We start from the raw sequence: 59,287 nt of genomic DNA, 5'->3' as shown, positions 1-59,287 counted from the left end.
TTGTTTTGGGCGATTCTCATTCTCTTGTGTTTGCCCATTTCGTCAATTCTCATTCTTCTGTATTTTTGTTCTCCTATTTTAGCTTGTTTGATTTCTTCAATTTATGTTTCTCCAATTTTTCTTGCTTGTTTCATCTGCTCAATACTTCAATTCGATTCTTTCTTCTGTTTACCTTTCATCCGTTTCTTCTGCTCTTAATAAGTGGGGGAATGAGAATTGTTGTCGAACGAACCCACATCAAGTCTATCAAATCTTCTATGGCGAGTGGAAAAAGTACCCGGACGATCACAACCTTTCGATTGGTAATTTTCAAATAAACAATTAACCGTCCACATTCTGTAAGCAAAATTACATTGATCGAAGGGTTAAAATCACTTTGAAAGGGGATATTTCCTGTAGAGGTGGCCCATAAGATCAACGGTGCTAATCATATCATCTAATATCTATACATGTCAAACTAGATCGACAAAGTTCCCATGTTTGGAAGACCATGCAAGAACCAAATAGGGAGCTGTTACATGACACAACCCGGTTTCAATAATATCCCATTTTTTTTATAAAATGACAAACAAATCCTTGCTTTAGTTTGAGATAATCATGAAGAAGCTTCTTCTTATTTTGTTTTTCCTTAACAAAAAATATCCTATGAATAAGCTGCTTTTGGGATTAATTAGTTATCCTAATAGGATGAATTTATCTTCCAAATGTTTTTTTTTTTTTTTGAAATGGATTGTCCTGATAATGTTCAAATGGTTAACTAATATTTGTTAGGGAAATGATATCAGCGCTCCAATGTTTTGATATTTGGCTCAAGTTTCTCGTCTTTAAGTATTTAAAGGGCTTGTGATAGCTTTTTGGGAACTGTAATGACCCTTTTACAGCCCTTTAAATACTAAAAGACAATAACTTGAGCGTAAATATCAAAACATTAGAGCAACTGTAATAACCCTTTTACAGCCCTTTAAATACTAAAAGACAATAAACTTGAGTGTAAATATCAAAACATTAGAGCGCTAATATCATTTCCCTATTGTTATAATAATATTCTATGCAATAACAAAGTGGACGTGACAGAGTCACAGAGGATAGTAAGTCTATCCAAAGATAAAGATAGCACTATTTGTTTGCCATGCTCATGGTGAACATCCCATTCAGATATTCTCATTTAAATGACGAAAAACACCCTACAATAAAGACGGGTTATTTGATTAAAATATCTGTATACCTCAACTCAACTCAACTCAACTCAATGAATCCTTTAGAAAAAAAAAATTCATGAAGAAGGTAAAAGGGATCTACCTAGCTCTAATCCTGGTTCTAGTTGGGTTCTTCTACGTGTATCATTTTCTTCCATTCTATCCTATCCAAGGTTATGTTCTCTGTTATGTTCCTAGCTATCAAGTCTTTCCTCACTGTTTCTACCCATGTTATTTTCGGTCTACCCCTACCTCTTTTTACTCCCTCAATTTGGCATGAGTCACCTCTTCTATAATATCTGTATACCACATCAAAAAAAAAACCTGTGTACAAAAGGAAATAATATTTCCACACCACCACCAAGCAACTGGTGATAGCTCACACCTAAACTCAATTCATTCTGTCCAGACAAGGGTGATTTTGCCTGTTTAACTGTGTTGTGAGGGCTAAAACTTCTAACAACAGTTGGCATCAGATATATACCATTATATGGAGTATGGTCCAAGATCCCACTGATCTCAAATAACTACAAAAGAAATAGCAGAGCAAAACCTATTATTTCTACTGCTTGTGGCTATTTTCAAGATGTCTTACGTACTAACTTTTCTCTTACTTGTAGGTCATGCAACCGTGCAATAAGACATGCCAGCCCAATCCACAGCGCAAACTAGTGCGAGCTTCAAGTTACAGATAGAGAAATTTTACAGAATCTGGACATGGCTGAGAGATATCTCTAGCTTCAATGGATGGTAGACAATAAAGACAATGCACTGGAAAGGGAGGGCCTCAAGAGAATACTACAGTAATGTTACTATACATGGTTAGGAATATACACAAGAAGACGAAATTTTAGTCAGTTCTACAAGAGAGATTCCATATTAATCGAATAACTTCACTGCATGCATATATCAGTGGACTGCTAATAGGCTATTCTAAACAAAGCCTTATATGTCTACATTCAAGGCCTGGGGTTTAGGGTTTATAGTTTAAGGATTAGGGATTTCGAATTTAAGATTTTAGGCTCAAGGATTCATGGCTTAGCATTTTGTGGTTTAGGCCTTAGGGATTCAGAATTCAGTTTATGGTTTATGTATTCGAGTACGGTAAATGTCCCAAAAAGCAAAGAAGAGATCTAGTGTAGATTAGCCAAGCCGTCCTTGATCTGAAGGTTGGATTGTAACAACACCTTGAGTTCAAGGTACTTCCTATTCATAATTCCACCCGTGTATGAGGACAACCACAAACCCCGGACCAATCACCGGTGAAAAGGGACTTGACCATCTTCTAAAAAACATCCAAAAGGGGATTCAAGAGAAGCCAGACCTTGAAGACATGTGATTACCATAAGCAATCACTAATGTACTTATTCAACTTGGCCCAAATTTAAAATAATAGATAGCATTAGATAAAGTTGGAGAAAGCAGGACACACAAATAGCTACTATGCTGGTTGATGCTAGAGCAAACATTGCCTTCTTGCGCAGACTTCCATACGTTTTGGAATCCCAAAATGACTTTTCGCCAATTTAAGAACCTAACAGCAAGGAGAGATTTAAAGTCACAATTGATAAATGCTTGCCCTGCTTCCATTATTAATGAATGAGAACCACATCACAAATCTATACATCAATGGAGATCTAACATGAAGAGTAACAACTTTAATGACAAGAGGATAGGAAGAAAGTGCTCCACATTTTGGGATCAGTAAAAGATATTCACAAGTGTGCTTACTTTGAAAACACCACGGGAGAGAATTGGCAATCCAATTAGCAGGATGTGACTGGTTGCATCCTTCCATTTATCACTCGATAGCACTGAAGACTGCAGAGAGGGAGATTGGATTTCGAATCCCTGTATTTGTATGAATTTGTACAAGAAGGCCCTGCACATTTCTCCCGAGGTGGGGGATACCTGATCCAAAAGAAAGTAAAAGAAAAGATTGTAAACCTCAAATCTTACTAGGATGGTAATGCATACCTAGATCTGATCAAGATCAACATGGAAAGGATGAGATGGAGCAAAAGGCAAGCGTGGACATGTCGTTAAAATGAAATGGACCATTTTGCAAAGAATTTACTGAAAAACTGAATGAATCATTGTAATGAACAAGTTATCTGACAAAATTTGATGCACAATGATCCAAGGAAAAAGAATATTAAAGCAATCTATTTTGCCCGGGCATAGGAGGTTTGAGTATAGGAAATTTGGAATGTGGGTAAATCTCATCCTCCAAACCTAGAATCTTTGGATAGAAACATCTGAAGGAGATGGTTATGACAAGAACTGGTTATAACTCATAAGTACAGTCATGTTAAAATATCACCTCAATATTTCATTTGTTAAATGCATGTTTTAAAATATTCACAAATTCCGTACATTGTTCTGAAAATCAAACGATTTACGACTCAATTCTTACGATTCAAACATATATTATGGATTTCAATTTGAATCCCATGATTGAATCATAATTTGTCTGAACCTTGCAATTTTCGATTGAATCTTACGTTTCGATCATAAATTGTACAATTCATACAATTTATCCTAATTAAGTTTTGTTTAAAAAAAATAGGATTTTCTCTCAAAATACCCCCTTCCCTTTTCATTAAAAGAAGCCTTCGAAAATCTTCTCCTGGGAAGAAAGAAAAAGGAGGAGTTCGAAAGCATCAAAGTAGTTTGAACCAATCAAGCACAGTGCAAAGTGCATGTACTTCAGGCCATTACTTACATCGAGGAGATGGACGACTATGATGTGGACAACATTGATGACTTATCAGTTTTTTATAATTGGAATTTGTCATTTGATGTTTGAGAGTTTGAGCATTGATAGGATCTCGTATCTTTTATTACTTTTCAGATTATTACACAATACGCATGGATTTGGATGGGAAATAGGTGATTAGTATGCGACAACAAACAATTCATATTATGATAATAAATTATGGCAGTTTCGATTAAAATTAATAGATTTGGATGAAAGTGAATAATTACATATTTTATTATATATATATATATATATATATATATATATATATATATATATATATATATATATATGAGGAATAAGATTGTGCGCTTGAGCGCACCAAAGAAATGGTGCGCTCAAGTCGTTATAACGCCTCCCATTGGTTCCTGTATGTGGGACCCAAACATTTAAACCAGTGGGAGGCGTCATAACCGCTCAAGCGCACCATTTTTTTAGTGCGCTCAACACTTCTCTCTCTCTCTCTCTCTCTCTCTCTCTATATATATATATATATATATATATATATATATATTTGAATTAGTCTTACGATTTACGATCCGATGCGATTCAACACCTATTACGATTTATGATTTGATTCTGATTTTTAAAACATGGGTTCTGCATGTGTCAAAGCTGGAACTGTTTCTGAGCAATGTCAGAGAAATTGATTAGTAGGAAAAATGGTTAGATTATTAATCCTAATGGTGCAGGCCGACCTCGCTCGTATTCCTAAAAGATTACAGCCTTTCTATATTGGTAAGTGATATTATGACAAGACATGAGTGCAAAACCTGATAGGTGTGTGCAGTCACAGCAGTATTAATGTGTTGGAACACCCATTATAACTCTCTGGTTAAGGATGTTTTTGGGTAAGGGTTGCATAAGGACGGGTGACCTCTTAGAAAGTCCTTTTGTAGCGACCCTCATTTTCTTCTTTTTACCATCTCTAGGTTAGGCTAACAAAAGCCAAGAAATAAACAAGGGGCAAGGCTGCTTGACCAATCTGAATGTAAACCCTGTTTACTTCTCTTCTATGCATCTAGACTTTCTAATTAGTTGTTAAAGGTAGTAGTACCATGCGCACACGCACAGGAATCACTAACCTGCAAGTTGTGGAATTGAAAATGGTAGGAAGCCCAGCATCTTCGGAGAACGAAACAATAGTACCAGTTGGTCCCAAGACCCACCGCACTGTGTTAGACCCAAGAACCATAGAAGCAGCGGCCTTCTCCTATATATGAAGTAAAATAACAATTAAGTACAGCCCCCAGGATTAATCACCAAGCACGGAAGCATAACGGAACTACCTGTGCCATTTCAGTCCGTTTTCTACGGAGCTTATCTTGCAGTGTCTCTTTATTTCTGTCGTGACCCAAGATTTTCCTTATTGCTTCTGCCTGTAAGAGGAGATTATCAAATTCCCAAAACATCGCAAGGATTCAACTTTCAGGAAGAAGAAAAAGCCAAAAAAAAAGAAGGAAATATCAAATAACAAACCTGGATCTCCTTTGATGCTTTTTCTACTTGCATCCTCCGCCGTTGAGCCGCCTCCGCTTTCTTCAGCTGTTGCTCCAGATCTGGGATCTTCTCTTTTATCCCTATAGGAAAATGGTAACGATTGAGATCTGTCAATCGTGTAAAGGACTTGAAAATAGTGTAAAGGAAAAAAAAAGAGAGTAAATGGGCCATGTATTCTGTTAAAAATCAGCGCGAAAAGGCCAATAGCCAATCTGTCATGGGTATTCTTCAAAATAAACACTACATCATGAAATCCAAAGTAGAAAAATGAATGAATGAAAATTGCAATTTGAAACAAAACGGAGAGCAAAAGGAACTACTTTTTTGGCCAGTATGGGGTAGCTCATCTGGAAACTCGAACAACTTTGCACCAGCACCAGGGTCTGCCTCTCTGATGGACTGAAGGGCCCTTTGTCGTGCTGTAAGGGAAACTTCTCGCTTCTCATTAACTGAAAAACCAACTAAGTCTTCCCTTCTTCTCTTTTGGCTTTTTAAATCAAGTTCAAGATCCAAGTTTCCAATATCCTCAAAATCTTCAGCATATGCAGAGTCTGCATTCCTTCTCTTAAAACCCCGATTCTTATGATATGGAACCTCATTATCATTTTCATTTTCATCATCACTATTTTGCCCATCTAGCACGCGCCTCTTTGGAACTCTTGTACTCTTACGAACCGGCTGAAAGGCAGCAACATCAACAACATCATTCCCCTTGCTCTTTCGATATGTGCTTCCATTAGATGTTTTGTTTCTTGGGTCCTCCATCATAGAATGTCTATCAGTCCGAGACTTGGAAAGAGTAAAACAATGTTTCACTGCTGTTAGAGGATGGTCACATTCATCGTCTGTGTTCCCCTGGATGAAGGAAAGTTCATAGTTAGGAGAGCAGTCTTTACTGTAAGACAAGAAAACAACGATTGCTAAATTTAGAATTTCATATATTTTGCTTCCTTTTGAGCAAGTGATGAGTCGATTGGACAACATAGAAACTGCAGAAAACATAACAAAAAATTGCAACTTGGGTAGTTCAGTGAAAACACACATATTTGGTGTTTCCCTTGTGTTTTATATATGTATCTCTTGAAGTTTCTTTATTGTTTTCGAAAAATTTCTACCACATTTTTAAGATGTTTCTCACTATCGATTCTTCGTTTCGCATTTTCACCGCTTCCGTTTCACGTTTCACTTCTCGAATTCATTTCCCAATATGGTAATAATGGTCCAACAGAGTGGATATATGGTCATGAACACATTGATTGTGTTAGATTCTGAAATCCATGCCCATGGTGCATTGCAGAAAAATTCAACATGGGTAGATGGCCAAAATAGAATCCACGACAACATGCATTACCCCCTGCAATGTCTTGATTCTCTGATTTTTTTGCCCACCCATGATATGGTGGGCGTCTGTCTTCTAGGGGACAAGTTCACTAGGTTGAGCGTGTGGTGAAAAGTAATGGAATAGAGGAAAGACTAAAGAGAAGAAGAGAAAAAAAAAATAGAATAAAGAGAGGTCAAGAAACGGAATTGTGGAATAAGGTTGTGTTGTGTCCCATTGTGGAGCATTCCCTGATTTTATTAAGTTTTCTATTAGAAAATGATAGAAATACCCTTGCGTTAAGTATTTTTTATTTTCATTTTTTATTTTTGCGGCTGTGGTGGGGGGGGGGGTTGTTGTAAGCTAGGGTTGAAGCTGCGACCTCAATGTTGAGATTCAAAGCCTCAACCATTGAGCTACAGGGCCAACCCCTGATTTAAGTTACATAGAAATAACGCCAGTCAAAAAATAAAAGTTCCATAGAAATAATTGAAATGAACATATATTCAACAATGCGGAGACCCAACACCAGTGTTGAGTCGGTTAGAGCAATTTCTCCCAAATTGCTCCCCAATCCTACCAGAGAGTCCTTCTTGCCTAATCTCTGACCATGCTCCCTTATTGTTCAGCACTTAAGAAGAGCTACGGCATCTTGCTCCATTTAGGTTTGAAACTTTGAACATGTTTTGTTAACTCACGAAGAATTCAGACCCTTTTGTTCACAATTGGTAAAGTCTAAAGTCTAAACCAATTTGAGCGCAGCACAGGAGCTCAGCTATTTCAAAAGCATAAACCTCTCAAATATGCCCTTCATTCTTGGAATTGGTCCCATTTTAATACTATTAAGTTGAGGAGTGGTCAAATCAAGCAAGAGATCGACATTTTAGATAGGAAAGATAAATCGGGTCATCTAACTGAATCAGAGCATTTTTTAGATCAGCCTTAAAAAATGAAAGGGTAAGAATTAATCATCAGAGGAAAATATTATGGAAGCAAAGATCGACGGTTGTTGTTGGGGACCATAACTTCAAATTCTCACACTGTAATGCCACTTTTTGAGGTTGATGGAAACTGGTTAACAAGTTGAGAGTGGTGGGCTAGGAGGTCGAAGCCAAAAAAAAAGTCCTGGAGGAAGAAATCGTTAGTTACTTGTCTTCCCTATTTCGCTCAGACCAGTTATCTAGATCTTGGATATGTAGCAACTTCCCTCAAAATTCTAATGTGGATGCTTCGAGCCCTGAAGTTAGATTCTCTAGAGAAGAGGTCCGTAAAGCGGTCTTTTGCCTTGATAAGGATAAGACCCTTTATCCTATTCCTAATGGCTTCTCACTTAGTTTTTCTAAGAATTTTTATGAATTCAGAGATCATGCCGGTCATGGATGAAGTTTTCCTTTTCCATGGCACCAATAATGCCTGCAATGCTTCTTTCATATCCCTTAACCCTAAAGTTAGGAATCTAGTGGACACAAATGAATTTAGGCTGGCTAGGCTAATCAGAGTATACAGATTCTATCCAAAGTCCTCTCTAATAGGATTAAGAAAGTGTTGCATGTCTTGTGTTTATTGAGGAGACAATGAGTCAAAAAGTAAACTGAGGCAAATCAAATCAAGTGGTGGGATTCAATGTCGACCAATTGATTACGAATACCTACACCTCTATCATTGCATTTAAGATGGATGCCCTTCTGATCAAATGTCTTAGCCTCCCACTGAAATAGGGGACCCTTAATCCCAATGATTGGGATCTGATCATTTAAAGAATTGAGACCAGACTAGAGACATGGAAGAGTAAGTAGTTGTCCTTGCTTGGAAAAATAACCATGTCAAAGGCCTCTCTATCGAAAAAAAAAACCTACTTATTTCTTATCTATGTATAAAGAGAACCAAACAGAATTTTCTATGGAATAATGACTTTACCGTTAGTTGGATTTGTCTAATTAATCGGAGCCAAGTCTGCCAACCCAGGATGTGTGGTGGTCTTGGGATAAAAAAAAAATCATAACGCAAAACTCGGCTCCACTTGTCAAGTGGTGGTGGAGATTTTTCGACAAAAAAAGGGAATGATGGACATGGGTTAATTACTCCAAGTAACAAAGGGAGGGTAGCTGCATTCAACTTGGTGAGTGGAGGGGAGATTACTCCATGATATGGAATTCTTTGAAATCTGATTCTTGAATTTCCGCTCCAATGTGCTATATTGTGTTTGGAATGGGGCAAATATCTTTTTGGCCTTCAGTAAGCCTGTGGCATCTGCATTCCGAAACCTTTATACCATATCACTTAACTCTAGAGCTGTAGAGCATCATCTGTGATCATTTTGATACTACTTTTGATACTCCAGGACCTAGGAAGGTGATCATGCCTATCTTGAGGGAAGGGATATCCCTAACGACTTCGAAAGAATATCTTACCCAATCTGAAAAGTTACGGGACCTCTATAGATCGTCGAGTGATCATATGGATGAGTTAATCTAAAGCCTGATCAAAGTGGGGCATTTTTTGTTGAATCTTATTACATGATCATCACAAACATTCAAATATATACTAGGCTTCTCGGGTTTCTCCTAAAGTGACTCCATTCTTGTGGTGTGTCCTTCACGAGAAAATCCTAGCGCAGGACCAATTAATCAAAAGGAACATAAGTGACTTGTGATTACATTTTTTATGAGTTCCCTGTGGAGTCCTCTACTAACATATTTATTCAATGCCAGAAAAGTAGAATATATGGCAGTAAGGAAATTAACATACAAAACAACTAGGTTGTCACTACACAACTACAGATGATAGTGCAAAATTTTATGCCAAAAGTACTGAGGACACATGACCGTTACCTAATACCATGACTCGGTCAAGAGCCCAATTAGCCAGAAAGAGTTGTCCCGCAAAGATAGGCATCAACTAATGACAATGGGACTTTATCAAAAAAAAATAAAAATCACTGACCATTTAAAACTACTAATTTTTAAATGAGTTGGGTTTTGCTACCAGTTGATAGTTCAAGGTGGGACCCATAAGCAAGCTTCCTCTCAATTGATATCATCACATCCACACGGAGCCACAGACACACACACACAGCCAATTTCAATTATTAGAAACGGATGAGTACCTGGAGAATTAGCTTTTGACGGCGTCTAACATCAGGTGGATGAGTCTTTGATGCTGAAGTTTCCGAAGGAACCCTAAGCTTGGTGTCCTTGGAACTCTCACTGTGACTTGCACTTATAGTATGAGTAACCCCCCTTAACTTTAGTTTTACCTTTGTGGGCCTGTTTTCCTGGAACGAAGCACCTTCTAGATGCGCCAGTTTGGAATCAGCTTCAGAAAGGTCATCCTCAACAGCTTCATTCTGCAATCCATTTATAACACCAGAGGATTTCCGTTCATCTGTAACTTTGGAGTGCCTCAGATATTGGCCTCCAATACTTCTCCCACTAAACCTTTTGCCCTTTTCAACATGCTCATCCATGATTCTATCAAAGTCATCAATCTTTGGATGACTTGTCCAATCAGACCCACGGGTTTTGGCAGGAGCAAGAACACCTTCGTTGCATCTCAAATTTGAACTGGGCTTATGATTCCCTTTAAAAGGCACAGCCTTTGAACTTCCTGTCTGATTCCCAAAGTCATCCATATCATGTTTCCGCTTGAATGTCTCCCCAGATCTCCCCGGCTCCATTTCATGCTCATTTTCATCATTTGAAAGCCTACTCAAATTTACAATGCTGCTTCCATTACAGGAAGGCCTCATGTCAGATGGGGAAGTTGTCAATCGAGATAAACGGTCATGATCGTAATAACTACGAAATGTATGTGATGATAGAGTTCGAGGTTTTCTGGAAGCAAATGTCCTGGGCTTCCTGACACCCTTTACGGTGTCAAAATCCAGACCTTCAGACCTTTCCATGGAAGAGAACAAATCCTGAGATGGCAGAGTAAGAAATGGGATCAGACTCCAATAATCTCCTGAATTAAGCCTATGAAAAAAAAATAATGTCATTGATAAAATTTCTGATTAAATAGAAAAAAACTTTGATGCATTTTCATTCCACGGAGATTAGCATTAAAAATTGTAGGCTTGTAAAATAAAAGGCTTTATGAAATTTGTTGATGTCAAAATACAGAAATAGAACCAACTGTTTGAAACAACTGCTTCGGCTTTGGCATTGTCAGATAGCCTTTGTAACATTAAGTTTAGGTGCAGCAAATTATTGAATTCACACAGAGCACCAAGCTCAATTACGATCTCCACGAGATCAACCAAGCCATAGCATCAATAAAACCGATTCAAAACGTGAAAAGGCTAGATCACAAAATAAACTACAGAACCACGGAATAGGTGGAAAAACTTAATAGCTCCTTAAGTTGCTATGAATGAAGCTCCTGATAGAATAAAAATAGATGAAATCAACAATGAAAAAAAAATGTTGACATCTGACCAGAGCATGCCAAGTAATCTATGACGCCAACCAAACCATCGAAACACCATTTCCACGCAGCAACTAATACTTAGTAAGAGCAATTTGAAATTTTTAAGAAAAGTAAACTCACAAAAATCAAAACTGATATACCTTGAGGTGCAGTAAAGCAGACTAGAAACACAAAACATGAAACGCGGATGAAAGAAAAGGGACACAGTTGAAGAACAGGTAGTAGTATAGGAGTGAAACAACCAATTACTCCAAAAGCTTAAGCTGTTGGAGATGGTGTTATTTAATCTTTTATACTTTAACAAGGAAGAAACAACTCTACATTTCCATTACAAACAACAGATCAAAACATTAAATAAGCAGTTAAATGAATCAATTGCTACAAAACTTACTGAGAGCCACAGATCAACCAGATTATAATCAGGAAAAAAAATGCTAATAGGTAGTCACCACTAAAGATCAATTTGTTCAAAAAACAATCTTCTAAACCATAAAATCAACAATTACACTAGAAAGAAACAGTGAATTTGGCATCCAAATAAGTAAACCCAAAACCCTAGATAAATGTGTAAAATTACCCTTTATAGCTCCAAAACCCTAGATAAAACCCTAGGAAGTAAAAAAGAGGTAGACGAATCAACGCTGCCTGTAGGGAGAATCAGCGATAATTCATGATGAAGGAAAGCACGAATCTTGACGAGAAAGGTCTTAGAGAACGAGGGTGGGAGAAAATGGGAATTTCGGGCTAGGATTTGGTCGTTTCTGTGAGAATGATACGATGAGGATGGTGATGATGATGATGATGCGTGGGCGTGGGCGTGGGCGTGGGCGTGGGGCTTCTGGTTATGGATGACCATCATGATCATGAAAATGATGATGGCCAGATAAATGAGAGATTTTATATGGTCTAAGGACTTACAACAATACGGTAGGGGCACCGCCCTTGATATTTGATCCATCCAACAGCGCTCTGCTGTTGGATCAAATGTCAAGGGTGTTACTTCCACCGTACAAAGGCCTTATTTTTGTAAGCCCTTACACCGTATAATTTCTCGATAAATGAAACCATATTCTCTCTCTTTCTTCTTGTCGAGTATCTCTAACGAGCGCCGGATTAAATATCAATCGCAAGGTCGGAATCAACGGGTGCGTTTCTGGATTCAGGAATCGGAATCGGAATTAGATCACTTTGGAAGCGAATTGAAATAATATATTAAAATAAAAATTAAATAAAAAATTTCCGTAAATGAATTGAAAAAATATATTATAATAAGAAATTATTTAAAAATTTCATTTCAAAAGGAGCCGCGTGAGAAACAGTTCTAGCATCTTCCCACCTTCAATTCCACCCTCGTGTGTCATGTCATATTTCTCTTTGAATCCATTTTTTTTTAATGGAACAAAATATCAGAATTAGAATAGGATATTGATTCCGTTGCCTGATTCCAGCATGGCCAACTTCCAATCGGGCTTGAGAATTGAAATGCATCTTTGGAGAGTCAAGTTTTATGATGCAGATTTCCATTTTCCACTTAATTCGATGAGAATTTTTATAGGGATTTGCTTGCGTCCATGGCAGAAGGCATTTCACAGATGGTCTGTTGTCAGGTCTGTTGCATCTGACAGCAGCCACCTCGTGAATGAAGACAAAATATGCTGCTTCCATTGTGCGCTTGTTTATAAATCAAAATTTTAATACTAACTTAAATAATTTGGATTTAATGTGGATTCAGGGGTGCAATACTATCCTCATGGGGTTTCCATACTTGTGTCCCTTACCAGTATATTAAAAAAAAAGGCTTCCATTCAAAAGCTTGACAAGCATGTTAAAAACAAGCATTTCTTCCTATACTTTTACACAATTCATCTTTTTTTGGTGTGTTTATAAGCAACCCAAGATGACAAGCTACAAAAATAAGCAATGGTCCCAATCAAGGACTATTAACCTGAAGGTTTAGATCAACAGTAAAAAAAAGATACATATTATTAGCTTCTATTACTAGGATAGGCGATAGGATAAATGTGGTATTTTGGTTTAAGCCTTAGGAAGGCCCAAAGTTAGGGGCTATTAAACGGAGGGTTTGGACCCAACCATGGCGCGCCTCACTCTATTACAGTCGAGTCTAGCATGAGAGGTACCCAAGTTCCCACCTTGAAAATTTTTGCCAAATTTGAACTTCATCTACACCTACACTCATGGCAAAAATCCCCATCAATTTCTCTCAAATTCTATCCACTTTTTCCTCATCTTTTTCACCAATGATCAAAAGAGCCGTTGGATTTAATCTTTCTTTCATCAACCCAAATACAGCCTTCCAATCTTATATCGAAACCTGTGGTTCTCTTTTCAAGGCATGTCCCCACCACAACCCAATCTCAAGTGGACAAGCCCTCCATGGCCATGTGATTAAGATGGGTATCTCATCAGATAGATTTATAGCCATCAAGCTCCTGATCATGTACTTAAATTGCAAGAAATCTATTGAACTTGATAAGATCTTCAGAGAGATTGATGGGTTTGATATTGTTGCTTGGAATTGTATGATCTCTGCCCATGCCCAAGTTGGCAATTTCGAAGAAGCATGCCGCCTGTTTGATGAAATGCCCGATAGAAATGCGGTATCATGGACTGCTTTGATTGCGGGTTTCATGAAATTTGGAAAAATTGATGATGCAATTTGGTATTTTGAGAGGAACCCATTTCAGAATGTCGTGTCCTGGACTGCAACAATCAGTGGGCTTATTCGAAACGGGTCGAATTTCAAGGCCCTTGTGCTTTTTCGTCGAATGTTTGGATGTGGAATTGCTCCAAATGAGATTACATTCACTTCTGTTGTTAGAGCTTGTGCTAGTGTAGGTAATTTTAGACTAGGGAGGAATGTTTTAGGATTGATTGTTAAAACCGGGTTCGAATGTGAATTATCTGTTTGTAATTCTTTAATTACGTTTCATCTTAGGATGGGTGACATTGATTTAGCAAGGCATGTTTTTTATGGAATGGAGGAAAGGGACGTTGTTTCTTGGACTGCAATTCTTGATGTGTATGTTGAGATGGGGGAGTTGAGGGAAGCTCGTCGGATATTTGATGAAATGCCTGATAGAAATGAAGTTTCTTGGAGTGCAATGATTGCAAGGTATAGTCAGAATGATGATTTCGAAGAAGCATTGGAATTGTTTTATCAGATGGTTCAGAGTGGTTTTAAGCCAAATATTTCGTGTTTTTCTAGTGTTCTTAGTGCCTTGGCCAGTCTTGAGGCTTTGCAACTTGGGAAAAATGTCCATGGTCATGTTATAAAAACTGGGATTGAAGACAATGTTTATATTGGTAGCCCACTAATTGACATGTACTGCAAGTGTGGAAAAACTAAAGATGGGCGTCGAATTTTTGACTTGATTTCAGAGAGGAACATAGTTTCTTGGAATTCTATGGTTGCGGGATATAGTTACAATGACGAGTTTGAAGAAGCTATGGAATTGTTTGAGCAAATACCCACAAAAAATGTTGTCTCATGGAATGCTCTAATCACGGGTTACGTGCAAAATGAACACTGTGAGAAAGTGTTTGATGTCTTTGATGATATGCTATTATCAGGGACAATGCCAAATGAATCGACATTTTCAAGTGTTTTACGTGCTTGTGCGAGTTTGGCATCCTGCGAGAAAGGAAAGAATCTCCACGGAAAGATCGTTAAGCTCGGAATGCAGTATGATGTTTTCATGGGAACTGCACTTACTGACATGTATGCAAAATCTGGCGATATCAAGAGCTCTAAGAGAGTTTTTGATAGAATGCCCGAGAAAAATGAGATCTCTTGGACTGCAATGATTCAAGGGCTCGCGGACAATGGGCTGGCAGAGGAATCTCTTGTTCGATTTGAGCAAATGAAGGGAACAACTGTGAATCCTACTGAATTTACTTTTTTAGGTGTTCTTTTTGCTTGTTCTCATTGTGGGTTGGTAGACAAAGGATTTGAGTACTTTGAATCAATGAAATCAGTTTATGGTATAAATCCAAGAGGGAGACACTATACATGTATGGTTGATCTGTTGGCTAGAGCCGGGCATCTTAGTGAGGCCGAAGAGTTCATTAAAACTATGCCCTTTCAACCAGAAGCTAATGCATGGGCAGCCCTATTGAGCGCATGTAGTAAGTATGGAAATGAGGAGATAGGGGAAAGAATTGCCGGTAAACTGTGGGAATTGGCGAAGGAAAATTCAGCAGGTTATATCCTGCTATCAAATATTTATGCTTCAGCTAGACGATGGAATGATGTTTCGAAGGTGAGGAGGCTAATGAGAGATAAAGGGTTGAAGAAATGCGGAGGGTGTAGTTGGATTGAGGTGAGGAACCAAATCAATACTTTCTTTGTTGGGGATGAATGCCACCCAGAGTCAGCCAACATTTATGGGATTTTAGAACTGCTGATGGCTGAGATGATTGTTTAATACGTTTTTAATTTAATCGGCTGAGTATTTTGTGAAGTTACAATTCCATGGGTCATGTACCCAAAGAATCAATAAGTATTATTAATGGAACTCAAACACTGGAATTCTCGACCGTAACTGAGTTGACATTCTAGTTCCTGGGGTAGAATCTGGAGGGTCCCACATTGAAAGTTCAAGGGACAATCATGTTAAATTCTACTTATATGGGTGGATGTCAAGGTTCAAACTTCAAAAACCCAACCACTGAGTGGTTGCATCACTACTTCCATGGTAAGATTTCAAGAACTTGCCCCCTTAAATGCTTAGAGATAATCAAGTGCAAGTTATTTTTCCATGGGAAGAATACGAAGGGTGTAGATTCTAGTTTCAGAGATGATCTTCTCAATATTTTATTTTCTTGGGCTAACCGTCCAAGCGCTTGTTTTGTGGTTGTTTTGGATAGCATCTGGACAACCGAACTGGCAACTTCGAATGAAAGATGCTGCAATTCTTCTATTGGTTTGATTTGATGTTGCAATTTCCTGGTGATTTTTTTTTTGTTGATCATTAAATTTAACGCACAGAGAACTGTCAATAGTAAGCGAGCGATTTCTTTTTTGACGAGGAATCAACTAACAGAAACGCCTTAAGAATTGTTACGTCAGATTATTCAGGAATGTGTGATGTCAGATTTACAGGAAATAGATGGGAGTGACTTTAAGGTGGGAGCAGAGAAGTGCAAGCCTGGTGCATTGAAGATAGTAGTAGAGCACATATGTTAGTTTTTTCAGTTAAACTCGGCAGTGTGGAGATAAAGGAAGAATGCAAAGTGATTGAAGAAACCACATTTGTAGTTCATCGTAGTTGTTTACTTGCAGATTTGACATTGATGAGATCATCACAGAATTCCCATGAATTCAGGATCCACTATGATGCCATGTTGTAAAGAAGAGACTGGTAAGGAAGAAAATTAAAGAAAAATAGATGAATATGTTTCTATTTTCTTCTCTGTGTTAGATCACTTATTCCTTTTTGTACATTTTTACTTGGACTAGTCTACCTTATGGATAGAAATCCTTTGATAAGCTGTTCATAGGATTTTATTGTTGAGTTCTATGCAGCAAAAACTGATTGAACTCAACTCTTGCACACACGAGAATGTGTAACTAACAATCTTCTCACTATTTTCTCTCAAGGAATATATAAATCCACAATGTCGATTTGAGCCTAATGACTAAATGGATAATTGATGATCAAGACGACAAGCGGCCTCCACAAGTGAGACCACCCTTATTGTACACTCTTGAATCTTTGTTGAGGAGTATGAGTGAAGACACTCTTAGTATGCTGTCTACATATAAGCCAACGCAAGAAGAAATAGAAGAAGAGAACAATACACTTTATTAACCTCTTCTCCACATACATGAGCCAAACTCAAAAGAAACCAAAAAAACAGCACTAGGTTCAAGCCAAAAGGGAGAAACTGAAGACTTTAATTTCTATTCTACTACTACTCTTTATAACAACTAAACCCTACAACTCTCGTGTATATTTATGGACTTTTCAAGGAAACTACTACTAGTAAACTGAACTTCTTAAAAAAAATAACTAAAATAGAAGAAAATACAAGCTTAAGCTCCTATTGAAACACAAGTACTCACTACTTTTGGCATAGGAACACTCTCTTATCACATCGATCTATTTCTAGACCAAGGAAGTGATTGGGCTCTCCCAATTCCATTTCAAATCTTACTGTAAGACTTGTTATAAACAAGCTATTCTTCGAAACTCAATCTCCATTCGTCCATTGGATGACTTTTAAGCTTCCAATTTGTAGCCTTTAAATGGATGGATAGAAGCAAAAAAGAAAAAAAGAGTAGAGATCTACATTCAATAAGGAAAGCCTCTACAAATCAAAGGGCTAATATAGTTTGAAAGGGAGAAATGGCAATCATTTGCAGATTAAATGAGTGAGTGGCCATCACTTGTTATTTCACATGCTCATGTCAAGGAGAAGTGAATCCATCCACCATATAATAGAGTTATTATACGATGAAGTCATATTTTTATGTGAAAAAGAATGGAAGGGCAAAAGTATAATAGAGGCCACTTGTTCAATAATTCAAATTGTTTATACGCCAGGCCTTTCTACATATGGTTCATTCATCAAAATTCTTTTGTCAAACTATCATAACCCTTTGATTTGTCGAGGTTTTTGTTATGAATATGGATCACTGCTTTTCATTTCTGTTATCCTACAGTTCTCTTGTAGTCTGGCAGTGATTCATCCCCGTAGGGGACTAATGTGCATGATGCTATGAATATTTCAGTAATTCTTAATGTAATAGTGAGTATATATATATATATATATAAGTTAAGTGAAGCTACACATACGTGTAGCTAACTTAGCTACACCGACGGCTTAAAATACAGTGAGCCCACATTGTTTGGGTGATCCAAACCATTCATTTGATAGGCCCTCACATTGATAGGGTGTGCCCAAAAAATCAGCTCCATTGGATGATCCCAACCTTCAAATTGTGGAGGCAAAAATGGACAGATTTGTGAAGGTTTTTACACGTCCATTTTTGCCTCCACAAATCGTAGGGTTGGAATGATCCTATGGAGCTGATTTTTTGGGCACACCCTATCTATGTGAGGGCCCATCAAATGAATGGTTTGGATCACCCAAACAATGTGGGGCCCACTGTATTTTAAGCCGTCGGTGTAGCTAAGTTAGCTACACGTATGTGTAACTACACTTTCTCTCTCTCTCTCTCTCTCTCTCTCTCTCTCTCTCTCTATATATATATATATATATATATATATATATATATATATATATATATATATATATATATATATATATACGCTCGAGCGTACCAAGCTTATGGTACGCTCGAGTGCCCAATCGCATATGGGCCCACTTTGTTAGGATGATCCAAAGCATTCATTTGAAAGGCCCTATCATAGATACGGTGTGTACCAAAAATCAGCTCCATAGGATCCTCCTATCCTATCCATTTGTGGAGGGCAAAATGGACAGACCACAAATCTGCCAATTTTTGCCATCCACTTTTGGAGGGGTTAGGATGATTCAATGGAGCTGATTTTTAGTGCACACCCTATCTATGATAGGGCCTTCCAAATGAATGCTTTGGATCACCACAAAAAATGTGGGACCCATGTGATTGGGGCACTCGAGCGTATCAAAAGCTCGGTACACTCGAGCGTACAATCCTTTTCCTCACACACACACACACACATATATATATATATATATATATATATATATATATATATATATATATATATATATATATATATATATATATATATATATATCACATTTTAGGATTACGGATATTATAGTTATGACATTCAAAGTAATGAAAGTCTCTTCTTTATAGGATATTGCTGAACCATGTAAATCTAATGTTTCCTTCTCTGTGTGTTTATATTTCTTGCATCTTTTCTTGTCATTGACTGCACATCACGTTTGATCCTTTTTTTTTTTTTTTTGTAGATTAGAGATCTCTCGGTTTTCGGCACACACATTTAAAGGCTTAGAAACGGCAAAGAAAAAAAAAATTGTACTGTAATAAGCTGAGCCTAGCTGCTAAAATGGTTTTGATAATTAACCAAGTGCCCCCTCTCTTGTCCATTTATATTTGCCGTATTTTTCCAAAGAAGAATTTAGGCATCCATTATGTAACAATTCTATATAATAAACCCAATTATCATGAGGCTCTTCTACTATGGAGGCACATGATTTTCTAAGAAAAAAATTACGAGTGAGCGCAAGTACGAGGGGATCCAAATTACTCAATGATCCAAAGTACATGCCATGTGGCACTTTTAGACTTGTCCACGTGTCACTTGCAAAGGCACAAACAAAAATTGGGTCTGGGTAGGAGAAAGAATTCAGCTTTCATTGTATTGGATGAAGGAATCGTATGAAAATTGCCACTCCCCTCTATCTCAACCCTCCTTGAAACTTTAGCTTTTCTTTTTCTTTCTTTCTTTCTTGCTGGTGCGCGTGCGATGAAATTCTCAAAGAGCCCAAAAGGGTATTGGGCGGTGCACGCAGATAGAGCACCCATTTTGGCAGTCTTTTTACTCTGTTATTTATTCTCTTATTCATGTTACCAAACAAATCCAATCAATCTATGAGTATGTTGGGTGGGCCATACAAGGTAATAATAATAATATGCCCAAATTCCCGTCCAACCTATGAAAATGATTTTTTGGGTTGATCAATCATCATATGAAAATGATTTTTTTGGGCACAACCTATTTATGAAGGGACGGTTTGGATCATCCTATGGTGTGGCCTGTACATTCCTTTTTTTGATAGGTAAGCTGGGATCAAACATGAGACCTGAAGGTTTAGATGCAAAGCCTCAACCATTGAGCTACATGCTCAACCCCAGGACCATACAGTACTATTAGGAAAATACTGGACTTTACGGGCTTACACTATATAAAATCTCTCTTTCTCTCTCACACACACATATGAGTTGATTTAGAAAAATAGGGGCGTCAACTGGCCTGATATGGATATAACATGCCTATATTAATTTAGGCGCAATCTTGAAATATGAATTTGAAAAGGGCTGGACAGATTAAAATTAGTGTCCAAGATCCCTTTTAATCGGATATCATCTTGAGGATCCATTGACATCCCTAAGAAAATCACTTCTTAATAAAGAGAGCATTTCTATGGGTTGATTCTTTGTCATACAGAGCAATTTTCAATTTTCTCATAAAATTTTGAGGAATGCTAAATTAAAGGGTGACCTTGCAAAGACCCAGGCAAAAGGGAATCCCATTGGATCCACATCACACAAATGCAAATATGACTGCAATGAAAAATACAAAATTAAAGGAGTGATAAATGTTCTGAGATTACATGGATCCAATGGGGCACCCCTCCACCTGGGTTTTTGCAAGGGCGCCTTCCTATTAGCATTCCTCTCTTAGTTAAATTATTATCTAGAAAATTTGTCTAAGGAAGAGAAAAGAAAAACATCTCTCTTTTTTGTAGGGTTCCATGTTTTTTTGTTTGAAGAGTGAAATATTGGCAGGCCTCCCATTCAGTGGTGCTTCCATTATTCCCTACTAAGAATAAAACCCATATCTTCTTTTTGCAGGAGAATATTGTCATATAGAACTCTTCCTTTGAGAATCCTACAGCTTTTGGCTTTTGCTCTTTCACAAAGCCAAAAAGAAGCTTCTTTTGAAAAACAGTGTGGTTGCCCCAACTGGAGTTTTTATATGATGTCCTCTTGTACTTGCCTGTTTTGTTTTTTGAAGCAGTACAGTGGGACCCACCTTGTTAGAAGATCAAAACCAATCCTAACCCTCTACAGAAGTCCAGTGGGACCTACCCTGTTTGAAGTTTTATTAACGGGATTTGCTAGCGTCCATCGCGCAGAAGGCATTTCGCGGATGGGCTGTTGCATGTGAGAGCAGCCACCTCGTGAATGAAGACAAAATCTGCTGAAAAGTGAGCTTGTGTGGCTGCTCTCACATGCAACAGCCCATCTGCGAAATGCCTTCTTCGATGGACCTAGTAAATCCCTTTATTAAAAATGCCAATAAAAGGGAGTTTATTTTGAAAAGGGGAAATGATAATTCCACAACTTTTCTCGGTATTTCTACCTGTCAGTTTGCCTTTTCCTGAAAATGAAGAAAAAGGCAAACAGAAGGAGGTGAAAATATCATTTATCTTTGAAAAAAACATGAAGTTGTACTCAGAAAGGTTTTGAGTTCTGTCTTTGACTACTATTATTACCATTACAACAATACTACCAACTATTAATGGACTTACTACTGTACTACAACTATGTTTTCTACCTGTTGAGGCTACTATCTTTTGGAGATATACACCCATTGTTCTATGTATTCTCTTACCAAATCCACAAAAGAGTTGAAGTACCCATATACAAAACCCCACTTTTTAATAGAGCATGACACTTTCCATTAACTGATATAACCTCACTGACAGAACAGCTGGGATCCTTTACAAGGTAACTAACATAACAACAAATGATACACACCCATTATTCAATGTATGCTCAAAATCCTTATCAAATCCACAAAAGAGTTGGAAATACCCATATACAAAACCCACTTTTTAAAAGACCAAAACACTTTCCATTAGCTGACATAACCACACTGACAGAACAGCTGCGATCCTTTGCAAGGCAACTACCAAACAACAAAAGATATACACACATTATTCTATGTATGCTCAAAATTCTAATCAAATCCACAAAAGACTTGGAGTACCCATATACAAAACCCACTTTTTAAAAGACCAAAACACTTTCCATTAACTCTTTTAACCTCACTGACAGAATAGCTGGGATTCTTTACAAGGAAACTACCAAACAATACTTAGTTATTCAGCTTTTCTCAAGTTTTTTTAAACTTACTTGATCCCTTGAACTGAAAACACTAAAAGAAACCCATCACCTTTCTGCAATGAAACTGCAGAAGGGAAGCATGTAATTACAAGGTTTGCCACATGAAACAAACAAAGAGGTCATTCTCAAAGCAATGTAACACCCTAACAAGTCTACTTTGTTTTTTGTAACACCCTACCTTGTAAGGCTCTTGAACAAACTACCTCCCCTTTGTAAGCAATCCACACTTGAGGGGACTAGAGGAGCTTGTGATTCCCCATAGGACTTCCAGCACAAGGCCGGCCGGAATGTTCGGGATTCTGGCAATGGCGCTAGCTGGATGTCAATTAGGTCGACATCAGTGCATGGAACACTGTCACTACACGCGAGATGGATGGGTTGCACCGAATAAGTGCCACTGATCTGATTGTACTTAATGCCAGATATCGCCACCGCCCTCGTCTGGTTCTTGCAATATTTCTTGTCACAGTAATATTGGTCGATCATGATCGGAATTTTGACGTTGGAGACTTGGATGTTGGAAAATGAAATGCTCTTGACAGACCCAAGACCTCCCTAGAATGAAAAGATCAGGAGTTTTGTTAAATAAAGCTCCATAAATAAATAAAAACATGATTATGATAATTCATTAATGGTATATGTCACCATTTCTTTGGCACATACATTGCACACTGAATGTTTGGTCTATACATTTATCTGTTTTCTTCTGTTTGGAGAGTCCATACCTGCCATGTTTTGATTCTAACACCAGAGAGAGCATTTTGCACAGTGGTGTTCTCCACAGTGACATTGAAGACACATGCCAGAGAGTTGTCTTTCCCAAGGCCTCCTAAACTGTAAACACAATGAGAGATTGCAATTTAGTTGCCTGAAGATCTTGATTCTCGAAAATTGGTTCGAAAATATACTTCAATTGTAGCTGAAAATTTTCAAAACAGAGATGAGTTAGAATTTTGACTTTCTATTTTCTTGTATACTTACCTAATACCATGTCCAGGGCCACAATTTATGTGATGAACATGAACATTAGAGCAGCCTGTTTGTATGGATACACAGTCATCTCCTGGAAAAAAAGATAGAAAAAAAATTGGAAATCAATAGGTTGGGATTTTCTGATACAAACATGAGAAGTTGTGATTGATGAATGTTGATGTTTCTATGATCCAGACCATCGATCCAGTGGGCATCACTGTATAGATGATGTGATAGCCTTGGATTCGATCTCATCAGACAATTCTAACCGTCTGATCAGAAGACTAGGTTGTGGATTCTCAACGTTGATCACTACATGAATAGTACAGATCATTTTGTGAACCGATTGTGAGTCCAAAACTGATTAATGGACTCAAATTAAACATCATTTAGCTTGTATTATCTCTAATGATTTACAAATTAAGGCTCACCATCTAGTCTAATCTACATGTATAGAAAAAGGAGAGAAGGGAAATGTCAATGTCTTGTTCTTCTCACCACATCCAATGACAGAATGCTGAATTTCAACATCTTTTGTGTTTTGGAGGTGGATTCCATCGGTGTTCGGGCTGTTTTCTGGTGAAGAAATTGTGATATTGTTAACCTTAACAATGCTAGAATCATCAAATTTCAGGTGACACTGAGGACTGTTAATGATTGCTATGTCGCGAACTGTTACATTGCAGCTTCCATAGAATCTCAGTGCCTGACACAGAAGAGAAAATAAAATTGAGAATACAGAAACTCAGATTCAGTGATTTTTTTAATTTTGGAAAGTGAGATATCATGTGATTTAGAAACAAGAGAAAGCTAAAATCGAAGTACCCATTTGGTTTAAAACTAGGTACTAGAATGAGAAAAGGGGAAAATCTTACAGTAGGTTTTACATCTGGTAAATATTTTGATTTTTTCTGCAGAAATGAGTGGAATTTAGCTATTTTAATTGTAGGAATCATCATAGAAAGAGAGAAAAACATGGGCCTTGGGCCATTTTCCTTTTTCTTTAGGCATGTGAAGTTTTCGAACTGACCTGATTGTTGTGAACTTGAGAGAGATTCCACCAAGCAGAACCTTGTCCATCAACAGTACCAGTTCCTTGAATGGTAAAGTCATGAACCCACTTGAAATTTATCCATTGGAACAGATTGGATTTAGGCCAGGCAGATAGCTTGGGAGGAGCTAAGACGGTTCCATCTATCTGATTAAATTTCATTGAATCAGCTTTCTGTTTTCTCTATTTGGTCTTGTTATTTATTTCAACAAACCCAATAAAATATGCATGAACCAATAAAAGATGATGAAGACAATTATCATTTTGGATCTTCTTTTGATATATGTTTTTGGTTTTATATGAACATTGGATATTGAAGGAAAAGAGCATTACTGACCTGAAGAACAAGGTGAGGCATGCAAGGACCTTGGAGTGTTATTGGTCTGATGAGAAACCTGAATTCTGATGGGATTTCTAATGTAGCTCGAGGTACCATGCATGCAGCTTTCCAAGCAGCTAGAAAAGCCTGATGATTTTCCATATTCAGAATAATAACAACCACTTCATTTCTCTATAACCAGAAACCAATTCCACAATAACCGTGGCATTTTCATGTGAAACATATTCCTTTGCTGAAATAGAAATGGGTTCACAAGAAAACCATTGCAAGAGCAGATAAAAGCTCCTCTCTCTCTCTCTGTGTGTGTGTGTGTGTGTGTAGATTTTTTTATTTGTTTAAAATTTACTCAAGGAAGACTACTTGGTTAAAATAAAACCTGGGTCTGGAAGAAATTTGAATGCAAAAGCACTGAATGAAACAATGGTTTTCCAAATAATACAGCAATGCCAATCTAACTCAAACATGTTAAGATGAATATTCTAAAGGAAAATATATAAATGTATTCAGGAACTCAAACATGTGTTTCAAGAGAAATTGAAAAAATGGAAAACAAAAGAAAGGAAAAGGGCCATAGTTACAGGACCATGACTTTGTGATTTTTCAAGATATACAGTTCTGATAATCTGATGCCTCTATTCGAAAGTTAAAAAAAAAAACAGAGTAAAACCTATTCTAGACATAGGAAGATTTTCATGAAAATGGCATATAATACATTTCTTGAAGCAATTTTTTTTTTCTGTTTTTCACCTTTGAATCATCAGTAACTCCATCACCCTTAGCCCCAAATGACAATACATCGAAAATGCTCGAATGTGGCTCGTAAGAACCATCATTGTAAGGAGCTGGGGCAGGGATATAACTAGGAAAATGATCTGGGGCAGGGGGGATTTTTTTGTTATTATTTCCTCCTCTCTGGTTCTGATGTTTGTGGGCTCTGCTACTCTTTCCTTGGCTCTTCCTTGCATCCACTGAAATCGAAAGATGGGCAATAGAAATTACAATGGACAAAACCAGAACCAAGAGTATAGAGATATTCTTCTTTTTCTTCATCCCTGCAAACTTTTCTTATCTGTGATTTTTTTTTTTCTAAAATGAGCTCTTGGAGTTTGAGTTGGTGGTTTGCACGAAGAGAGGAAGGCAGTTATAGACAGTTTGTATAGTGCAAAGATTTAGAAATACCCCTGATATGTCTCTGAATTGCTTGTATACCCTTGCTTTGGAACTTTATGCACTATATTAAGTAGGGACTTGCTAGGCAATTTCGCGGCTGGCTTTTGCATGTGAGAACAGCCACCTCTGATGGATTAAATGAATAAGACAAAATCTGCCAGAAATTCCACATATGTGGCTCTCAAGTGTAAAAGCCAGCCGCGAAATTGCCTAGCAAATCCCATATTAGTAACATACCCCTAAACAATTTGAGAAAATAACTCCCTGACCTTTCTTACTTGTTTGTTATGGTTAAATGACCATTACTCCCTTTCCCTTTTAGGGAATGGATTTCATTGTTCGTAAATTGATGAGTTTTATTCAATTAGTTAAGGCTGAGGGAGGTTTCACTACTTTGACACTAGAAAAATACCAATGAGAGAAAATGAACAAAATGCCCATTTTTCGAAGTAAACGAGAAGCGTCTTACTAAGATTAAAATTCTCAGTAGAGATCACCTCCACATAATTAATCAAATCCGATGGGACCCAACGCAGATCACCATCTCTCAAAAATTATATTGATTAGATGATCTTAAGTTAACCATCCAAGGATGTCTTGTAAATGAATGTCTGAAACAAAAATCAGCCTTTTTTTACCTTCTGAAAATCCATTTCTAGGCTATTTATCTAATGGTTAGTAGTCTAAGGTGGCAACCATTGCATGGGCTGTTCAAGTCGTTGTCTGATACACCTCATTCACCATTTCATTCCTTTTTTAAATAATACTGCTATTTAAAATAATCTTCCTTTTAAAAAGTGTCTATAGTTTTTAAAACTAGACCCTGTAAAAAGCTCGCACCTTTTTAAGCCTTATACCTTAAACCCTAGACCCTCAACCTAAAGGACAGTACATGATACAATAAAGAAGTGTAGTGTATACCCACTTCTGCCGGCTCTGGTGTCTTCCCTTGTGTTAGTTTTCTTTCCCATAAAGTTGGTTTTTTTTTTTGTGGTCCTTTCTACGAGTTCAATAGTGAAGACAAAGAGAGTTGGCCACTCAAATGCTCCTACATGGGGAGGGAGATGCCAATGTGCTATCAATATAGAGGGTTTATTCAATTTGAAACCTTACCAAAATGCCCTTTACATATTCAATAGCCAAGAAGGATGTCCTTCGTTGCACCTCCATGTTGAAAGCCTAGGGTTCTTGCCAATGCTTCTCATCTTTCTCCGTTGGGATCAAACCCATAGCTCAATAGTTGCAACCCTCATGTCCAGATCAGTGAGCTACAAGCCAGGGCACATTAATTAATAAATTTGATCAATGAGAGGCATTTAAAGGAGACCCACTTTCTTTCCATTGATAAAATAGGATTAAATGTAAAATCATTGCTCAAAAAGTCCATAAACCAATTGTTGACTTGTTCGAGCTGAGTCCTTTCTACCTTAATCTAGTGTTGTTCAAGTCTGAGTTATGTCCTACCAAGTCAATCAAACTCCTTTGACTCACCCGAGTTAATGAAAATTGACTGTATTGATCATTAATTCACCCGATTCGACTCTCTTTTAGTTTGTCTAAGTTCTCATCGAGGTCCGAGTCTTGAAACTCTGTATATAACAGCACTATAAACCCTTCTAGCAAATGAGTTTATTTTCAGGAAAAAGACAACAAAAGAGGATGGAAATATCATTTCTCTTTTAGAAAATAATCAAACTGCTTGATGATACAATTGGACAAATCTTTGAGTGGAAGGGTGATGCTTCCGTCTCAAGTATACAACAATGGAATGCATGTGGTGTGATGATAGTATTGTAAATAATGGCATTTTAGTAATATTCGCAAGCCCAAGACGTTGTTTATAGTTAGATAAGGGGGATTTGCTAGGCGATTTCGAGGCTGACTTTTGCATGAGAGGACAGCCACATTGGGTACTTTTTAGAAGATTTTGTCTTATTCGTTTAATTCATCTTAGGTGGCTGTTCTCTCATGCAAAAGTCAGCCCCCAAATGGCTTTCCGCGAAATTGCCTAGCAAATCCATAGGTAAGTACTAAGTAGGCCATGATGAGGTAAGATAAGCTAAGAACTTTTGAGGGAACCTTTTGTAGCTAGTTAGAGAATGTGGGTCGCATGTTCATGAGATGGGGGCTAAAAGGGAAAAAAGGGGTTTTGTTCTACGCATCTCTATTGTGCTTTACTGGCAAGACAAACACACACGAATCTCTTGTCTTCTTATTGCACGTGGTGGACCATACGTGGGACCAAGTCGGTGCCGTTCCTGCAAGTATGAGGAAATTGGTGCTCTCTCTCTCTCTCTCTCTCTCTCTCTCTCTCTCTCTCTGGGCATCTTTGGCTCCTGTGAAAACTTTGTCCTGATGTTTTTCCCGTGAAAGACAAAAACCTCTCTCTCTCTCTCTCTCTCATGTATCACACAACACATTCTCATTGTCAACAAATGCTAAGTAGACTAATCCACCGTTTCCATCAACACCACATTACTCAACCATCCACAAACATGAGGGAACTAAGTGAAGGGAATCAAACCGGGTAGAACTCACTCCTAAAAGCTAGCTGCTAAGGGGAGGGTGCCCAAATCCTTATAAGCCCATTCACATCCATCCCACTATTCCGATGTGGGATTATTACTTTCATGTGGAACTCCCCAACAATCTTCCCCTCCACATGGAAGCACCGTGGACAATCAAACCCCTCCACGTGGAGGCAACGTGGGAACTACGAGATCTTCCCCGAGGGATTTTTCCATCCTCGGAGGCATACCGTGGTTACCGAGATTCTTCTCCAAGGGATTTTTCCGTCCTCGGAGATGCCACTTGTTGGGACCCCCCGAGGGATTTTTCCATCCTCGGAGGCATACCGGGGTTACCGAGATTCTTCTCCAAGGGATTTTTCCGTCCTCGGAGATAACACTTGTTGGGACCCCGGTAGAACTCACCCCCAAAAACTAGCTGTTAGAGGGAGGGTGTCCATTCCCTTATAACCCATCCACATCCATTTCACATGTCCAATGTGGGACTATTGCTTTTGCGTGGAACCCCTACACTAAGTGCGTGATTATAAGCACATATGCATGGACCAATCATCCAAAATAGACAACTGAATGAGTCATCTCTGTGAGGGCGATGCAACTTCGAGCTAGATGCATAGCTGTCAATGTTAGATCTTAATACTTAACTCAACTAAGCCTTTGTCCCAAATTAGTTGGGGTCGGCTAATGAATCCTTAGAAAATTTTCATGAAGAAGGTGAAAGAATCTACACGGTTCAAATTGACTAAGTCTAATCCTTACACTAGTTGGGTTCGTCTACATCTAGTGTATTTCTACGAATGATAATTCAACTAAATCTGTGGGCAAGATGCGATAGGTTTCTTCTCACTTTCTACAAATAATATTCATCATGATGACCTTTTCTATGTATGTTTTTTGCTAGCTTTCAGCTTTACCTAATTGCACCATGAAGTGTTTAAAAAAGTCTCAATGTTGTTTTTTTGATAAAGATCATTGATTCATTAATTAAATCAAAGAAGATTACAAATCCACTTCTGGTGGGAGAGAATGCCCAATATACAATACCTCTAGAAACTCCCAATTTGGCAAGGCGATCAGCTAATTCATTTGAACTTCTAGGAATGAGAGAAAAAGAACAATCACCCAATAGACAGAAAAAGGTCTCAATGCCTTCTGCTCAAGAGAATACGCCTAATAGGCCTATGGTGGTAGCTGCCACAAGAGGCTGATTGTTTCCCTCTAATTTTGATGCACACATGTGATCTAACACTAATCATTTAACCTTCTCAAAATTCTATTATCTGAATGCACGTACCTGACATAAGCAATCACTATCCTTGCATTGAACTATATGCTTTGTACACTTGCAGATATTTGAGTAGGATACGCATATGAATTGTATTACATATTCTCGAACAATCGCCTTGAAGTATTTTGTACTTCGAAAAGTTGTTCGCAACTTTGAAGTGTATTCCGTATCTCTAACATCATCATCCTCTGCATATTTGATGACCATTTCATTGCTAATGTCTAGCCTTTATAAGTCTGAAATTATGCTTATTAGTAGGGCTGCAACTCGGGTCGGGCGGGTCGGGTTTTGAAGAACCCAACCCTACCCGAGAAATATCTTGGGTCGGGTCGGGTCGGGTTTTTTCATGTTGACGCAATTTTTTAAGGAAGATTCTTGTTTGGCAAGGCAACTCAACTCATAGAAGCAGAAATTACACTCACATTACACTTGAATCAAATAATGATGTAATTACACTCACATTACACTTGAATCAAACAATGTTGTAATTACAATCAAACAATGCTGAATCAAACACTTGAATCAACTCAACTCATAGAAGCAGAAATTACACTCACATACAATAACAGTGGGTGCGTGAGTTTTCACTTTTAACTTTTAACTTTTAACTAACAATAGAAAAAAATGTACATACTATAACTTATGTAACTCGGGTCGGGTCGGGCCCCTTCAAACCCGGCTCGACCTGAGATTCATGCGGGCTTTTGAATGCTCAACCCGGCTCGTCCCGAAACCCATGAACCTGAACCCAACCCAGGCTATTTTCGGGTCGGGTCGATGCGGGTCGGGTAAAACCCGGCTCGAGTTGCAGCCCTACTCATTAGCTTGATATATCATGAGGAAACAAATTTCTTTTTAAACTTTACAATGAAAAGTAGAGCATTATTTCTGTTGGACATACCCGTTCGTATGGTTGAAAGCGATCTGATAATTAAAATCTAAGCACCTAAGCCCATTGTCTTGTGGTAGTTCATCAACGTTTGCATCTAGACTATCAACAATGAAGTCAATATCCTCATCAATTGAATATATATAATCAACTTATGCATCATCTAGTTTAACACAAAATTCATCGATCTTCTAAATCCTATCATGGCTCTTATTCGCTCCTTTTTATTTAGGAAACATCTTGATCAGACCTTTTAAAGTACAAAAATAATAATTTCTTAGAAAAATAATAAGATTTACCAAAACTCATATTAAAAGTTCCATGTAGAACTTCAATACTTGGTTGGTGCTCTCTAATCTGGATGGGATTGGCACGCCGACTAGTGACGGGGTTTGCTCCCCATAGACGGGAGTTCGAGTCCCCTCGGAATTATCCGATGCATGTGGTTTACGAGTGATTGCGTGCATCCATAGAGATTAGTTCCACCCTAAAATGGGGTGGGGATACCCTATGTCATCAGAAGAAAGAAAAGCACTTGGTGCTCTCCATATGTTGCAATAATAACCACGTGATGTTGAGCCTCTAGCTCAACTGATAAGACTCTTTGTTCTTCAACCAAGAGGTCGGAGGTTCAATCCCAGCGTACTTATCAAAAAATTAAACAAAAACAATAACGTCATGTAAATTTACGGGAGTAGCAATGGTGTCCAGTGGAGAACTGGATTGTCCAAATCGCCTATAAAAAAATACAGCAAGTACTGATACATTTTTTATTATCAATAATTATAGGGCGATGGCATATTTGCACCCACTGTAGGATTATTCCTACCCCTTTTGACGTGAATTGACGTTAAAAAGCGTAAGAGTCTGGCTCAATTCACGTTAAAAGGGTTGTGAATCATCATACAAGGGGTGAATTTATGATTGCCCTAATTATATTGCAGCTTAGAAGAATATGTTGCATAAATGCATAGACAGTCATTTTGCATTTCTTACATTTTAAAGCCCTGGCTTTATTTTTTATTCTCAAAGTAGTAATAAAATACGAGTTTTTCCAACGAACAATGGTAGTTTCGTGGGGTGTTTTGGTCATTTCAAAATGGAGTTTTTATATGATGGCCGACCGGTGTAACTTACAACGAGTGTTTTGACCAGATAAAAAATCAAGGGCTAGGTGTATTTTGACGGTCGGCATCATATAAATACACTTCAAAATATAAGGATAGTTTCGATGAAATGATAAATTCGCCCCTTTTCTTTACCTGGGACATCCAGCTCCAGTGTACGTGGCAATCAGGCCCGTTGAATCATTCCCACACGTTTGTCGCCACTTGTCAAACTCAAGATCGATCGTTTTTCTAGACGCGACCGCTTAAAGCTGAGTCATCACTGTCTTCATAATTCCTTTCCTTTCAAGTATTTGGTGGGCCGTCAAGAACGCCCCTGGTTTTGAAGAAAACTTCAACCAGTTCTCACTTGTAACCTATTATTTAGAAAGTGGGTGGGTGCCGTATGGACTATGGAACCAAAAAAATTGGCTAGGAAGTCCCAATTTAACTGCTCTATGACATCTACATTGTAGGGCCCACCCAATGAATGGTCCAGATCACGTGATAAGCTCAACAACAATTCCAAAAATCGACTCGAGTAACACGATCTCATTATCTGAACCATTTACACAGTCACCATGTATTGTGGATATGAGTCTCATGCTGAACAGAGATCACATCCATTAGATAAGGTGTTGTAATAGTCAAAGACAAAACTACTCTTAGAAAAACTCAACAGCCTTGTTCATTTTGAATATTAATAATTAATTTTGAGACCAAAAATAATTATTGAACTTGAATTTATGTTTAATTTTGAGTCCAATAATCAGTTTTAGACGCACGAATCAAAATCCAAAACAAATAGGACCTAATTTGAGAATTCCAGAGCAAAGAGTGTGAAAAACAATGCCTTCACAACAAGGCACTAGTATCATCATGTTGGGTTACTATGCTTATCCAAATTAATTTTCCATTTTTTCTAAATAAAAACTGGTATCATCATGTAGGGGTAAATTTTTCATGGGATTTGCTAGCGTCCATCACAGAAGGCATTTCGCGGATGGTTGTTGCATGTGAGAGCAGCCACCTCATTAATGAAGACAAAATCTGCTAAAAAATGAGCCTGTGTGGCTGCTCTCACGTCCAACAGACCATCCGCGAAATGCCTTCTGGGATGGATGCTAGCAAATCCCACATTTAATAAAATAGGTTCTAATATGATGGTAGTGCATAATTTCTCACAAGTACAAGTTAGGGCCACTTGCTCGATGATCCAAAGGCCACACTATAGACAAGAGTTTGATGCTGCTGCCCTACCTATATCTATCATTAGTGCCGCTGCCATTGCTACGTCCGACTCCATAGCTGCTACGACCACCATAATGGATTCCATTGACGAAATTGAAGAACATTTCCTTTTTACCTACATACATATTGTGTATACTTTGAATGATATTGTTGTTTGCATATGCATATACTTTGAACAATGCATACTAAGAAGGGACTCTCTTATATCACTAGATGTTTTGTATTAATGGGAGTTCGTTTGGGAAGTAAAGACGAAACCCTATGTTATGACAAATGCACAAGAAGGCAGGTGAGCTCGAATCCCTGCGACAAAAAAAAAACAGTGGAAATGACCAAATTGCCAGTCTATTGAGCTTCTATCTTTATTTCCAAACGAAATCCTGTTTGAAAGTGTTTTCCATATAGAAATAAGAAGGTAATAATTATAAGCTTAAGAACATTACTAACACTGAGGTTCTTGATTTGAGAATAAGATACGTGAATAACCCGTACGGGTGTGAGTCTTTAAGTAATGGGTGTGCTCCCATCGACGCTAGTTAAAATCCCCTGGGCTTACCCGATGCGCTTGGTTTATGGGTGATTGTGTGCATCCGTAGGGAATAGTCCTATCCTAGAAATTGGGGTGGGGATACCCCCATCAGTCATCAAAAAATAAAAAAGGAGAGGCCATGAGAAAGGGGAGTGATATTTACGCCTCTTTTGATCGCCCTTGTACATGGCAATCAAAAGCACTGGATTTTTCTGACATCAAGTACATTTGCTGCCCCCTTATAGTCATTGATACACCGGCGCCAGGGACACCCTGGTGATCGAAAGGGGCGTAAACATATGGAAATGACTCAGCATGTCATTACTCTTTTAACTGGTCCGTGGGAGCTAAAGCTTTTTGGGAACTGTAATAACCTTCGACGGCTTTTTAAATAATAAAATACAAGATGAGTTAGTGCAATTATAAAAAGCAGGGCTGTGCTGATATCATTTCCCTAAATTTATTGTGCATTAATTATTAGAGCTCCAACTGTATTGGGATATGGTTATATCGAAAGATTAGAGTATCTCATTTGCAAGGGGGTATCTTGGTGATCCATTCCCTTAGCTTTCTAGAAAGGAGGGTATTAATGTTGTTTTCAACTGAAACAAGGGTAGTTTCCTAGTTATTTGTCCTGCAAAATCTAATTTCAACCATTGCATATGAAAAAAGATTCACACCTGTTTCATTTAAAACCATGAAGAAAATGGAGCCATTTTTCCACCAAAACTTCAAATTTTTCACGTCATTGCTTTGAAAACGGGTAGGAACCTGCATCTAGACCTATTTTTCTCTGAGATTACAAGCCTCCATTCTCATCTATTATGGATTCTGCTGACATCTGAAGGAAATCAGGGGTTTTCAAGGGAAAATCTGTTGTTTTCTCTGCAGTCTTCTTTGAAACTAATCTTATGGTTACACGTACTAGATAAGTATAACTTTTCTTCATATGGGTTTCTTCCTAATGTTTAGTTTTCAGGATTTGTGAAGGATTACAGTGAAAAATGAGAGTTGTCTGTTGTTTTTATCTAACTGATATTCCTTAACTATAGAACGATTAGAATAGAGTTTCTTTTGATGGGTTTCTAATATTTTTCGGTCCTCTGTTTGTAACCTAATGATTTCTGCAGTTTTCTGAAGAAGAAAAATTAGGGTTCTGTAGAGAAATTGTTCTTTCTAAGGCCCTGTTAGGATAGGAAGAAATTTTTTTCTTTTCACAATTTAGAGGGAAATGATATGATTATGGTTAGTTTAGACAGATAATATCATAGAGGAAGGTGCCTCTGAGTAAAAATTGAATAGGATTAGTTCAAGTTATCTTTTTTGTGTGTAAAGAAAGTTATGACTTTAAAAATATTTTCCCTTTCCAAACTTTTCCAGAAATTCTTGGAATCTAAACATGGCCTAAAGGAAGATTAGGGTTTTGATTTGGTAGTAGAAATCAGATAACACAGTAGTTAACAACATAACCTTTTAAAGTTGGGTTTCTCCTAGATTTTATTTTACTGTTCTCTGTTTTTGTCAGATTTCTCAAGAGCCCATAAAATTGGAGGAATAATTGAGGTGTGTGAAACATGGGTTTCTTAGAAAACATCAAGGTTATTCTTTTCATGTTCATGGTTTCAAGCTTTGTGAGGACTTCAATGTCAGATCCGCGTACACAAGTTGCAGGTTTATTTTGCAACACAACCGTTGCTGTTTCTGGTGCTGTACTTGCTGAAAATTTTGTTCGTGCAATGGATAATCTGAGTTCTCTAGTTACTCAAAATGGTTTTGGAACTACCATTGTTGGAGAAGGTCCAAATGCTGTTTTTGGGCTTGCCCAGTGCTTAAAAGACCTTAATTCGATTGACTGTAGGCTCTGTTTCTCAGAAATCCGATCTATGCTCCCAAAATGCTACCCTAATACAGGTGGCAGGATTTTTCTAGATGGGTGTTTTGGGAGGTATGAGAATTTCTCATTCTTCAATCAGGCCATGGATTCAGAGGCCTCAAAGGTCTGTTCATTCAGTAGGAACAGCTCAGAACCTGAGAAATTTAGGCAAGTGGTCAAGGCGGTTATTGGGAATGTGAGCTTAGAAGCTCAAAGGAATAAGGGCTATGCTGTTGGGTCAGCGTCGGCTTTCAATTTGACACTTTATGCCCTTGCACAATGTTGGGAGAACTTGAACAAGGAACTCTGTAGTTCTTGTCTCAATGATGCGGCTTCGTCTATTGCTTTATGTACACCGGCTACAGAGGGCAGGTCACTCTATGCTGGTTGTTATATGAGGTATTCGACAGGGATTTTCTGGAACATAAATCAGACAGGTTCACATTCGTCAGGTAAATTTGAGGGTTTTAGTTCAAGTGTTGATGATAGTAGTTATTGGATTCCAATCCTTTTGTCTGTTGGTATATAATTTCGTGACTTAAACCTAGTTTTTGTTCATCTATTGTCATACTTCTGAATATATCCACTGAAATTTGTTTGGGTTAATTCTATTTCATCGGAGGTTTTGGTTCCTCTTCTTGTTTGTGAAGAAAGAAAACAGAACTCATGTCATATGGATTTGGGGTTACATTCAATATCGCAAGTGTTAAGGATAACATGATTTCATTGATCTACTATAAGTGAACTTAAATGAGTTCCGTTCAACCTATGATTTGAGGCGCAAATTAAGTTGTCGGTGCAATTTTATAAAATTTAAAGCCTTTTTTTCCTGCGCTTGTTTCTTAAAAAAAGAAAAGAAACTGCATTCAGTCTTGCAGGTGTGAAGAAAAATATGATTTCATAGAACTACTTTAGTGAAGCAATGTGAGTTCCATTCAATTATGATTTCAGGGGTAAATTACGATGTTTTCACCTTGCACCTTTTACCTTGGATCGTTAATTGTTACACTTTCTGAATTTTGCTGATTAGTGTGCTTGGTACTCTTTTAAGAAGTAGCTCAGCAGATTGGATTGTTTGTGTTGGAGTTGGATATGCTGTATTTAGTTTCTTCATTTCTTACTGGGTTTGCTTTTATTTTAGTAATCCTGAAATTCTAATGCTATTTGTTTGTTTTAGTTTTACTGATGGAATCTTCTAAAATTTCAGGAAAAAATAAGGTCCTCTGGATTATGTTGGGTTCTTTTGGTGGATTTCTAGTATTTCTACTGTTAATCGGTATTGTGATTTGGAAGAAGCGGAGCATTTTAAGAAAATCAAACGGTAAATCTATAAGAGGTAAAGAAAGAAAAAAAATCTAATTAGAGTTCACAATAAAATATTTGTGTAGAAGGATCTCTGAGCTCCTTAGTTTCCAGCAGATTTGTATGGATTGGGATTATCCGTAGCCATTTCTCAATCCAAGCTGAATGTTAGATATGAGGAGTTGAAAAAAGCGACCCAGAATTTTGATTCATCAAACAAGCTTGGACAAGGCAGCAATGGGGCTGTATACAAGGTATAAAAGAGCCCATCCAAATCTTTTTCTAGGTATTTGAGTTTTGAAATTCTCTCTCTTACTGTAGGGTGTTCTTTCCGATGGAAGAGAAGTTGCCATAAAGAGACTCTTTCTCAATACAAGACAGTGGGTTGATCAATTCTTCAATGAAGTTGATCTGGTTAATCAGGTGCGCCACAAAAATCTAGTGAAGTTGTTGGGTTGCAGTGCAGATGGCCCTGAAAGTCTGCTCGTTTATGAATACTTCTTCCACAAAAGCCTAGATCAGTTTTTATTCGGTATCTCTCATTGCTCCATTCCTTACAGAGTTTTTTAAATTGATTTGTTTTACCATGGTCATTTTTTCCTTCTATTAGGTTCTGTTCAACTTCTTTCTAGTGTCAGTAATTAGAGGATCTTATCATATTGTCTCCTGCTATTGATAGTGTTTCAAGGAAATTTAATTGGGCATGTGAATTTGAGAGAAACAATTTTTGCTCATTTTAAGGGGTTCTTATATGATGGATGCCCATAATATGCACTGGAATATTATGAGAAAGCTTATATGTTGTTGGATTGAGATCATGTAGCTAAAACTCGAAACCCAAAACTAAATAATCTTAGAATCTTGTGTTTTAAAAAGTAGGAAAGCACCTAAAATGCCTACAATTGTATCCAAATCCATGTTGCACCTGACCTACCTAGGGTAGAGACCTGTGATAGTTGTACATCTCTCTCTCTTCCCTGCTTCTCTCAGTCTCTCCCATCTCTCTCTGGCCCTGAATCAGCTGCTTTGTCTGGTCATGAAGAGTATATGCTTCATGGATTTGTTTTTGGATTTTATGTTCATTTTGAAACATAGTCTATTTAGTATATTTGTATCTCTAATATGAGTTATCTTTCAAAAAAAAAAGTATCTCTAATATGAGAAGGATATAGTTGAACACATGGAAAATCTTCAAACACACTAATGGACTTGAAGTGATAGTAGAGGAGTATTTGTGAAGGTTGCTTTGTAAATGAGTGAAAATGCAATCCTTCGCCAAATTTAATTTCTTCCATCTACGAACATGCACCCAAGTTATTTCACACTGTTTGTTTGCCCACTAACAAAACACCTAGGTTCCATGACACCCCATGAAATCAGATCTTTTGTGTATATGGTTAAACAATTTGAAAGCAATCTCCATTCCATGTGAAAAGAGACTAGTTTAGTAAGTCAACATGCCTGTAAGATTATTAGGTGCTTGATATTTTAGGAACTAGTCTAAAGCAAGGTAGAGCCCCACATGTATTATCTGTTTGATGGGGTAAAAGTCCGTGTGGTAAGTCAACATGCCTGTAAGATCATTAGGTGCTTGATATTTTAAGAGCTAGTCTAAAGCAAGGTAGAGCCCCCCATGTATTACCTGTTTGATGGGGTGAAAATGCCTTGTGGTTTAATGCTGATTGCACATGTAAGTGTACTCCTGGTGTTGGAGGTGGTGGCATAGTAGTTACAGATAACATCAACCGGTGCTTTAGAGGTTTCTGCACTTTCTGTGATAGAACCACCAATGTGAAGGGAGGATTTTGGAATTTGTGTGGGTCTATGTCTATTTAGTCATCTTGGCTGTCTGTTTTAAATAGTGAAGTTAATTCCATTCCAAATCAGTGGATGCATGCAAAGTGTGAGGCAATGGCAGTGTATAACACAATCCATTTGGTTTTAGTCGCAGGGTTCCACAAGTCTTTAGAAAAAGAAATTCGATAGATGATGTGCTTTCATCTTTATCATTGGTATATTAGAGTATTTGGAGCTCATGATGGCCTATCTCATTCTGTTCCTAATCTGTGTGTTGATATGCTTAATATTCTTATTTTTCAATTTTGTAAACTGTCGGGGACTTGGTTTGATATTCTAAAAAGAATTGCAGAATATGACTCTTGTCTACTTCTAAATTGTTTCTCATTCATTACTCATTTCTTGCCAAGAAAAAGAGTCTAAGGGGCCGTTTGGATACACGAATTTTAGTAACCAGGTTTTAGTTTGAAAATAGTGTAAAAGAGGGTTCGTGATCAAGCTGGTGTATGCTGTCCTGACAGTGTTTCTTGGATTTTAAGTAAGAAATCCAGGTTTTAGAAATCTCTCCCTCATCCTGAGATTTCTAAAACCTGGAAACATGGGATGATCTGCTACTCTCTTGCTGATGGAAAGAAGGGTGAGAAAACAGAAAACGACAGCTGGTCTGCTTCTTCTTTTTTCTGTCATCTACAATTTTGAAGAAATCCCGGATTCTAAAATCTGTGTATATTGCCACTTGCTCTGCATAAATGCAAATAACAGTGACACATGCACGGGAAAGTAAACTCATGTTTTAATTAATATTGGTTTTTGTGGTCATAAGCAATAGTTAAGGTATTAAGACCATGGCACTTCCCACTTGGAACATTCTTCGGGATTGGACAATAAGTTATGCTAATATACAAGGGTCTTATTGATTTATTGTATCGATTTTTATTTTCATTAATGGGAATTTCTTCCAATCTATATGCAGAAAAGATCATGTCAGTTTACAGTTATCACCATGGAATTATTTCTGACTACCGATCCGATTTGCAACAGATACAAACCAAGCGAAGCATTTAGACTGGCAGAAGAGGTTTGATATAATTCAAGGGGTGGCCGAAGGGCTTTGTTATCTTCATGAGGAATCTGAAATCCGTATAATCCACAGAGACATTAAGGCAAGTAATATACTACTGGATGATAATTTCAAGCCAAAAATAACAGATTTCGGCCTTGCGAGATCTTTCACTCAGGGTCAGACCCATCTTAGCACCGGAATTGCTGGAACACTGTAAGACCTCGGTGACTTTCTTTATTCTTTTTGGTTACATAAAATGTAGGAGGGAGTTCAGTCCGTCATTATCTTTTGGTTTCAACTTTCAAGGTCAATTTCAATCATTGGCATCTATCTTATTGATATTTGAAAATTTAGGTCAGAAACCATCTTAGTTTTTTCCCTTGTTACTGTTTGAGACAATTTTAGTTTTGAGCTTACATTCGGTATTAAAAGATTCAATTTTCAGCATACTTTGTGTTATCATTATAATTAAAAGATTGAAGCAATTGCAGAGGGTATATGGCTCCGGAATATGTTGTCCATGGACATCTGACTGAGAAGGCCGACGTATACAGCTTCGGTGTACTGATTTTTGAAATTGTGATGGGAAAAAGGAGTAGCAGTGGTGTCGGATCACAGCATGGGCAATCTTTCTTGGCAAAGGTAATTAACAATTTCCCTTCTTATTGAAGATAAGTAGTCATTTTTCGCTTTATCCTGCCCATACCTCATAACCCACAAAATGGCTGTAAAAATCATGATAATTGATCACGGTTAAACTTCCATTCCAAAAAAAAAAGAAAAAAAAAAGGCTAAACTATCCAGTGTTCTAGGCTTAGAGACACCATGACTTTACCAAGTATTGATTTTTTCAAATTAACTTAAGCATTCATTTCATTTTCTCTATCCCAGAAATAAAAATAAATTATTAATTTTGCTAGTTTGCTTGGTCCTCTTATGCATCCTTCAGTGTCAACTGGTTCTACAACTGCAATCATGGTTACTCTTTCCTACCCCGTTGATGCGAACAGTAGTGGTATTTACAAAATGATATTTTCACTTCTCTGAATGAGCAGGATACACTTTTGATTTGTATTGTTTCGTTGTCTTGCCCTTCTGTAAATCAAAGTCAAAAGGGATAGGTTGTTCATTTTTTCGAAGTTCAAGATAACAGTGCTTGCATAATTAAACCATGACTATTATCAGTATTGGTACCTTCATTTATAAAAGAAAGAAATGCCCTTGCAATGATAAGCACATGGCAATAGGGTTCTTATATGATAAGTGTGCATATTTTTCCCGTGACAAATATTAGCATGCGGAAGTAAAAGTGGGAGCCACTTGTTTAATGATCCAAACCATTTATTTCCAAGGTGATGCAATGTGGAAGCGAAGATCGTGATCTTGAGGATTAGAATCTGGCTTGCAAGCAACGTAATCAAGAAGAAAGGGCGAAATCAAGGAAAGGATACCAAATCAACTCTATTCCCATTCAAGATAGGTAGGCAACACCTAAATCATTCATAGCATAACACCAACTCTTCTAAAACCATAAAATGTGCTTGACTTTATGCATGCACAAGAACCCTTAACCCACCTGGATTTGTCCAGAAAAAGAAATGAAACTAAAATAAAACATGCTAAAAATAAAGTTCTACTCAATGTTCCGTATTTTCCCTCGATCGACAGATGGATCTGTCAATTGATGCTTTGGGCTGTTGATTGTTGAATCGTGTCCCCAACTATGATAAATCATAGGTTTTACTACATCAATTCTTCCTTAGACGTATCTTGGGGGCTTGATTCATATCTTTGATGGTCTCCTGGCATCTCCAGATTGGAAAAACCTCCTCCTCCTCCAAAGATAATTGCCTGTTAATGAAGCCGACAACAATCTATGAATCACTTAACATCTTCGCTCGTGGATTGCAATAATAGATCTATAGGAAGCAAACTTTCCAGTAGTAATCTAGGAGGCAAGTCTTTCAGAACAACATATGGAAAATTTTTCACAAATGGATATACATCTTTTTACAATGGATCTTCACTATCTACGACCAACGAATTCACATTTCTTTTTATGGTGGAATGGAGCAAATCACCTAGATTATTTTGTAGAGACATAAAAGATTGTCTCACTACAAGTGCTTCACTTTCGGTTTCATACGACTCTTCATCTTTTATGCCGATTTGTTATGTTGTTGATGATGAGAAAGAAGATGAAGATTATGAAGATTAGGCGAGTTTGACGATGGTCACGCTACAAGTGCTTCATTTTTTTCATACGAGTCATAATCATTTCCATCGCCAAACTCACGTTAATCTTCATAATCTTTACCACATACATCCCAAATCGGTGGAGAATCATACAATATGTCCATAAAAATCATGTGTATTAAAAAAGGAAGAAATTCCATGAGAAAAATAGTTCATATTTTCTTCTAAATTGTTTTCTCTGTCTGAAATTGGCCACTAAATAAACAGCAAGAAAATAGAAAAGCGACGTTCTGTATGCATCAAGGAAGCCTCTATAAATTGGAGGGTTAGAATCATCCAATGGGGTGAGTTTTTCTCCATGATCTATCCATAGCAAGGCCTAAGAAACAAAACGTTCGGATCATTGAGCAAGTGGTCCCTACTTGTACTCTTGCCCGCTCATATATTATTTGCACCGATCATATAAGAACCCTACCATGCCTTTATTTCTTTAGAACTACATGCAATAATACCATTACTTTATTATCTTTTAGTAATTTATCTTTCATCAAGGTTCAACTCAATTATGTTTTAAATTTGCATTACTCTAAAGAGGTGGAATTAGCCATTCACTTTACATGAAAGGCTGAGATTAAAAAAAAAAAAAACCCAAATATGGCTGTCATCCAAACAAACAAAGTTTTTATGTGACTATACTTCGCCCCCAAGGATTTTTCATCACCTCTGCTTTAAAATGATTGTCATGTCATTTATTAGAAGTTTAGAACTCATTCACTTATATCCACACAAATCTGTCTTAAGAGGCATGACATTGGTTTGTAAGTGGTTACTGACTAGTTTCTCACTCTAGCCAACTTTTTTCTAAGGGATTTGCTAGAGACCATCGCAGAAGGCATTTCGTGGACCGGCTGTTGCATGTGAGAGCAGCCACCTCAGATGAATTAAATGAATAAGAAAAAATCTGTTGAAAAGTGAGAATATGTGGCTGCTCTCCCATGCAACAGCCGGTCTGCGAAATGTCTTCTGAGATGGTCCCTAGCAAATCCCTTTTTCTAATCAGACATCTCTTTATCACTCTTGTTTGTTGCACAATGCACATGAATGTATTGTAGATTTCATTTATGTAAATGTGTTTAACTCTACTCATTTTCTACCCAACCAAAGGAAAAGAACATGGCTTAAAAATAGTCAATATTTCTAATACCATGAAGAAATATCCCATGCAAAGGTAGTAATGCAATCTATCCTGTTCAATGACCGTTACTTATTTATTTCATCCAGAGTCTTAAAATTTCCTCATCATGTCATCTTTTTTGCAGATATGGAGTCATTATAAGGCTAATACAATAGAAAGTCTGATAGATAGAATTTTTTATGATGAGAGTGTGAAGGATGAGATCTTGCATGTGGTACATGTGGGACTCTTGTGTACACAAGCGACACCAAGTTACCGTCCAACAATGACGAAGGTGCTGGAACTCCTGAGAAGTAATCGAGATCAGGGTGAGCTTTTCCCAACTGAGCCCCCCTTTTTAGATGTTTTAGTAATGGAACACATGGAAGAAGGTGAAGGTTCACGGTTGTTATCTGTCACCTCTGGCCCAAGATTTTCAGAATCATCGGATTGTCCGATAAGTGGGAGATGAGTCTGAAGAAAAATCCATCGTATATACTTCTACACTGCAAATTTCCAGTAAAACTTACAACACCCACTAACGTAATTGTGGAGATGCATAATAGAAATGTTAATAGAAGGAAAATGGGGTGGAGGGCAGTTATAGAATGTCTTCAATTTTGTAAAAAAAAATGTTTGATTGTAGTTTGATGCTATGAGGGGCCTTGTTAAGCTGGTCTATGTAATATAATTTTCCTGTGTAATGTCACACTGTTTTACTTGAAACGTGCATTAGCAGAATACAGGCTAAACTGATCCTACTTTATAAGCAAGAATGTTGATCAATTTTTGAAATCACGTTCAGTAACAATCATAAATAGATGAACATAAAAACTAGAATAAAATGTGATCATATAAAGGACCCAAGTAAAGAATTATGCTATTTTTAAAACAAGTATCACCCCATAGGATAGTTCCCTCTAGATGCAATTGGGTTTCAGAGGCTAGGTGCCATGCCTACCTCCTGTAATTCTTTTATTTCTATTAATAAGAATTCAGTTGGCGCACAGGGTTACTAGATAAATCTTATTATTATTTAAGAGCCCCCAATAACAAGCTACTGCTGGTGGGCCCTATCCCCCAAAAAAATTGGGTTAATATCATGTAACCAGATGGGCCACGTATCAGATATTAAACTGATAAGAACAGATATTACACTAGATAAATTCCGGGTTAAAAAATAAACAAAACGTAATAATGTTTAATTGATATGAGTCGATCTACAAAAACATATTGCAGGACTTGCAAAGAAGATTCAAAGAGGAAAAAAACGAAGATGTGTGCATCAAACTTTTCAGTGGCAGTGGGCTCACCCTTCATTTTTCTACATGTGAATTTATGCGCAAAACCTGAAATGGGGTGTGATAATGCCCCAGTGCTTCCTTACATGGATGAATGCATTGTATTATCATGCTTCCTAGCTTATATCATGCTCTCGAGCTTGACATTGATCTGCATGAACTACTCAAAGAACTGGGTTTACATTACATTAGCCATGGCCTAAAATAAACCACCTTCACCATGTTTTTAATTGCCTTTTTTTTTTTACCATTGAATTTGGACCATTGCATGCTTATATTTTCTACTATTTTATTTAGGTCCTGTTTGGATTGAAAGAATTTCTTGGAAAAGGTTGGAAAGGATAGCTTGAACCAATCCATATTCAATTTTTATTTAGGGGGACCTTCGATTTATGTTGTTATCCCTCTTATTCAATCATTTATAGTTTTTAGACACGGAAAAAGTTTACTTGAACCAACCCTATTCTGTTTTTATTTATGGGGACCTTCAATTTATGTTGATATCCCTCTAATTCAACTCTAATTTTATCATTCCCGTCTAAATCAAGGAAAGAAAAAATTTTCTTAGTAAAAAGTTATGTGTCATAGATATTCTTCTTGCAATCCAAAGATTAGTGGTATAAGTAGTCAATAGGAGGAGACAAACATTTATAATGTTTGATCTACCTAGGATTTGCCTGGTAGAAAAGTGATAAGTAATGTTTGCTTGTCAATCTCGTAAGAGTAATGGGAGGGGGTATCATTACCAATACACAGAGAGAGGGGAAAGAGAGAGAAAAATAGAAAAAGAGACAAAGCAAAAATTTACTTGAGGAGAATGGCATGGAAGGTATAAGTAGGGAACATGAGTGCCACGTCACCAGACAAGCATTAATTAGCTTTGAATCTTGTCTAGTAATCTTTAAGGATTGTGGTGCTAAATTGGCTACCAAACACCGTAAAAAGTCACAAAAAAAGCATTTTTCTACTTGACATCGTGAGGACTTGACTTCAATTAATGCTCGAAATTTTTTACCAATGGCTGATTCTAACTATCCAATCAAGATATTCTAAATGGTTATACAATTCATGTCATGTTGTCCAAGAACACAAATAATTGCATCCTTATGACAAAAAAAAAACCTTTTATTTTATGATAAATTATAAAAAAATATACCCCTATTTTGGTACAAATGGGAATTCTAGGCACGGACTTTACACACACAAGTGATGAAGCAAGAGACCAAGTTGACTAAATATAGAGACTCTCCTTCAAATTCTCCTTTGATTTAGGAGTCAATGCCGAAGAGAGGGAAACACAGGTTTGGTATACAAAGAGCTCAAAAAGTTTCAAAGATAAAAACCAAAATTAGCTAAACAAACACCTATTTCATTAATATAAGGAGAAACGTCTAATACACCAGATGAGTAATTTAAGTGCAAAGTCAACATTAACTAATTAACCAATCTTAAAATAAATGTAAGAAACAAAACTCGTAACTGCCTCGATATCGCAATATCATATAGAATATTTTATTTTTCATCGGATTGTCGTCAAAGGTGGAAAAATTGCACTGTTTTCAAAAGTAGTTTTGGCGCAAGAATAATATAAAAATCTATTAAGAAAATGACCAAATGTTTTTATTTTTGTTTTTAAGAATATCACCATCCCATTGTTGTTGTTAGCATTATTAATTTCAATCATGTACCTTCTCCTTTGGCCTTTAGTTTTTATCTATTGCTCTCTCTCTATAAGTTCTAATATTATAAACCTCAAAATTATTGGTTTCTTTCATTCTGGATTATGGAGTAGGTGGCACTTTCTATATGCGTTTCCAAGTTGTCAATTTTTCCTTACAATGGTGATTAAACAAGTAGCTGCACTTCAACAGAATACGTAATCACATTACCCCTTAACTTGTAGAAGAAAAAAAATGAACACTTCTAGAATGAGTTTGTGTGTGTGTGTGTGTAGTTTAAGAAGTTACCGGAAGTTCAGTTTGAGGGGAGGAAGGGCATACATGTAGGAACTTTTGTAACTGGGTGAGAGCAGTGATAATTATGATGTATAGATAAATATAAATGGGTCCCATATTTGTATGATCTGAACCGTTCATTTAATAGGCTTTGCTTTAGAGTTCATGTAACCCAAACATCATGCCAATTATGATATACTAACTTCCAGTAATGCGGTATTTTATATTGTTGAATGTGAACCATTGCTTATATGTAGTTTCTGTCCATCCATGTTTAATGAGGAAAAGTACATATTATAGGACACTAGGATCATGCGATTGGCCTATTTTTTGCCATTGAAAATTGCTACCGGTGTGATCTCCATTTTGTGTTGCTGCTTGTCCGTCTCACATCAATTGGTATCAGAGCTTCAGCCTATAGTTCTTGCATCAGCCTAGTTGTATGAGGCCTCCACTATGCATAAACGGCTTAGATCAATCATGGTCAATAGGAGAGACTAGGAAGCATGCTAATACAATATATCGACGATGCATGTGTTCATTCATTGTGAATCTATACAATTTTTCCCAAAAGCTTGCATCCCCTCTTTTTCGGTAGAGAAGTGTCTCTCCGTATGAATTAAATGAATAAGACAAATTCAACACTGGGTGATTATCCTGCAAAAGTGAGCTGGGAACTGGCTTTCGGCAAAATTCCCTAGCAAATCCCATATATATTGATGGATGAGAGAGAGAGAGAGAGATGGCCACTTTGTAGTTTGTAGACCACTGGTAGTACTTTGTTTCCTAGTCTTGGGACTTTGATGGGACATCTTTTCTTGTTTTTTTGCCTACGCTGCTTGCCTATGCTTAAAGCTTGATAAGCCAAGGAAAGGTGAGTGCAAAAGGAATTACTGGGAACTAAGAAAAATATGTCTGGTTTCCACAAAATCCCTTACAATTGAACCCTTTGTCTACATTTGTTTGGGTTCTTTTAGACAGGAGAATCTTATGAGGACTCCGGAGATAATAATGCCAAAAGTCACGTTCTCTCCATAAAATTTAATTAGACAAGGGACCCTGTCTTTTACACCAAGAAATCAAATCAGATGTTCTCTTATGGTTTCAATTGAATTATGAAGTTGGTTTTCAATGGTAGCAGTTTGTGATTGTGGGTGTCGTGGTTTTGCTCTCCTGTTTTCTTCCTTTTAGGTATATATTAGGTGGGCTTAGGTTGAGGCAGAAAAGAATTTACCCCTGGATTTTTCCTCATCTAGTACAAAAAATCTCTATAAAATATAAAGATGAAAGGCTGGCAATGTAAGCCAAACAAATGAGTGGTTTATGATATCAAATTCCCTTTGTTGATTCCAATTGAAAGGAGTCCTGATTTGAGTAAGATAAGAAAAAGTAAGCCAATTTTTCTAAAGTTTAATATAAAATAAGTTGATAGCATGAGTAGCATGTTGTATGTAGCAGTATATTCATGCCCATCCCATTGAAAATAATTGAAATAAATTGACTAATTACTAAAAGTTTTCTGCTGTGATTCTTTTGAAGTCAGCCCTACTTAAATTCATGGAATGAATTTTTACAATCATTTATGAATCCTAATGAAAGAAAATAAAAGAACGAAACTTCAAAATTCTAAGAAATTACCATGTAGAGAGGCCCACATCCACATCTTGAATTGTCATGATCTGCAAGTGGGTCTCCATCTACTTTTATTCTCATTTAGCATACCCAACTCATGATCTTATCCCCATGCCCTTACCCATCTTACAAGCTACCCAAACCTGCAGAAAGATTGATAAATGCCCATTGATATTAAACTTTCCAAGTCTAAAAAGTAGAGGGAAAGCATTTCTCCAAAATCCAAGGTTAAAGTTTCAACTCTTTTGTATTGCTTTTTACTCTTTTCTACAAACAGATTGTGCAGTACTACATCAACTATTTAAACTCTCAACTTTCATCATCTCACCAGTTTCAACTCCGCTTCCCATTCAAATTTCTGTCTCAATTTCTACTTTCAAATTTAGTTGCAAATCAACTTCTCTTCGTGTTGAACGAGTCCTCAATCGTTTTCTTCTACATCTATATGTCGAACCAAGCTCTCTGAGTGAAAGAACTGTAATTTTTGTTTATGTTCTGATAATTTTCTTCTAGACTAGTATTGAACATGAGTTCTTCAATGGTCAGGATCCAAAACTACTATCTCATGCTGTTTTTATCAGTACTGAGTATTATTCCTTCTGTTACTTTCGGAGATAATTCTTTTAATTCTTACTGGATTTTAAGAGTTAAATCTGAGTTTATAGATGTCAAAGGAGTTCTTGAAAATTGGTCTTCAGGGTCTGATATTTGTGGCTGGAATGGATTAAAATGTTCTGATGATAAAACCCAAGTTCTGGCTCTGAACTTATCTGGGTCCGGACTGTCCGGTTCGATATCGCCCGAACTCGCACACCTTGTTTCTCTTCAAGTGCTGGATTTGTCACTGAACTCTCTCACTGGTTCAATTCCGTCCGAGCTAGGAAAGCTTGAAAATCTCAAAGAACTGATGTTATATTCTAATTCTCTCTCTGGTAAGATTCCCCTAGAGATTGGCCTTTTGTCGAAACTTCAAGTTCTGAGAATAGGAGATAACATGCTCTCAGGAGAAATTACTCCACATATTGGAAACTGCACTCATTTAGAAATATTGGGTCTTGCTAATTGTCAATTAAATGGGAGTATTCCAATGGAGATTGGCAATTTAAAGCAACTTAAAACACTGAACTTGCAGATGAACAGTCTCGGTGGTGTCATACCAGAGGAGATTGGTAACTGCAGAGAGATTCAAATTATCAGTGCTGCTAACAACAGGCTAGAAGGAGAAATTCCCTCATCAATAGGGAAATTGGAGGCCTTACAAACTCTCAACTTGGCCAACAACAGCCTCTCTGGATCAATTCCCACCGAGCTTGGTGGTATGATCAATCTGAAATACATGAATTTACTTGGGAATAGATTGTTTGGTGGTATTCCTTCTAAGCTAAATCAATTAAGCCAGCTGGAAATCCTTGATTTATCGAATAATAATCTTTCAGGGACTACCGATATATCAACTTCCCATTTGAAAAATCTTCAGTATCTAGTCCTTTCGGGAAATTTTCTGACAGGCGGTATCCCCATCAACCTCTGCATTGGCAATTCAAATTTGCAAAACTTGTTTCTATCAGGAAACAAACTATCTGGCGCAATCCCACTTGAATTACTTAACTGTTCTTCTCTTCAAGCATTGGATCTTTCAGAAAATGGCCTTAATGGGGAGATACCATCTGGGATAGACAAACTACAAAGACTCTCCGATCTTCGACTTCATAACAACAGCTTTACAGGAACCATACCTTCTGCGATTGGAAACTTAACCAATTTAGAAAGTTTGTCTTTGTTTCACAACAGCCTCACAGGTAGAATTCCATCAGAAATTGGGAAGTTGCAGAGATTAAAACTGTTTTCTCTCTACGAGAACCAGATGTCGGGAGCCATACCAACGGAGTTAACAAATTGCTCGAGCTTAGAAGGGATCGATTTCTTCGGAAACCATTTTGCGGGGTCCATCCCCGATACAATTGGGAAGCTTAAGAACTTGGGTTTTCTTCAATTGAGGCAGAATGACTTGTCGGGTCAAATTCCGGCAAGCTTGGGTTACTGCAAGAAGCTTCAAGCCATGACCTTGGCTGATAACAGACTGTCAGGAGAATTGCCACCAACATTCAGATTTCTTACTGAGCTAAATGTCATCACACTATACAATAATTCTCTTGAAGGTCCTCTCCCACAATCTCTCTTCCTTCTGAAAAATCTCACAATCATCAATTTTTCAAACAATAGGTTTAGTGGAAGCATTTCTCCTCTCTCTGGTTCAAGCTCTCTCATGAAACTGGACTTGACAAACAACAGCTTTTCAGGCCCAATTCCAATAGCACTTGCTGAATCAAGAAAGCTGATTCGTCTCCGGCTCGGATATAACGTCTTGAGTGGAATCATTCCACACGAATTAGGCCAACAGACGGAGCTCAACTTTCTGGATTTATCGTCAAACAATCTCACCGGCGAAGTGCCACTCGAACTTTCAAACTGTATGAAATTGGGTCATCTCCTTCTCAATGGAAACCAATTGACAGGCACAATTCCATCATGGTTAGGGAGGTTACAACCTCTCGGAGAGCTTGACCTTTCGTCCAACAACTTCCATGGAACAGTACCGTCAGAACTCGGAAACTGTTCAAGCCTACTCAAGCTCTCTCTCCATGAAAACAACCTCTCGGGCAACATTCCACAAGAGATAGGAAATCTCACTTCTTTGAATGTCCTTAATCTTCAGAAAAACAATCTTTCGGGCCCGATACCTTCTACGATCCAGGGTTGCAAGAAGCTCTATGAATTGAGACTCTCTGAGAATTTCTTGACAGGTTCAATACCATCAGAGATAGAGAAACTTACTGATCTTCAAGAGGTACTAGACCTCAGTAGAAATCTTTTGTCTGGTTCCATCCCATCATCACTTGGAAATCTCATGAAATTAGAGAGACTAAATCTTTCTTTCAATAAACTCCAAGGACAAATACCTTCATCACTTGGGGAACTAACTAGTCTTCAGACACTAGACCTATCAAATAACCTTCTCCAAGGTCCCATTCCTTCAACTTTGTCAAAATTTCCTCTCACCTCCTTCTTGGGGAACAAAAAACTCTGCAATGTACCACTAGTTCTGTGCATGGAATTGCCGGGTTCGGAAAGAAAAGGGCTTTCAGACGCTGCGGTCGCGGGCATTATAGTGGCAATTGTGTTCACTTCAACAGTAATATGTCTGTTAATGCTTTATATCATGCTTAGAATATGGTATAATTGGAGAAAAGTTACTATTTCAAGCTCGGATAGCGGCGGATTTGAAGATGAGGGAGAGGAAGAGAAATGGATTTATGGGGACGGAGAGAAGAAAAATGTTGAGTACTGGAAAGTGAACTCCATGAGTCCCATTTCCTCACCAGAGAGGCAGATCTCTACAGCAACATGCATTATTCAGCTGAAAATGAATATGGATCAAATAGAAAACACCTTGGTGTAGGAAAATTTCTTCACTGGACTTGAATTCCTTTGTTCCTCCAGTTTCTTTAATTTTTTTTTCCTGTTCTCTTAATTTTTTTGAAATGGGTATGGGAAGACTCCAGCCCATGGGCTTGACTCAACTTTTGAAAACAGTCATGGGATTTTAATTTTGTCGAGTTTCAATTTTAATGAGTTTATATTTTTTGAGACACTGAATAGAAATTGTTGAGAAAATCTGCCGGGCAAATCCAATCATATCCTGAACAAAGAAACTGAATAGTAAAAAAGAAAAGTAAACCATAAAATGAACACCAAGATTTTACGTGGTTCGGCCAAGAGGCCTACATTCACAGCCAAGGTCTTTGTTGATCTGTTGTATATACTTTGTGGGACGCCTATGTAAGTTGTGGTTGTAATAAGTTACCTTTCAAAAACAAAAAAACATGGCAAAGGTGGTCCAAGAGTTTTCAGTTTTCACCATACGCAAAGATTACAAATACAAGTCCGACATCTAAGACTTACATAGAATCCTTAGCCCTTGTCCCAATATAACCATTTCTCCCAAAGAAGGAAACTACATTTTTACATGATAAAAATATATCAACTAATAACCAGTTCATTGCTTCGTATTATCCAGATCTAACATCATTCTCAAACAAAGAAAGTATGGATTCAGTGGGTTCTTTCTATCTCCCTCCAGGAGGGGATAGTCATTGATAGGAAAATTTCTTTGTTTCCTATTTGTAGTGGGAAAAATTATATCTTTTTTAGGTTTTTGGGAAAACTTAAGATATGGAAACAAAGAGATGTTTCTCTCTTGTGATGGTCTGCTACAAGAGGGTGCCAGCTTGCCAGCTTGGGTGTGACGAAGAGAGTGGGAAAGAGAGAAGGGATTTTATTCTCGGTGTTTTTCTCTTGAATTTTGTTTCGGGTTTTCTCAGGTTACTCTCTTGTACGATCTTGGGTGAGAGGGCGAGGAAAGGTTGCGGGTTTGTGTTAACCAATTGTAATCTTTGTATATTGTTTTTCTCATAGTGGAAGAGCGTGTTCTCACCCGTGGACGTTGGCATCTTGTTTGAACCACGTAAAAACTCAGGAGATTTGCTAAGCTCCATCACAAAAGGCTTTTCGCGGCTGGTCTGTCGCTCTTTAGACCAGCCACCTTGTGAATGGAGTGTTGCGATGGACTCTAGCAATTCCCAAAACTCGGTGTACATCTTGTGGTTTGCTTCTTGTTTTACTTTTCCATTAATTTGTGCATGTCCGGATTGAATTTTCCTGGCGGATTTTCTCAACATCACTATATGGTTTTGATATAAAAAAAAAAGGCAGCTAATGCTTCCAAACACCACCAAGGAAAGGATCAGATTGATTAATATTTGTGAATGTAGCTATCCGGTCAAGATTAGTTGTCAAACCCTCATTCCTGAGATGTCATATTGATGGTGATTCTCAGATATCACATAAAAGAACAAGGGCTTACACCGTATAACAACTCGATAGGATAGAATGTAATAGAAATAATGACAAGGAATGGGTGATCGAGGGAGGTGTCGGCCTCTCTTAAGACACTAGAGTTAGTTGGGTCTTTGACTTTGACCGCCACTGTGGTACGCAATCCTTATAGTTTTATATATACTTTATAGAGGAATGCTAGACTGAGGGGCATCCTTGCAAAAATAGGATGAAAGCCTCCCCATTGGTTGAAAGTCACCGGAGTGCATTTAATATTCATTGACTTCTACATGTTATAAATGCTCTTTGGGGACTTTCCACCAATTGGCATGGTTTTAAATTCCTGTTTCCGTATGCGTTTCGGCCCTCACCGAAACTGAAATTGGCCGAAATTTCGGCCGAAATCCGGTACACCATTAAAATTCTCCTCAAATCCTTATATGGGAGGCTGGAAGTTGAATGAGAGCAACCTCTAGAAGTTGAAGACTCATCTCGATGATCTCTATAATAGACCACTATTCCAGATTGAGAACCGTTTGATTCCAAAATCCTAAAAGATGGAGATATGAGATATCTTACTTCTTTCTGTTTAATCTGCTATATTTGGTAAATCCATATTTAGTCTTTTTGAAAATTTACTATTTTTGGCAAAAATTACTATAAAGGGTTAGTCTAGGATTTTGGGAGTCTGAAACTTATGTATCATTGCAAGTCAAAATGGAATCACATTTTTTCTATTGAATACAATATTTGTCTCATTTTCTTTGTAAATTCAATGTTTTTTATCTAAGGAGAGGTGATATCCTTTCAGTGATTCCTTCGATTTCTGCTACTAATAGGTGGAAAGCTTTAAGTACATGAGTTTTTAGCACCAATAAAATGACAAAAGACAAACTGAGTTTGTGCCATTATTAAAACATGGTAGTGCCAATATGAGTAGCCAAACCACAATCTTGAAAACAATTTTGTAGCCTCTCTTTGTCAGGAGAGAAGTGCCACCTCATATGAATCAAATGAATAAGACAAATTCAGCTATGAGGTAACTCCTCTTTTGAAAATGAGGGGCCAAGAAATGGCTTCATGAGAAATTGCCTACACATTATCTTTACATATAAGGTACTGATACCCACACGACCAAGTTTTGATAACGAGGCAAACTCACTTCATTTTACATTGGTTAAGTAACTGTGAAAGGCTATTGCAACTCCCAAAAAACTCTCAACAACCAACTAAAAATTTTGAAACAAGGCGACTCCGCCCCTTATCAAAACATGGTCGTGCGAATATTATTAGCATATTAATTGTTTCTCTCATAAGTGGAGTTAGCCCCACATGTTTCATTCAGATAAAGGCATGAATGAAAAAGCAGCCATGAAATTGAGTAGTGAAGTCATGCGCTGAAAGGGAGTCCCCTTCATCCACTACCTTTGAACCAGAGAGTGACAACTCGGAGCTGAAAACATTGAATCAGAACAACAAGAAGATAAGGGTGTGGATCAGAAATTAACTAGCTATCACAATTCGATCATCAAGCAAAGATCCATTTGATGATTACAGAAGCTTAATTTAGAAACATCCTTAGAGCTTTTTCCTTGGGATGTTGGTTTATGCTACTGTCTTTAGGGACATCCTGCACCACATTGATTGGCACTAGCAATGGGACCGGCACTAGTTAAAGTGTGTGGGGCCGTCACGTACGATTAGGACTAAAAATTATGAGAATTGATATATTTGCCCCTATTTTTTAGTCGGGACAGTCCCCTCTAGTGTATTTATGACTACTCTTTTACACCAGCAAGGCTTTCCCAAGTAAAAAAATGGGGCGAATATAACATTTCCCAAAATCATTAGCATTTTCTTCTCTACCCACACAAAGATATACATCCCAGGAATAAATATGAGAAGAATACAATGTCGAGAAGAGAAGGAATTCGTATAATTAAGAAATATATATAGTAGGGGATTTGCTAGGGTCCATAGCAAAAGGCATTTTGCAGATGGTCTGTTGCATGTCAGACCAGCTACCTCGCGAATGAAGACAAAAGCTACTGAAAAGTGAGCCTGTGTGGCTGGTGTGTGGCTGGTCTGAGATGCTACAGACCATCTTCGAAATACCTTTTGCGATGGACGTATGCCAACAATTCCCATATAGTAGAGGATTCTCTACGTAGGGTCAGATGGGAATTTAGATTGACAATAATCTTAGGGAAATGACATCAACACTCCACCGTTTTAATAAGTTGCCCGGAAGCATCTTATCGTTTAGTATTTAAGGGCTGTCAAAGGGGTATTACAGTTCTCAAAAAGCTCTTCCAAGCTCTTTAAATGCTAAACGACAACATACACTCTGTGCATGTTATTATAACACTGCAGTGCTGATATCATTTCCCTAATCTTATGGGAAAACAACATCAAGAAAAGCTTGGGTCAAGGTCGTCCACGACATCCCTCATAATTTGCCATGTGTACTAAAGTTGGGATATGTTTATCATTTACAAAAAGGAGAGAGCTAGGTATTTTTGTGGACAATTTCTGTGACAGACTGACAGGTGGGTGTATTACACACGTACCTAAAAAGAGTATCGTGAGGTTGAATATGATTGGATGATCTAAACCATTCGTTTGTTACAGTGAGGGCCCACATGAATGGATGATCCAAACGATTCGTTTGATGGTCTCTGATGTAGATAGGCTGTGTGCCCCATAGCCCATAGAATGATCATATATTACCGTTCAATTTGTCTATGTTTGAGATGGACAACATGACATGGATACCTCCACGCCTAATTTTGGGGCACAGACCAATAAATGAATAGTTTAGAGGAGAATGCTAGACTGAAGGGAAAGGCTCTCTTCAGTCTAGCATTCGTGTGCAAAGGAACAAAATAGTAGAAAGAAATAAACCCCAAAATACAGGCATCGACTTTTGATGTGGTTTGCCAAGATGCCTACTTCTATGGGTGAGATCACAATCACCACCTTGCACTATGAGAAAGCAACAAATACTAAACGAGCAAAATAATTAAGAGATAAAACAACCTCTATTTCTCACCACAAGAGAAATACCCCATAAACTCTCTCTCTCTCTCTCTCTCTCTCTCTCTCTCTCTCTCTCTCTCTCTCTCTCTCTCTCTCTCTCTCTCTCTCTCTCTCTCTCTCTCTCTCTCTCTCTCTCTCTCTCTCTCTCTCTCTCTCTCTCTCTCTCTCTCTCTCTCTCTCTCTCTCTCTCTCTCTCTCTCTCTCTCTCTCTCTCTCTCTCTCTCTCTCTGTGTATAAGACCACTTTTAAAAGATATTCAATACCTTATAAAGCCAGGTCTTTCTCTCCTAATCAAACTAGAAAACACTTAACCCAATCCGATCCCATTTCTCTCTTTCCTAACGGGATTCCGTCTGGAAAATAAAGAGACTGAAATAACCCTTGATGTCACCTTTTTAAATGTGTGTTTATTTCTTTTATTGGTATTTCAGCTCCATCCATTTGTCTTTTAGCGGACGTGGCTCAAATGGCTGAAGCCATTTTTTCCCAAAACGGAATCCCATTTTGCGAGCAGCAGTAGATAAGTAGTGCTAATTATTTTTTCTTACTTTCCACCAGCAACCATCAGCAATCCATCAGACCCGACCAAAGATTATATCATGAGTTGATCTTAGTTGTCCATTTTAAAATTGATTGTGCCTGATCATCGGGTCGAGCTGAATTAAGGCACACACTTCATATTGGGCCTTAGAATCGTATAATGATGATCAAATCATAAGGGAGATGATCTTTTCACTCCCCTTAGGATTATGCGCCCCCTTTTTAAAGTGAATTGTGGCAAACTTTAACGCTTTTTATGCAAATCATGCTAAAAGTGGGCATAATCCTTAGGGGGAAATCATCTCCCATTCATAATATAGAATAGTGAAAACTCTCCATATCGGGTAACAAGGGTGAGTTTGAAGAGATTTTGAAAAACATCAAGTGAGAATCCTAACATTGATCACATGGACAGAGCATAAGGAGGCCCCACAGGCATCTTTTTGGTAGGTAACAATCCGCATCTTTAGGAAAGAAGTAATAACGTTACACCAGAGGATCCATCCCTTGGATCTGGTGTGAAAACTCTGTCTCTCTCTCTCTCTCTTGGATCTGGTGTGAAAACTCTGTCTCTCTCTCTCTCTTGGATCTGGTGTGAAAACTCTTTCTCTCTCTCTCTCATGGCGAAAATAAACCACAAACCCAGTTCAAACACCCCCATTTCACAATACAACTATGATGTTTTTCTTAGCTTTAGAGGGGAAGATACCAGAAAAAGCTTCACTAGCCATCTCCATGCAGCTCTCCTCCGCGAAGGAATCCGAACGTTTCGAGACGAAGACGAGCTCGAATATGGCAAAGAGATAAGTCACAATTTATCAAAAGCGATCCAACACTCGCGAATTGCGGTGCCCATATTTTCGAAGAACTTCGTTTCTTCTAGGTGGTGCCTTGAAGAGATCACACACATGATAGATTATAAGAAACACATTTTACCTGTGTTCTTTGATGTTGAGTTTCCATTGTTTATCAGAAGCTCGACAGATGCATTTTCAGAACATGAAATGTGGTTTGAAAAGGAGACTGTGGAGAGATGGAAGGAAGCACTTAAAGCAGCGGGGGGATTCAAAGGGTGGAGCTTGAAGGATCATGCGTACGGGTATTTTCCAAGAACTTTGTTTCCTTTGTTTTAGGAAAATGATATCAGCACGGCCATGTTTTTATAATTGTACTGACTCAGCTTGTCGTTTCTTTTTTAATTGGCTTGTGAGAGTTTTTTGGGAACAGTAATAACGTTTGACAGTTCTTTAAATTATAAAAGACAAGATGAGCTAGTGCATTATCAAAACATGGTTGTGCTGGTATCATTTCCCTTGTTTTATTATGATTTTTACTAACGTGGAAATGCTATAAAGATTAAAGACGAGTTATTATATGGTGTAAGCCCGTATAGTGCTGTATTTTTCAAAAAAGTACTGTACAGCTTACACTATAGGTTGATCCAAACTGTCCATTTCATGGGGGCCACAACGCAGTACTTTGTTGTGCCAAAAACATCACTTCTATAGGATGATCCTAGCCCTACGCTCTATAGAGGAATTGCTTATTTAAGTTCTATAGATCGGAGGGCTAGGATCATCCTATGAAATTGATTTTGGGCACAACTTACTTACATTGTGGCCTATGAAATGGACGGACGGTTTGGATCATCCTATGGGGTAAGCCACTTTTGAAACAATACTGGACTGTACTGGCTTTTAAAGCAATTTTAGTAATCTTGTAGTTGTATACACCAAAACCCAGTATATAAGCTTTTTGTACCGTTTCAACCACCGATCATTTATTATACATCTATATGACCCTTGTGTCGGCCGGTCAAAAATGGGGTGACCGTTGCAAATCCACTCGTGATTTGACGAAAAATGGAGCGAATTTATCGTTTCCCTTTGTTTAGGGAAATGTTATCCGCATATTTTTATGTGGGCACTCCTCACTTTATTAAAAGTACGGTATGGCTCGCACCATAGGATGATCCAAACCGTCCATTAGATGGGCCACAGCCTAAATAGGTTGTGCCCCAAAAATTATTTCCATAGGTTCGTCCTAACCCTCCGATCTATAGAGGGTTTGGATCAACTCTAACATTCAGATGGAGGGTTAGGATCAACCTACGGAAATGATTTTTGGGGTACAACCTATTTAGGTTGTGGTCCATCTTATGGACGGTTTGGATCATCCTATGGTGAAGTCCATACCATACTTTTAATAAGGTGTGGAGTGCCCTCATCAAAATACAGTAGTGCTGATAACATTTCCCTTTGTTTATTTTGATAGAAAACATAGTTGATGCTATTTTTTTGTCTTATTACCCTCTTTCTTTTGGGGCCCTTCATGAGGATTCGAGCCCACTCCCTTGTCTTTTTCTGCATGGGTCACAAAATTTTTAGCAGCCCTAAAAAAAAAAAAAAAAGAACAAAATTTAATAGATTCGGACAGTTGTCCTAAATTGATATTTACATATTGGATGCATGCACCTCTACTCATGTACCGTTGCATTATATTATTTAATACTTAGCTAAACACCCACAAAAGGGAAACGTTGCCCTGTTCTTGTTTCTTACCTTTCTTGCTTTTCCATAATCCTTTTTTATCCTCTCCTCCCCATAAATCTCTCATTCCCTAGAAACATTTCATGGCAAAGAATACAGACCTACCTTCATGGAATACTATTACTACCTCCACCCCTCTCAATTTCGATCTCTTGTTGAGTTTTGGTGATGACACTCGCATGACTTTAACTAGCCATCTCTACAGTGCTCTACATCGTGTCGGGGCCCGGACTCAGATGGTTGGTAAGCTTGAAATAGGCCGTGAGACCTTTGAATCTTTGCGAATTGCCATTGTAGTTTTTTCAAGCAGAGACTTCAGAGCACAAGCTTATTCTTAGGAATGCCTTCGTTCTTCAATGGCGACACTTTAACTATGAATAGGACGTGATCTTCTGAATTCTTGATCATTGATATGGTTACTGTAAGATATATCAGCCATTCAATTCCTCCTCAATTTCGACATCAATTGACGAATCTTCGATCAACCTTCAGCAGCCAAAACTCAATTTCTCACGATTAATCGGTAAAGCAGCACTAACATCCTTCTCCCAAGTAAGCATATTTATTTATGAATGCTTTTAAATGTTAGAATATTCTTAGTTTCATTTAATTTTAGAAAATTGATTACATGTGAATACCCTTGATGAACTGAGTAATGTATGGATCCAATGGTTTTTTTTTTGTTTATATAAAGCTAATTTGGATTTCAGTATAAGAAGTCCTAATAATGAAAGCTAGCTCAATATGAAAATTGATTCAGTTATATATAGGAAGGTGCAGGCAAGGCT

At 37.7% G+C, this 59,287-nt stretch overlaps 6 protein-coding genes and 1 pseudogene across 18 annotated transcripts in view; 4 read left to right on the top strand and 3 right to left on the bottom strand.

Moving 5' to 3' along the window:
• Positions 1 to 2,503: 2,503 nt before the first annotated feature.
• Positions 2,504 to 12,084, bottom strand: LOC143884485 (uncharacterized). Of its 2 annotated transcripts, XM_077388100.1 has the most exons (8): positions 11,781 to 12,084; positions 9,882 to 10,694; positions 5,778 to 6,312; positions 5,437 to 5,537; positions 5,247 to 5,336; positions 5,043 to 5,170; positions 2,928 to 3,107; positions 2,504 to 2,730 (listed from the first exon to the last, which is right to left on the bottom strand). In XM_077388100.1, exons 2-7 carry the CDS (start codon positions 10,677 to 10,679, stop codon positions 2,963 to 2,965), a joined length of 1,797 nt encoding a protein of 598 aa, XP_077244215.1. In that variant the 5' UTR covers positions 10,680 to 10,694; positions 11,781 to 12,084; the 3' UTR covers positions 2,504 to 2,730; positions 2,928 to 2,962. The 2 variants fall into 2 exon arrangements, with proteins under 2 accessions (XP_077244215.1, XP_077244214.1); XM_077388099.1 differs by lacking the exon at positions 2,504 to 2,730 and having other exon boundaries at positions 2,761 to 3,107.
• Positions 12,085 to 13,205: 1,121 nt separating this feature from the next.
• LOC143883264 (pentatricopeptide repeat-containing protein At2g13600-like) lies at positions 13,206 to 16,712 on the top strand. The gene has a single exon (XM_077386609.1). It carries the CDS (start codon positions 13,399 to 13,401, stop codon positions 15,646 to 15,648), a length of 2,250 nt encoding a protein of 749 aa, XP_077242724.1. The 5' UTR covers positions 13,206 to 13,398; the 3' UTR covers positions 15,649 to 16,712.
• Positions 16,713 to 21,798: 5,086 nt separating this feature from the next.
• Positions 21,799 to 25,526, bottom strand: LOC143883261 (Pectin lyase-like superfamily protein). 2 transcript variants are annotated; one of them, XM_077386604.1, is made up of 8 exons: positions 25,169 to 25,526; positions 24,419 to 24,547; positions 24,061 to 24,228; positions 23,906 to 23,941; positions 23,529 to 23,736; positions 23,040 to 23,121; positions 22,784 to 22,892; positions 21,799 to 22,613 (listed from the first exon to the last, which is right to left on the bottom strand). In XM_077386604.1, exons 1-8 carry the CDS (start codon positions 25,469 to 25,471, stop codon positions 22,233 to 22,235), a joined length of 1,416 nt encoding a protein of 471 aa, XP_077242719.1. In that variant the 5' UTR covers positions 25,472 to 25,526; the 3' UTR covers positions 21,799 to 22,232. The 2 variants fall into 2 exon arrangements, with proteins under 2 accessions (XP_077242719.1, XP_077242721.1); XM_077386606.1 differs by lacking the exon at positions 23,906 to 23,941.
• An 8,232-nt stretch (positions 25,527 to 33,758) lies between these two features.
• LOC143884484 (cysteine-rich receptor-like protein kinase 2) lies at positions 33,759 to 43,363 on the top strand. Of its 3 annotated transcripts, XM_077388096.1 has the most exons (8): positions 33,763 to 33,945; positions 34,708 to 35,507; positions 36,263 to 36,391; positions 36,475 to 36,611; positions 36,679 to 36,889; positions 39,196 to 39,430; positions 39,709 to 39,859; positions 42,733 to 43,363. In XM_077388096.1, exons 2-8 carry the CDS (start codon positions 34,757 to 34,759, stop codon positions 43,057 to 43,059), a joined length of 1,941 nt encoding a protein of 646 aa, XP_077244211.1. In that variant the 5' UTR covers positions 33,763 to 33,945; positions 34,708 to 34,756; the 3' UTR covers positions 43,060 to 43,363. The 3 variants fall into 3 exon arrangements, with proteins under 3 accessions (XP_077244213.1, XP_077244211.1, XP_077244210.1); XM_077388098.1 differs by having other exon boundaries at positions 33,759 to 35,507; positions 36,263 to 36,376; XM_077388095.1 differs by having other exon boundaries at positions 33,763 to 35,507.
• A 230-nt stretch (positions 43,364 to 43,593) lies between these two features.
• LOC143885631 (U2 spliceosomal RNA) lies at positions 43,594 to 43,769 on the bottom strand (annotated as a pseudogene).
• Positions 43,770 to 47,596: 3,827 nt separating this feature from the next.
• Positions 47,597 to 51,125, top strand: LOC143884480 (uncharacterized). Of its 2 annotated transcripts, XM_077388085.1 has the most exons (2): positions 47,597 to 48,791; positions 48,912 to 51,125. In XM_077388085.1, the coding sequence occupies exons 1-2, from the start codon at positions 48,002 to 48,004 to the stop codon at positions 50,933 to 50,935; spliced, it is 2,814 nt and encodes a 937-aa protein (XP_077244200.1). In that variant the 5' UTR covers positions 47,597 to 48,001; the 3' UTR covers positions 50,936 to 51,125. The 2 variants fall into 2 exon arrangements, with proteins under 2 accessions (XP_077244200.1, XP_077244199.1); XM_077388084.1 differs by having other exon boundaries at positions 47,597 to 51,125.
• A 5,294-nt stretch (positions 51,126 to 56,419) lies between these two features.
• Positions 56,420 to 59,287, top strand: part of LOC143884482 (disease resistance protein RPV1-like) — a 17,814-nt gene continuing 14,946 nt past the window's right edge. For 3 of the 8 annotated variants that reach the window (XM_077388088.1, XM_077388091.1, XM_077388092.1), the window contains exon 1: positions 56,422 to 57,049. In XM_077388088.1, coding sequence (XP_077244203.1) covers positions 56,571 to 57,049 — 479 coding nt within the window. In that variant the 5' untranslated portion in view covers positions 56,422 to 56,570. Of the gene's footprint in view, positions 57,050 to 59,287 lie in introns of all 8 variants that reach the window. The other 5 variants (XM_077388090.1, XM_077388089.1, XM_077388087.1 and 2 more) reach the window with 5 other exon arrangements.

This window comes from Tasmannia lanceolata, unplaced genomic scaffold (genome assembly GCF_043159265.1).
Source record: "Tasmannia lanceolata isolate RefF3 unplaced genomic scaffold, GAP_Taslan_0.1 ptg000008l, whole genome shotgun sequence".
In the NCBI taxonomy this organism is placed as follows: Eukaryota; Viridiplantae; Streptophyta; class Magnoliopsida; order Canellales; family Winteraceae; genus Tasmannia; species Tasmannia lanceolata.
The sequence above is the reverse complement of the archived record's forward strand: the minus strand, read 5'-3'. Positions and strand labels throughout refer to the sequence as shown.

What these genes read in the sequence shown, in the direction of transcription:
- LOC143884485 (XM_077388100.1), bottom strand. Translation starts at nt 10,679, where the DNA reads ATGGAAAGGTCTGAAGGTCTGGATTTTGACACCGTAAAGGGTGTCAGG. An exon ending in GTCAAAAGCTAATTCTCCAG is followed by an intron (nt 6,313 to 9,881) that starts GTACTCATCCGT and finishes TCCTTCATCCAG; the next exon opens with GGGAACACAGACGATGAATG. An exon ending in ACCCCATACTGGCCAAAAAA is followed by an intron (nt 5,538 to 5,777) that starts GTAGTTCCTTTT and finishes ATTTTCCTATAG; the next exon opens with GGATAAAAGAGAAGATCCCA.
- LOC143883264 (XM_077386609.1), top strand. Translation starts at nt 13,399, where the DNA reads ATGGCAAAAATCCCCATCAATTTCTCTCAAATTCTATCCACTTTTTCC.
- LOC143883261 (XM_077386604.1), bottom strand. Translation starts at nt 25,471, where the DNA reads ATGAAGAAAAAGAAGAATATCTCTATACTCTTGGTTCTGGTTTTGTCC. An exon ending in GAGTTACTGATGATTCAAAG is followed by an intron (nt 24,548 to 25,168) that starts GTGAAAAACAGA and finishes GAAAATCATCAG; the next exon opens with GCTTTTCTAGCTGCTTGGAA. An exon ending in TGCCTCACCTTGTTCTTCAG is followed by an intron (nt 24,229 to 24,418) that starts GTCAGTAATGCT and finishes AAATTTAATCAG; the next exon opens with ATAGATGGAACCGTCTTAGC.
- LOC143884484 (XM_077388096.1), top strand. Translation starts at nt 34,757, where the DNA reads ATGGGTTTCTTAGAAAACATCAAGGTTATTCTTTTCATGTTCATGGTT. An exon ending in ACCGGAATTGCTGGAACACT is followed by an intron (nt 39,431 to 39,708) that starts GTAAGACCTCGG and finishes AAGCAATTGCAG; the next exon opens with AGGGTATATGGCTCCGGAAT. An exon ending in GGCAATCTTTCTTGGCAAAG is followed by an intron (nt 39,860 to 42,732) that starts GTAATTAACAAT and finishes TCTTTTTTGCAG; the next exon opens with ATATGGAGTCATTATAAGGC.
- LOC143884480 (XM_077388084.1), top strand. Translation starts at nt 48,002, where the DNA reads ATGAGTTCTTCAATGGTCAGGATCCAAAACTACTATCTCATGCTGTTT.